Here is a 72,089-nt window from a genome sequence, read left to right as displayed (position 1 = left end):
TGGGAAAATCCAGCTGGCTTGCATCAATATTCGTGACCAAATAACTCTGCTTTGGTTTCTTCTCGAATGTATACATGTGATTAAGAGCAACCTTGGCCTCAATTGTTTTGTAATTATAGTGTTTAGCTGGATCACCTTTATCCATTCCATTCGGATCACTAGCACGCTGAGTCATAATGCTTTGAATAATCCTCAGTTTTTCAAGTTCAGCTTCTGCTTCAGCCTTCTTTTCCTCTTTCGAATTTTCCACTACAATTGATTTCCCTTTATATTTCAAGGCTGGATTGACAATTGTCTCTTTTGGATTCGAACCGCTCCCACCAGTTTCTGAAGATTTACCAATAAAAATTCCTTTCGAAATTGGTCTTGCAATTGGCATTGTTGTTACAACAGTTGAAGTAACCAGTTCAGCAGAAACTATTACTGGTTTTGTTGTTGGGATTTTTGAAGAAAAAACTTTTCCCACAACTTTCGCATCCTCGCCACTAGCCTTCGACTCAGTAGTTTTTCTTTCTCCCCCTTGCACCCCTGTGAAAACAGGCGGGGCATTTGTTGTTGGAAGAACGCTTGAGATGCGAAAGAGAGGAGCAAGTTGCTTATTGAGAATGGCTTCGAATTGGATAAACTTTTGGGATAAAAATTCAGGAGTAATCAATGGAGAAGAAACCGGCCTATTATAAATCTCTTTTAACTCCTTAAGCAACTTAAGCACTTCCTCAAAGCTTGCACTTTCGGATGTTGAAAGTTGAGTTATTTGAGGACTCAAACTTTCATACAATTTAACAAATCGTGTGACTGCATCACAAATGATATCAACCTTTTGATTTAAGGATGCATAATCTTGTTGAACAGTGACAATTTCTTTTTGCATATCTTCACGAAGTTCGTGAATCTGCAAATTTACATCCTCCCTGACCTTCTTCACTTCTTGCACAAAAAGAACATGCCTTTCCTTTGCGACATTCTTCAAATTTTTCACATCACTGGTAAACATTGAATTTTGAGATTTGATCCGAAGTTCATTATTTTGATCATTATAATCAACCTTCTCCAGAATTCGCGACTCAGAGTCAGTAATCATTCCAGATACTTTGCTAACCACTCTGGCTTCGAGCATTTTCAACAGTGAATCAACCTCCAAACTAGAAACATATGAACCACCCCCTAGATCTGCTTGAGATTGAATTATTGAATTCAATTTCTGATTCGAAATTTTGAACTACTTCATGGTCATCAACATATGATCGGGAAACTGTTCTTCTTCTTCATGAAATTCCGATTCATCAAACATACCACCAAACCCCTCATTATCAGTCTCTGTCTCCATAAAAACGGTTTCTTGAACAGGTGAAGTTGGTTTGGGTGGCTCAGTAGATTGTGAAGAAAAAATAGAAGTAAAGGGTTGATCAAGAATGTGTTTGAATGTTGGGGAATCTGTGGTTGAAGTAAGAGGAGTAGTGGATAATGGTAAAGAAACAATACTTTCAAAAGGAGCAGAAGTAACGTGACCTTGAGCTTCATTTTTCGAACCTCCTTCACCCATATCGACATTTGCATCCGTATCAGATACGTGTGCAGGGATGCCTGAAGTTCGAACCGCCTCAGAAACTGATTTGGCAATCGAATCTTCGGGTGGTATGACGACTGTCCTCTCAGGAGTGGAACTTTCTGTGAGATGAGTGAACTCTGGGGTTTCTGGAATTCTTTCATCATCATCTTCTGTTGACTCAGTAGAAATCATGAGTTTTCGAGTCTTCTTCTTCTTCTTCTTTGACAAACGTTTGGCCATATCCTCAACCCTTCGTTTCTTAGACACCGGAGAAACAGGTGCTGGCACTTCTCGAATTAACACACCTTGATGAGTGATTTGAGGTTTTCGAACCACTTTGTGTGTAGGAGACTTGCTTTTGTGAGTGGAATTCATTTTGATTCTTCGAAACATTCCAGTCTTCGAAGGAATGATTACATTCTCTTGTGATTCTTCAAGAATGGGCTCAATCACTTAAGTCTCAGCAACAGATACTTCAACGGTTTCAGGCTTCTTCTTTGGAGATTTCGAAGATTTTGACTCAGTTTCATTCTTCTTCGTCTTCTTGGATTTCGTATCATCTCTATCCAAGAGTATGCCATTTTTGATTGACGAATCAATAGTCTTCAAATATGCCACCAAGACAGAGTTCGAAGGATCAACTCTTTTAAGCATAGCATCTGGAATACGAGCAACTGATGGAAAAGCTTCAGCATTATCTGTGACATCCTTCGGATAGTGGTATGATTGAAAACTGCTTTGTCTTCAAACTCCAGTATCTTGCACACGAAATACCATGAATAACATTCGTGTGTTCTACACCTTTTTGAAATTCCTTCCACAACTGTGTAGAATAATCTACTTGAAGATCATAATAAATGCCAGCAACCATGGCATAAACCTCCATTCTTCTTTATCAAGACCAGCAGATCTCCCAGTCAAACATCGTAGAAAAATACCAAATAAGAAATTCCATAGGCGTGGAAGACCAGACTTCTTAAAATCACTAATCTTGGACAATGGTGGCTGATATCCCATTTCATTAAACATGTGAACGATTTGTGGAAAAGTAAATGAAACATATGGAGGCGAATTCGTAATATCAAGAATTTGGCAGAAGAGTTTCTTGGATAGCCTGACCTTTTTGTCGTTCACCAGATGAAAAGTAATCGTATCAGATACTTTGTTGTAAGTCGCAGTTGATCCTGCTTGAGAAAGCCAGGACAATGGAACAGAGAAAGAATTGAACATCGCCTTAGCCAAAACAGAGTTCTTCAAGGCAACTATTAGCATCTTCAATTCTTCCGGGTACTGAGAAACTTCACCCTACAAGTAATAGTGTGTTGATTGAATCTTCATTATTGGTAATGAAGAGGCATCTTCAGTGGTATGAGAATCAACATGAGTAGAAGTCGCCATTGTTAGGGTTTGAAGATAATAATGAACAGAGAATTTGTGAAATTTGCTTTTTGATCGCGTAAACTGACAATGAACCCTTGAATCCCCATTTATATGTAACCCTGAAGTTTGAATTTGAAGCGGGATGTGTATTTAATGATATCCGACGTGGCACCTTGAAAGTCGGACCATTACTGCGGAAAAGTAGCCATGCGTCAAAAAGTAGCCGTCACATCACCTTGATAACTGGACAGAATACCATACGTTATTTATAAACAGCCTGTCTTGTTATCCCCAAGAGTATTGTAACCGTCAGAACCCTTCGAATGGAAGCAAGGCTCTTTCACTTTTGGGATGAAAAGCGAAGTCATATGCCAGAAGTTTGAAATCATCAGCCTGAGTTGGTATTACTCAGAGCCTCAAGGATTTTGTGAGTGTAGTGTTCCAAAGAATATACACGAGAAACAAAAATAAGAAATATATGGGATATTGTGATGTCAAACCATTGACACAAAAGCAGATAAAATCCCGGGCAAAGATTACTTCATTAATCATTAAGAGAAATGATCAATAGCTTGTGTGGGTTCCCATGAATTACAATCGAATACTTGTTGACAAGTATCGAAGGGCTTCTTTTATAATGCTGTGTGAGTAGTTCAAAAATTTCGTTACATGTCATCCTAAACATAAGGTGAGAAATTGTAATAGAAATTGCTTGTTTGACCAGTGTAGTCAGTGACAAGTTGGCTTTGATAAATTTTGAAATGACAAGGATATTCGAATGAAACTCACACGGAAATCATATTGAAGAAAAATGTGTGTGCTGGATCTTGTTGGGTAACAAACATCGTGGGTTTCGAATGTTTGATCAAGACCACTCATTCGAAATGAATATTATTTGGAGTTTCGAATTTTGATACAGAAACAAAAGTTTCGTGAAAATCTGGAACTTAGTTCCCCGTCAATTCCTTAAAAAGGTAATGAAAATTGAGTTTCACTTTCATCACGGTCTCATGATGTCAGATCAAAAACACAGATTTTTGATATGTCTAAGTCTCGATGGGTTTGATCAGAGACCTCTCGGACATATGTCTTCGTGTGTGATCGTGTAAGAACTTTATGGATGAAAAAGATTGGTGTAAGACACGAAAAGTACCTCTGTTATGTTTGGACCAAACAGTAAACTCTTAACTCATTTTGAGAAGAGTCAGGTAGCTCAGAGACTAATGTGAATATAAGCCTGATTGGGAAGAAATTTTCGTATGAAATATTTCATTAAGGCTTTCGTACACACACATTGAGTCATTGGAGGCTTTGGACAACATGCAACAGCATGCTTCTAGGGACAACTTAACTAGTTCAAATGATGAAAAATTTATCGATTCATACGAAAAATGTACCAGACCCTAGAACTGCAAGCATAAGCCACTCTGTGTCTTCAAGATTATCTGCAACAAAATTCTAAAAAAAAATAAGAATCAAAATATTTTTGTTGTTTTGAATTTTCGAAAATAAAGACAGAACAAACGAAAATCTTTTTGTATTTTTGAATTTTCGAAAATAAATGACAAAACAAACGAAAATCTTTTTGGATTTTTGAATTTTCGAAAATTAAATGATAAAACAAACGAAAATCTTTTTGGATTTTTGAATTTTCGAAAATTAAATGAGAAAACATATGAAAATCTTTTTGGATTTTTGAATTTTCGAAAATTAAATGACAAAACAAACGAAAATCTTTTTGGATTTTTAAATTTTCGAAAATTAAATAGTACTTGTTGCAAAAATGCGAAATTTTATCATCCCCTTATAAGTGACAAATGTACGAATACGAAGGGGTCGAAGCGTTGACTATGAACAGTAACCTCTGAATCAACCCTTAAAATAAGTGACAAATTTACGAATTCGAAGGGGTCGAAGCGTTGACTCTGAACAGTAACCTCTGAATGCTGACGGATATTGCTTTGTCTTTCATTCAGCGCCTCTGAATCAGTCCTTATCATGCATCATTCTTCTTTTTCACATGGAACAGAATTTCCATCAATCATTCCAAGTCCCTCTATAATTCTCACAAGAGATTTTTCATCTAAAGGTTTCGTGAAAATATTAGCTAACTGATCAGTTGTTTTCACGAAATGTACTTCAATATTCCCATCCTCCACGTGATCCTTGATGAAATGATAACGAAGTGCTATATGTTTAGTCTTCGAATGTTGCACAGGATTATGACAAATTCTTATTGCACTTTGAGAATCACAATATAATGGAATCTTTTTCATATTTATTGCATAATCACGCAATTGACTTTGGATCCATATTATTTGTGAAGTGCAAGCAGCAGCAGCCACATATTCTGCTTCAGTTGTTGAAATTGATACACATGTTTGCTTTTTCGACTGCCAGCTCACCAATTTGCCATCAAGAAATTGACATCCACCACTTGTGCTCTTTCGATCAAGATTACAACCACCCAGGTCTGCATCCGAATATGCTTGTACAAAGAACCCAGTGTTCGAAGGATACCACAATCCTAACGAAATTGTTACTTTAAGATAACGAAATATATTCTTCACAGCAGTGAGATGTGGTTCTCGTGGATTTGACTGATACCTTGCACAATTACACACAGAAAACATGATATCAAGTCTACTTGCTGTAAGATAAAGTAATGAACCAATCATGCTCCTATAAAGAGTTATGTCAACTGCAGGTTTATCAAACGAAGGTGTCAACTTTATGCCAGTTGCCATTGGAACTCGTAACTTTGTGCTATTCGTCAATCCAAACTTTTCTAGCAGATTCTTCGTATATTTTTCTAGATTAATAAAAATTCCTTCTCTTCTTTGACGAATATTCAGTCCAAGAAAATTATTGATTTTTCCCATCATGCTCATTTCGAACTTACTTTTCATCAAATCTTCGAATTCTCTAGATAAAGCAGGGTCAGTTGAGCCAAAAATAATATCATCAACATAAATTTGAACAAGCATTAGATGATTCCCAACTTTCTTTCGAAATAATATGGGGTCAACAGATCCTTGTTTAAATTTAGATTGTTTCAAAAATGAAGTAAGAGTCGCATACCATGCTCGTGGTGCTTGTTTCAAACCATAAACTGCCTTATCTAAAATATAAACATGATCAGGATATTCCTCGTTAATAAAACATGGGGGTTGTTCCACGTAAACTATTTCTTCAAGCTCTCCATTTAAAAATGCACACTTCACGTCCATTTGATAAACATCAAAGTCTTTGTGAGCTGCATAATCCAGAAATATACGAACCGCCTCGAGTCTTGCGACAGGGGCAAAAGTTTCTTCATATTCGATTCCTTCTTGTTGTGAATATCCTTTAACAACAAGTCTGGCTTTGTTTCGAACAATATTTCCATCTTTGTCGGTTTTGTTTTTAAAAATCCATTTTAATCCGACTATCGAAACATTTTCAGGTTTAGGAATTAATCTCCAAACCTTGTTTCGTTCAAATTCAGACAATTCAGATTGCATTGCAACAACCCATCTGAGTGTTCCATTGCAATCTTAACTGTTTTTGGTTCAATTTTAGATATAAAAACATTGAACATACAAAATTCTTGATGAGTATTCAATACCTCATTCTTTGCGCGAATTTGAGCTCTTGTTAAAACTCCCTCTTGTGGATTCCCAATTACTTGATCCTTCGGATGATCTCTTGTACACTTTTCCATTGGCGGATATGCTGGATCAAATTACAAAGGTGCATCTTCGTATATATCTTCATTTTCTGAACCTACAATCGAACAAACATCATCTAAATCATCATTATTCTTAATGTTTTCTAAATGCTCCCCCTCAACATTATGCTCCCCCATAATATTAGCATTCACTCTTCCATTCTCCCCCTTGAAAGAATGCTCTTCCTCAACTAGAGTATTCGAATCCAATTGCTCCCCCTCCACTGGATTGTTTTGCATACTTTCGCTTTTCTCTGGAAAAGTTGATGTTGAATCATCAGTAAGCTTTGTGAGTTCAGAGATATGATTATCATTTGCATGTATTTCAGCATTAACAGCATGATCTGAAATTATAAAAATTAAATCATAATCAACATCTAATGTTTGTGAGGATTCAGATTCATCTTGTGTTTTTGTCAGAATAGGATGATTTTCAAACTGTGATGTTGTTTGTTTAATGTAGTAATCATCAAATGTAAGATTAAAAGTTTCTTCAACTCTTCGTGTTCTTTTGTTCAACACACGATATGCGACTGAATTATGCGAATATCCCAAGAAAATCCCTTCATCTGCTTTAGCTTGAAATTTCGTAAGATTATCCTTGAGATTCATAATGAAGCGTCTACATCCGAAAACATGGAAAAATTTGACGTTAGGTTTTCAATTGTTGAGGATTTCATATGGAGTAATGTTAAAACGGCGATGAATGAAAGATCTGTTTTGATTGAAAAATACGGTGGATACGGCTTCAGCCCAAAGGTATTGTGGAAGATTCGCATATGCCAACATAGTCCTTGCCGCTTCGCATAGAGACCTATTTCTTCGTTCAACAACACCATTTTGTTGTGGTGTGTATGGAGATGAAAAATTATGCGAAATTCTTTTATCCACCAAAAATGAATCAAGAATATTGTTCTTAAATTCAGTTCCATGATCACTCTTAATTTTTCGAACAATCTTCTTCAATGTTGTTTCCATCTTTTTGATAAAGTCAATCATGATTTGTGCAACTTCGGATTTAAGCCTAAGAAGATAAACCCACGTAAATCTGGAAAAATCATCAACAATAACTAAAATGTACCGTTTCTTGTTGAGAGTTGAAACAGTCGAAGGACCACACAAATCAATATGTAAAAGCTCCAGAGGTGCGACAATTTTCGAATCTATTGTAATTGGATGACCTTGTTTATGTTGCTTGCCAACTTCACAAACTGCACATAAAGAATCATTGTCAAATTTAAGTACAGGTAAACCTCTTACCAGATCTTGTACCACAACCTTATTGATGTTTCGAAAATTAAGATGAGAAAGTCTTCGATGCCATAACCAACTTAAGTCTGTTGTTGCTTTTGAAAGAAGACATATAGCAGGTTTCCCTACTATTGGATTGATATCCAAAGTGAACATGTCACCTTTCCTTTTGGATTTTAGTAACACTTCTTTTGTGTTGACATTCGAAATAACACTTCCTTCTTCGTTAAAAAGAAATTGATTGCATGTGCCCACAACAAGTTGAGAAACACTTATCAAGTTATGTTGAAGACCTTCAACATACGACACACGATTCACTGTGAATTGTCCATTCGTGATCTTCCCATATCCTTTTACTTGACATTTTTGATTGTTCCCAAACTTCACTACTCCAGCATTTTTGAGACTTCGAAAATCACGTAAATTCTCCTTCTTCCCAGTCATGTGACGAGAGCAACCACTATCGACGTACCACTTGTTATCATATTGCTCGTCACATAGTACCTACATTCAATGGAAAAATTTAGGTACCCAAGGCTTTTTGGGTCCTTGGAAATTAGATTTCAATTTCGAATGCAATGAAGAACTTTTAACCCAATCACTAACTTTTGTTTTGAGACTATCAATTAAGTTTACATCTTCATTTAAAGGAACCGAAACATAAGTTTTTGATGGTTTTGAATGTTCACTGACATTACCTTTCGAATTCTGAGTTTGTGAATGAACATTCTTTGCTATTATTACTGGTTTCCAAGCTTTGACTGAAATGTTCGAATCCTTAGACAATGAACTTCCATTTGATGAATTATTCATATACTTTTCATATGCTTCGTGAATTTGCACCTTTGAAAATGTATTTGACTGATACATCTTTCGTTTGCCTTCAAGCCAATGATCAATGTTCTTCCTTGACGTTATTCCTTTTTCTCGTGAAGTTTTCATAGTTTCTTTCTTTGTTTGATTTGGAAAATTTGGCTTTTTAGGAACAAAATCAACTTTTGGATTTGTTATAAAAGATTTAGCATATGATGTATCAACTATTGATTTAAAATGTTGACGTTGAAAGAATTTTTGATTTGGATTTGAGTTATTTGAAAATTTTCTTGGAATATGAGTTTCTGAAACTTTCGAAAACCTTGGTTGATTATTCACTTCAAACTTTGAATGATTTGATTGAGATGAATGTTGAGGTTTTGTTGAAAAAGATGAATTTTTAGCTTTGAAAATATTTTTGGGTGATTGTGATTCAGACATCTTTTGAGACTCAACATTTTGCCAAAATATTTTCTTTCTTGCTTGTCTTTTTGAAATGTTGTTTTCCTTCGAAAATTTGTCAATTTGATCTTTGAATTCCTTGGAGTTCAATTTAACAACTTTTTCACATTCCTTTTCAACTTTTTTTGAATTCTCTTTTTCAATTTTTGATTTTTCAACCCATTTTCTTTGTGGTTTTTGACGTTGGAAAACATACGAATTCTTTGTTAAGTTGTTTTTAACTGTGCTTTGATTTGCGAAAAAGCCTTCATCAGTTGTTTTTGAATTATCCTCTTCAACTAACTTCTTTAATTCTGGATTGATTTTCGCAACATTTCCTGTAGTTACGAAAACTTGATTTGGAAAAATGACATCATCTGTACATTTGAAATTTGGATAAATCACTGTATTCATTTCAAGATAGTGTTCACCTTTTTCATTCATCACTTTTTCGAACTTTTGTGTATCACCATACACCAGATCAACAACTATTCGTGGATTTTCTTCTTCCTTTGAAGATTTCTTTTCCTTCGAAATTTTCTCTTCATCTTCATCATCACTATCATCAGTTTGACTGTCTTTGATATCCACGAAGTTCACATCACTAACTTTCGAAGTTGAGGGTATATCAGTTTCATTTTCAACCATCAAATCCTTAATTTTTTCTTTCCCTTTAGATGTTGGTGCAACATTAATAACAGACAACTGAGAACAATCAACATCTTCAAGTTCACTAATTTCACTAATATTATCAGAATTATCTTCAATATCAGCAAAATTAGATTGAGAATCAGATGTTGAATTCTTAGTCTTTTTCAAAATTTGAATTTGTTCAGTTTTAGTCAAAGTATCATTCACGATGTTAACTAATTCATTTGCATCAAGACATTCATAAATTTTGACAATTCCATATTTATATCTATCATTAGGAACTTTGTCAAAATCAACTATTATTTGCTCACAATGATACGAAATATTATCTACCTTAGCTCTTTTGAATGCTAGAAAAGGTAGTAATTTTCTATGTTGCTCTTTACTTATGTCACTTGAATGATGTAAATCAGTTAATTTGCCATAAAGTCTTTTCGCAGAATTACAGTAAATGTTTCTTTATGCTAGCAAAAGTTTGACATCACTCGTTAAAGTATCTCTATCACACATAATGTTTGTAATTTGTAATTCCAAACATTCAATTTTGCTTATTTTCAAGTCTAATATCTTTTTGGTCTCTAACAACTCCATCGACAATTTGTGGGCCTCATTACTAGCAGACACAACAATTGAATCAAAATAAGTAACCGTTTCATCAAAAGATATTAGTTCAGAATCATAAGCATGAGTAGGAATATTAAAATATTCGAGAATTTTACGTACCTTTGTTGACATTGGAGATTTGTCAGCCGCTTTGGATACGAAGCATCGTCCCCTCACTTCGAATTCCTCATCATCTGAGTCCTCCTCCATTTTCGCATACAATGCTCCATGTGTCGGATTTCGCATTTCTTCATCATCTGATCCAGATGACCAGATTTGATAGGTTCCATCTTCATCCTCACGCTCACCCTTTGCAACCAATGACAAATTCTTTGCTTTAGCACGAACCACCTCAAGCTTCTCTGCATAGTATGCCTCATCTTTGACTTTATTCTTCCTCTCATCCTTCTTTCGAAGCATACAGTCATTTGCAAGATGATTTGCACCGTTGGAATAATGACAATCTATTCCAGCATCACCTTTCAGCTTCTTCTCACCCTTTCCTTCAGCTATCTTCGAATCTTGCTTCTCAACTTTCTTTTTCTCCTCAACAGCATTTTTACTTACAGAACTTCCTTTCACCTCAGCAAGCTTAGTCTTCGAATTGAACGACTTTTTGAAAAATTTCTTAACACGATTATTCGAGTAAAATGCTATTGCTTCATCATCCGAATTCATGATGAATCCTTTTTCTTCCTCATAATCACCATTTTCAGCTTCTTTCTCCAAAATATTTGACACAAGAGCTAATGGACCACCCAAATTCAGCTTCGATTCCTCAGCAATTTCATTTATCTCAAATTTGTGTGTTTTCAACTGATTGTACAAATCATTGAGAGTTGATGTATCAAAACTTTGTTGATTCTTCACCATCATACTCACACTTCTCCACTCTTTTCGAAGCCCCATTACAAAGATGAGATTGAATTCCATTGAAGTCCTGGTAATTCCATAGCGATTGCAACGATAGATTAACTCCTTCAGACGATCATAGTAAACTTCAATTGTTTCTCCTTCTTTTTGTTTGAAATCTTTCAGTTCAACCAAACACTGTTTGACTGAATTGATTTTTGTTTTCTCACTTCCTTGAAACTTATCTTTCAGATTGTTCCATACCTCCTTTGCAGTTGTACAACTTATAACGTAATTATACACAACTGGAGGTAAAGCACCTCGCAGTTCCCTCATACACCTCTTATCCAGTTTCTTTAGACGATCAGATTGATTATCAACTCTAGAATTTGTAGAAGATGATCCAATTGGTTGAACATTCACTGGAACATTGACATTTCCAGTGATACATGACCATAATTCTCCATCCAGACCATTCAGATAATCCTGCATACGATCAGTCCACTAATCATAGTATTCAGGGATTAGCATTGGAATTTTGGTTGATGAACCTAACAGATGAGAAAACGAGGTCATCGAATTGAGATTGAAACTCGCCATTGTTGTACGGAAGATGATTTTGAGAAGTTTGTAAAGATTTGAGAATTTGAAAACAAACTAGATGAATCAAATCGAATTGATGAGAATAACACTCGATTCAACAATTCAAATGCAGAATCGAATCACAGACTAAGATCTAGACAATTTTTCACTTTCAAAAAGTACGGAAACTTTTGAATCAAAAAGTTGATTCAAAAACCTTTTGAACAGCGTGAAAATCAGATCAGATATATGATTCCTGCTCTGATACCAATTGATGAACCAATGAATCGAGAATTGAATTAATCAGAGTATGAATTCAAGTATGAATGTAAGATTGAACACCAGATGTAAATATGACCTTGCTTCAGCTTGATTTACGCTTTCGAATGTTTACAGAGAAAATAGACAGGTCTGTAAAAACTCTTATCTAACTCTAGTAAATAACCCCTATTTATAGGGAACCGAAAGCGTACAAAAAATATACTAAGGCATTGACTCTAAACCTTCGAATAAAAGCGCCCTAGTAAAATACATTACAAAACATTCGAAGAGTAGAAAATATATTTCGACTAATTACAACAATTCGACCCTTACAAGAACCCTTCGTATGGAAGTAAGGCTCTTTCACTTTTGGGATGAAAAGCGAAGTCATATGCCCGAAGTTTGAAATCATCAGCCTGAGTTGGTATTACTCAGAGCCTCAAGGATTTCGTGAGTGTAGTGTTCCAAAGAATGTAGACGAGAAACAAAGATAAGAAAAATTTGGGATATTGTGATGTCAAAATATCAATTTGACACAAAAGCAGATGAAATCTCGGGCAAAGATTGCTTCATTAATCATTAAGAAAAATGATCAACAGCTTGTGTAGGTTCCCGTGAATTATAATCGAGTACTTGTTGATCAGTATCGAAGGGCTTCTTTTATAATGCTTCGTGGGTAGTTAAAAAAAATTTCGTTACATGTCATCCTAAACATAAGGTGACAAATTGTAACAGAAATTACTTGTTTAACCAGTGTAGTCAGTGACAAGTTTTCTTTGAACAAATTTTAAGTGACATTGAATTTCGAATGAAACTCACATGGAAATCATATTCAAGAAAAAATTTGTGCTGGATCTTGTTGGGTAACAAACATCATGGGTTTCGAATGTTTGATCAAGACCACTCATTCGAAATGAATATGATTTGAAGTTTCGAATTTTGGTACTGAAGCAAATGTTTCGTGAAAATCTGGAACATTGTTCCCCGTCAATTCCTTAAAAGTGTAGTGAAAATTGGGTTTCACTTTCATCATGGTCTCAAGACGTCAGATCATAAACACAGATTTTTGATATGTCTAAGTCTCGATGGTTTTGATCAGAGACCTCTCGGACATATGTCTTCGTGTGTGATCGTGTAAGAACTTTATACGTGAAAACGATTGATGTAAGACACGAAAAGTACCTCTATTATTTTTGGACAAAACAGTAAACTCTTAACTCATTTTGAGAAGAATCAGGTAGCTCAGAGACTAATGTGAATATAAGCCTGATTGGGAAGAAATTTCCGTATGAATAATTTCATTAAGGCTTTCGTACACACACATTGAGTCTTTGGAGGCTTTGGACAACATGCAGCAGCATGCTTCAAGGGACAACTTAGCTAGTTCAAGTGATGAAAAATGTATTGATTCATACGAAAAATGTACCTGACCCTAGAACTACAAGCATAATCCACTGTATATCTTCATGATTATCTGCAACAAAATACTAAAAAGAAATAAGAATCAAAATATTTTTGTTGTTTTGATTTTTCGAAAGTAGAGACAGAACAAACAAAAATCTTTTTGGATTTTTAAGTTTTCGAAAATTAAATGACAAAGCAAAAGAAAATCTTTTTGGATTTTTAATTTTTCGAAAATTGAATGACAAAACAAAAGAAAATCTTTTTGGATTTTTAATTTTTCGAAAATGAAAATAAAATGTACTTGTTGCAAAAATAAAAAATTTTATCATCCCCTTATAAGTGACAAATGTACGAATTCGAAGGGGTCGAAGCGTTGATTATGAACAGTAACCTTTGAATCAACCCTTAAAATAAGTGACAAATTTATAAATTCGAAGGGTTCGAAGCGTTGACTATGAACAGTAACCTCTGAATGCTGACGGTTATTGCTTTGTCTTTCATTCAGCGCCTCTGAATCATTCCTGGTCATTCATCATTCGCCTTTTTCACATGGAACAAAATTTCCATCGATCATTCCAAGTCCTTCTATAATTTTCACAAGGGATTTTTCATCTAAAGGTTTCGTGAAAATATCAGCTAACTGATCAGTTGTTTTCATGAAATGTACTTCAATATTTCTATCCTCCACGTGATCCTTGATGAAATGATAACGAAGTGCTATATGTTTTGTCTTCGAATGCTGCACAGGATTATGAAAAATTCTTATTGCACTTTGAGAATCACAATATAATGGAATCTTTTTCATATTGATTGCATAATCACGCAATTGACTTTGAATCCATATAATTTGTGAAGTGCAAGCAGCAGCAGCCACATATTCTGCTTCAGCTGTTGAAATTGATATACATGTTTGCTTTTTCGACTGCCGGCTCACCAATTTGCCATCGAGAAATTGACATCCACCACTTGTGCTTTTTCTATCAAGATTACACCCACCCAAGTCTACATCCGAATATGCTTGTACAAAGAACCCAGTTTTCGAAGGATACCACAATCCTAACGAAATTGTTCCTTTAAGATAACGAAATATATTCTTCACAGCAGTGAGATGTGGTTCTTGTGGATTTGACTAAAATATTATCAATCAACCATTTACTTCTATTTTTTCTTCTCAATCCACTGACACACCCAAACCTAATTCGACTGTTCAAGAAACCATTCTTATGGAGACAGAAACTGATACTGAGGGGTTTGGAGGCATGTTTGAGGAATTGGAGTTTCATGAAGACGAAGAGGCGTTTCCAGATCATATGCTGATGACTATGAAGCAATTTAAAATTCTGAATCAGAAGTTGAATTCTATAATTCAATCTCAAGTTGATCTGGGGGTGGTTCGTCTGTTTCAAGTTTGGAGGTTGAGTCTATGTTGAAATTGTTCGAAGCCAGAGTTATGAGTAAAGTATCTGGGATGCTTACCGACTCTGAATCACGAATTTTGGAGAAGATTGATCATAGTGATCAAAATAATGAACTACGGATCAATTCTCAAAATTCGAAGTTTGCCAGAGATGTGAAAGAATGGAAGAATGTAACAAAGGAAAGGCATGTTCTCTTTGTTCAAGAAGTGAAAAAAGTCAGGGAGGATATCAATTTGCAAATTCGTGAACTCCGCGAAGATATGGAAAAAGAGATTGCAAGTGTTCAACATGATTATGCATCTCTGCATCAGAATGCTGATATTATTTGTAATGCTGTCACCAAGTTTGTCAAATTATATGAAAGTTTGAGTCCTCATATTACTCAACTTTCAACAAACGAAAATGCCAACTTTTTGGAAGTGATTACTTTGTTAAAGGAGTTAAAAGATCTATCAGTCCAGCCTATTTCTTCTTCCCTGATTACTCCTGAATTTTTATCTCAAAAATTCTTACAATTCGAAGCACTTCTCAACACGCAACTTGCTCCTATATTTCGCATTACAAGCCTTCTTCCAACAACATATGCCCCACCTGTTTTCACAGGGGTGCAAGGGGGAGAAATAAAAACTGGTGAGTCGAAGGTGAGTGATGAAGATGCGAAAGTTGTAGGAAAGGTATTTTCTTCAAAGATCCCAACAACAAAGCCAATTATAGTTTCTACTGGACTGGTTACTTCAACAGTCGTTACAACGATACCTATTACAAGACCTATTTCGAAAGGAATTGTGATTGGTAAAACTACAGACACTGGTGAGAGTGGTTCGAAATCAAAAGAGGTAATTGATAATTCAGCTTTGAAAGATAAAGGGAAATCGATTGTTGTGGAAAATTCAAAAGAAGAAAAGAAGGCTGAAGCAGAAGCTGAAATTGAAAAACTAAGGTTGATTCAAAGCATTATGACTCAGCGTGCTAGTGATCCGAAGGGAATGGACAAAGGTGATCCATCCAAACACTACAATTACGAAACAATTGAGGCCAAGGTAGCGTATAATCACATGTATTCGTTTGAGAAGAAACCAAAACAAAGTTATTTGGTCACGAATACTGATACAAGCCAGCTGGATTTTCCAATGAACGAAATGATGTTCATCATGCCTCAGTTCAAAGCAGAAGGAAATTTTAAAGAAAAGGATGAAGGTACACACATGAAAATTCGATTTCATGCTGTTCTTGCAAAAGCCCCTGAGGAAGTTTGTGTTGGATTAGTGTCTAAGTCCATAACTATTTTGGTATGTACTTGACCCGATGGTGCATGGTCCTTTTGGGTTGCCTTCACCAAAGCAACTTGATAGGATGAACTATGGAGAGAAAGGATTAATTATGATTTATTAATATATTATGAGAATAATATATTAAAGGAGAAATCATATTGTTTAATTAATATTAGTCAAGAATTAATTGATAATTAATTTTGTGGCTAAAAGAGATTAATTAAACTTAAGGGACTAGAACTGTAATTATAAGATAATTGTATTTGGGCTATGGATCACCTTGGAATAATAGGTTAGACGAATTCTATGGGGAAACCCATTCGAAATCGTCCAAGGGATATTCTAAAAGGGTCCATGGGCTGCTTAGGGGTTAAGCAGTCAGATTAGGGTTTCCTAGTTGAAAACCCTAATAGCCTACATGTATATATAGTACCCTTAAGCCCCAAAAACGTGGCTAAGAGTTCCACTAGGGTTTCTGGACGTTTTGGGCAGCCTCCTCTCTCTTCATTCTTCATCCTCTTGCTCTTGGTGTTTGTGAGCCATTAGAGGAGTGACACTTGTGACTCTAAGCTTTCTAAAGCCATTACAAGGAGGATTTGAGATTGTTATTGCTACATAACAATCAAGGTATGATCTAAACCCTAATTCATATGTTAATATTGATTATCACATGCTAGATCTAGGGTTTAAAGTCTTGGATGAATGCATGTACAATAGAGAAACCTAGATCCAAGCATTAGGGTTTGCATGAGCACATAGGATGTTCTTATGGCTAAAACCCAACAGTGGTATCAGAGCCTGGTTGGTTTCTATTGTATTGATGCCTTGGTTATTTGTTCAAGCTTCAAAATTGATTTTTTGGCTCCCTGACTGATGAACTCGGCGAGTTGCTCCAACTCGGCGAGTCCATAGAGGAACTCGGCGAGTTCGAGCGTCAGAAAGAGGGAAATTCGGGATTTCTTGCTGTTTTGTTTGAGGATACTTGCCTTAATTGTTTTGGATCTTTAATATTCGAATTTTATCTTATATTTGAGAATATCCTTGATTAAACAAAAGATAATTACCAATTGATTAGATAATAACTTCCTTATATGATTAAAGATTAATTATTTGTATTAATTGGGTAACTTATCTTGCAAGAAATTGAAATTAGGTCAAATTTAGATAATCATTAAATTAATTGTTTAATTTAAATTATTTGCTATTTGATCCTTGTGTTTTTGAAATGTTTCAAATACTTGCCCTCAAGTTTTGGAATTTAAATTTTGATTAAAAGGTTTGATTTGAAATATTTAAATTCTAAACCCTAATGTTTTGAAATGTTTCAAATCTTGTCCTCAAGTTTTGGAATTTAAAAGTTGATTAAAAGTTTAATTTAGAAATGTTAAATTCTAAAACCCTAGTATTGTTTTGAAAAGTTCAATTCACACCCTTATGGTTTTGTTAATTAATTAAAGTGTATAATTAAGAGAGATTTAATAAATCCATAAAAGTTTTGGTTTACAATTTAATTAAATTAAAAGTGTAATTATTAAATTTGACCACCAAGTATTTTAAAAGTATAAAATACACCCTATACTATATATAACATTAAAAGTCTAGTATTATATATGTATGAGTAAACAGTCAGTCTTACCGTTAGTAGGCCTCATTCACGAAGCTGGTCTATAAGGGGTGTTTAAGGAAATTGCCTATAAAATGGTGATTGAATGGGTATCCACTCTTACCCACCGCACTCTTGACTAGTGGAGGGTCGTTAGCCGAACGGGTAGGATAGGACAGAAACCTTCCATTATAAGTATAATGAAGTACAAAAGTAACTAAATGCTTTTACAAAATTCCCAATCTTAGTTACTTTAGGCAAAAGTGAATTGATGCAATTCCATGAAACTACACTTTTGTGCCCTTGCGAAGACGTTAGTGGAGCGTGTGTGGTTAACCGGCACACTAAATGGTGCTAAGCAAAGGTAGCAAAGGGTGACTCATTGATTGTCATAGTTCGGTGGAGCGTGTGTGGTTAACCGGCACATCGAATAGGTGACTGTAACATTTGAGGGCACCATGTAAGTTTGCATGGTTATTCACACCCTGTTTTGTGATCCTCGGCATCCCAGTCACAAATCGAGGGGCATATCGAGATTTAAACATGCCATTGAAATGATTCAATGAATCTCAAAAGATCTAGGAATTTTCAATAGATTTAAAACTTAAATATTTTTTTTTTCGTTTTTCATGGTGGAAATTAGTGAATCGTCATTCACTTACCTTCAAATGTTCTGCAATTTGGGTTATGACATCCCTCTCCCAAGTTGTAGAGTATTGTGTTGGGTCCTAGCCTTAATATCTCATTTGGGTGATTTATTAAGGACTCAATCAATCAACTAACTTGAATTTTTCTCCCGTTTTGTAGATGTCAAAGTATGACAACTATGGTCTTCCCAAATCCCGTGGAAAAAGCCTTTCACATGAAGATGATATTCCACGATTCGATCGAGGAACACGAGATCATGCTTCACTTCCTCCACCTCCTCCTATTGTTCTCCCTAACCCACAAGTTCAAAAGATTGAAAAGTTCAAACTCACTCAAGCCCTTTTGGCAAGTAAACATGAAGACGGAAAGTCAGTGTCTGCACACGTCCTAGAGATGAAGTCACACATTGATAGGTTAAGAATGTTGGGATCTATTGTCTGTGAGGAGCTGGATGTTGACTGGGTTCTTCAGTTACTTCCTGACTCATATAGTGAGTTCGTAAGAGAGTACTATATGATGAACCACGATGTAACCCTCATCAATCTCACCTATATGCTTATTGCTGCTGAATCAGCAATGATTTGGCGCACTGGAAAAGCAAAGTTGATTGGTGGATCTGCCTTCCAGACCTCTATGGATATAGGCAATGGAAACGAAAGGCATGCCATGATCGAAAAGGTTGATCATAAGAGAAAGGCAAAGTCAGAAGTAGTTCCGTGTGTTGTTCCAAAAAAAAGGGTCAATTTGCTTTTATTGCCAAGAGAAGGGGCATTGGAGACGAAGCTGCCCTATTTACCTAAGAGATCTAAGAGATGGGAGAGTCAAAACGTATGGCTCTACATTAGGTAAAATCCATTAACTAACTCTTTTAAGTTCCTATTCTAGATTCTTAATACATGATGTGATAAGATTACATTTCGATGTTTTGTAGGATCAAAGAAAAGAGAGGAAGCTTAAGGGAAGAAGTGAGCAGAATCTAATCGTGAAGAAATGGATTTCGATCGCATTACTTGAAGATTAGAATCTTGAGCTACTACTTGGAGTTGGAATAAGATTGCTAAGAAATATGTATTAACATAGTTTTTCAATTGATTGCATTGTAAGGACAAATTTTTCCGCAATAATATAAATTTTGATTTTATATTATTTATTTATCCTTGCAATGGTGTGTATGAAAAATTGATGTAAGTTTCTATTATTAGCAATAATGGATTTGATTCTTAATTACGTTATTTGTGGAAAGGTCAAGAATTTACCAAATAGGGAAAGTTTCTCATCGCCCAAGTTTCAATTGGACAGAAACTTGGAATCATACAACTTGGTTGCATGATGAATGAGAAATTTCATATTTGGAAATTAGACCAATTCATTGACAAAGTGTCAAGTGAAGGACTAGGAGATCGAGTACACAAGGTTGTGTGTTGATCAAGTCCACCACAAGAGTAACAAAGATATTCGTCATGATTTACTAAGGTTAAGTAAATATGATTATACTTATGATATTAAGTGTAATTCTCAATTGATTGAAAGAGTTTCAATAAATAGCAGAACGAATAAGAAGAATCAAGTAGGCAGAAAGATAAAAGTTTCTCTATTCTAAGAAGAAGGGAAAGTACCTTTTATTATGTTTTATGATAGGTCTTAATGATTAAGAACCATATCTCAATTGATCCTCTAAGTGAGTCTTAGTGCAATTGTATGTCTAAGAAGAGGAATCAAGAATTGAAGAAATGGTTAAATCAAGAAGTCAATCATACTTCGTTCCAAAACAAGTCTTAGAGTTAAGATTGTGAATTGAGTGACTAGTCTCAAGAAGGTTTATAACATTCATCAAATGTGGAATTTGGAAAGGGTTTTCTTATTCTTGCACATTTGAAATTGGAAAATTGTGATGTCTTGAATAAGACAAAGATCAACTAGGACCAATTTTGTGAAGTGTTTTGTCTTGATAAAAACTACACTAACTCTTGAATATTTGTTTGTCAAGAAATGTTTATTGACAAGAGAATCTTATATGTAAAGGAGTCAGTGGGAGTCTTAATGATCTTGAAAAGTTCAAGAACTAATCAAGAATAAACCTTATCAATCATCACTAGCACACGACTTGAGGTTTATGACCTATCGTGTTGACATTATTTTGTTTCTGTGCCATTCCAATTGAGTTAATTATGTATGTGAGTTCTATGAGTTCTCATTTGAATGCATAAAGACAAAACACCTTGATCGATGGAAAGTACATTGATATGTAAGGATGAGCTGCTTAACTACTTGGAAGACATGGTGGGCACTCGTGTTACCATAAGGCAAGAAATCAAGATTGAGAAAGTTCAGTCCATATGAGTTTGGATTTGTCGCAAACTTTGGTTTTGACAAATTCGCATGGATAGGAACACATACACCGTTAAAATCTAAGTGTCATAAGATTCCCTCCTTCATGAAAATGACTGTGAGGAAATGCTTTCACTAAGAGAGATTTTAAGAAGATAGTGATTGTGAAATTGTATTCTCGAATTCGATTATGGTTACGACATCCCTTTCCATAATTCGATTGTGAGATTTGGCAATTAGTCTAGATTGTTTAGACACACATATGAGCTATCTAAGGCAAAGGTGTATAAGGTTAAGAAGCTTAGATAAAGGATTATCAAAGCATTAGGTATTAGAAATATGAACTTCAGAAATTCAATAAGTAATGTTTTCTGGAAGTTCAGTTGTTTTCTAAAACATGTCAAAGCTAGTGGGAGCATAAGTGTTATGCTTATACGATAATAATCATCATGATTGTGGGAGCATAAATGTTGTGCTTGTATGATTATTAAGGCAAGTATTGCAAGTTAGCAATATTAATTATAGAAAACAATAGTTATACTTTGCAAAGTCGTAAGGGTTGAAAAGTTGTTTTGCTATAATTAAGGGAGAGAATATTGTACTTCGTTTCAAAATCTAAAGCTTATATTGAGAAATTTTAATAAAAATAGTCAAAGGATACATAGTGTGTTCTTAAATTTCGATTATGATTACGGCATCCCTCTTCATAGTTCGAATTATAAGAACGAGACACATAAAATATTATAGCAGAAGATGGATAAAGCATCATATCTTTATGTAAGACATTATGCATCGTGTTCCATATGCTTCGGGTATAGGATCGATTGCAAGTGCTATAATATTTGACCATTCTAAAATTTTCAAAAATGTCTAGCGCATTTAGAGGGAAAAAGGACTAGAATCGGTTTTGACTAAAATAATTAAACAACTATCAAAGGACGATCCAAAGCTCGCTGATGATTGGTCGCTTGTGAGTAGTTGGAAGTATGGTATTGGATGACATTAATATGAATAGATAAGATTCTATTAAGAATGAATTTTCATATGCCAAATATGGAAATGTTTCCATATTGGGAGTTGGATATTAAGAATCTATGTCTAGATTAGAAACTTTTATGCAAGAAGGATGTTCAAAGGAATGTACTTTGAGTGAGAGACATCATATCTATAGGATTGTTTCTGATAGAGATTGGCCAAGTCTTGATGATTTTGAGCTATGACTTTACGAAAGAATCATTGCATAAAATGTTATAATCTAGCATAAGTAACAAGAATTTGATATTCTTATACTTATGAAAAGGATTGGAAGTTGTGAAATGAGTATGATTGGAAAAGTGTTCATTTGATCTATTTCACAAAGAAATGACCGTAGGTAAACATTGTGTGCATGCTGAGAGCATGGGACAAGTGTAGTAATAATTCAAGTAAGAAGTTGATTACCCGAAACAACAAATAATGAGTAATCGATATGGTGATAAATAAAAGGTGTTTTATTTATACTCAAAGGTTTGGGACCATATAGGATTAGTATTATTCTTGTGTTTCACTTTGCATGTTTTGACTTCCTGAATAATTAAATTATTTCAGAATAATCAAATTATTGGAATGGTCCACAGTCGTTCATATGTTGGAAGTAGGTATGAATGAAGACTGTCATGAATTGGTTTATAGATTGTCTAAAGTGTATTAGACATAAGCAAATGTTTACTGCAACGTTCATGAGTGCTTATGAATATGATTTGAGCATTGGATTAAACCCACGCTCACTTGGATCACTTCATGGATTTTATCACGAGTGATTGGTGAGACGATAATATCTTATATTCTTGAAACCGAGATGTGTGAGTTGTATCTTGTGAGTCGGTTACACATTGATAATATGTAAACGCACCAGTAACTTGGTGTCATAAAACATATTGTTGTGTGTGATTTAGTGAGTGAGTGCAAGCGAGCATTGAGTCGAAGTTTATCCGTTCCTTTTACCCAAAGTAGGATAAAAGTGATATCTGTGGGCCCCTCGATGATTTAGTGATGACACCTAAGCGCTTGGCCAAGCCGGGACTAATTTGATGTGTTCAATTGTAGTCTGTTGTCAGTCGTCATAAATCGGAAATCGGGAAACAACACATAGACAGAGAGAATGATTTAAATTCATGTCTCAGTCTATACGATATCTAGAATGGAGGAATATATGATCCCTTATCTAAAGGACACGCTTCTGATAGGATCAGAGTTGACAGCGGTTTTTGAAAGCTACGATTGCAGATCAGGATCTGAAGTCATACGCAGAATAGTTATTAGACTTATCCAAGTGGGAGACTGTTGGATTAGTGTCTAAGTCCATAACTATTTTGGTATGTACTTGACCCGATGGTGCATGGTCCTTTTGGGTTGCCTTCACCAAAGCAACTTGATAGGATGAACTATGGAGAGAAATGATTAATTATGATTTATTAATATATTATGAGAATAATATATTAAAGGAGAAATCATATTGTTTAATTAATATTAGTCAAGAATTAATTGATAATTAATTTTGTGGCTAAAAGAGATTAATTAAACTTAAGGGACTGGAACTGTAATTATAAGATAATTGTATTTGGGCTATGGATCACCTTGGAATAATAGGTTAGACGAATTCTATGGGGAAACCCATTAGAAATCGTCCAAGGGATATTCTAAAAGGGTCCATGGGCTGCTTAGGGGTTAAGCAGTCAGATTAGGGTTTCCTAGTTGAAAACCCTAATAGCCTACATGTATATATAGTACCCTTAAGCCCCAAAAACGTGGCCAAGAGTTCCACTAGGGTTTCTGGACGTTTTGGGCAGCCTCCTCTCTCTCTTCATTCTTCATCCTCTTGCTCTTGGTGTTTGTTAGCCATTAGAGGAGTGACACTTGTGACTCTAAGCTTTCTAAAGCCATTACAAGGAGGATTTGAGATTGTTATTGCTACATAACAATCAACGTATGATCTAAACCCTAATTCATATGTTAATATTGATTATCACATGCTAGATCTAGGGTTTAAAGTCTTGGATGAATGCATGTACAATAAAGAAACCTAGATCCAAGCATTAGGGTTTGCATGAGCGCATAGGATGTTCTTATGGCTAAAACCCAACAGTTTGGTATTTGAAAAAGATCAAGAAAGTTATAAGTATGAAAAAGGATGTGGTGTTCGAAAACACAGTCCAGAACATCAAGTATGTGGTTGCCAGGGCAAATGGAAATGTTTGCGAATTTACAATTGCAGATTTTCCATTAATGAACTTGTATGATCTTATACAAGTTGCATTGATTTTGAAAGATAAATCATTTTCGTATCTTCAAAACATTGAACCGGATGAATTCAAGCATGGGGTTGCTCACATCAAGATTTTCATCGAAAATTATTATGAGTGCTTGGCACTAACAGATGTGGAGTTAGCTACAGCTAAAGGAATGGGAATAAAAGCACCAATGGCTCCTACGAAGACTCAAGCAGAACTGAAAAAGTATGATGATGGTGAAATATGTTTGAAGCCTTTTGGAATGGTCTTCACAGGAAAAGACGAAGCTGGAAAAGCTAAACGTTTCTTATTCCAAGCATGCGGAATGGAGAGATATTCAACGTCTCAATATACGAACTTAATTGTTCGTATGAATCATTGTAGGAAGAATAATGAAGGAGATAAGAAAGAGCTGAAGAAGATAATCTCCTGGTACACGGAGATTCGAAGAGTGATGCTGTATTCCATCCAGCTTCTTACAAATTAAATAGTTCGACTATGATTACAAAGGGGGAGATTGTAAGGGTCGAATTGTTGTAATTAGTCGAAATGTATTTTGAACTCTTCGAATGTTTTGTAATCTATTTTACTGAGGCGCTTTTATTCGAAGCGTAAGTGGCTATGCCTTAGTATATTTTTTGTACGCTTTCAGTTCCCTATAAATATGGATATTTACTAGAGTTAGAGAAGAGTTTTTACAGATCTGTCTTTCTACTCTGTAAACATTCGAAAGCGTAATAGAGCTGAAACAAGATCATATTTACATCTGGTGTTCAATCTCGCATTCTTAATTGATTTCATACTTTGATTCGTTTTATACTTGATTCCATGGTTCATCAGAGTTTACGGCCATAAACTCATGTGTGCTTGATTCTTTTGTTTGTTTAAGGTCCTATACTCCTCAAGGAAGTGATCTAGGCTGGGTTCCAAGGCTTTAGAAGGGACTAGGGCTCATAATGGCCCCCTTATTATGGTTTACGGTCCTAGTGGGTTTACGGCCGTAAACCCATTGTAACCCCTACCATTTCGTGGTTTAAGGTCCTTAGCTCATGCATGAAAGGTTCTAGTCCAATATCCAAGCCCTAGTAAGTAATGGTGGCACACCTGCACCACCTAATGGTGTTTACGGTCCAAGGAGATTGCCTTGGCCGTAAACCCATGTGTTCTTGGGGATTCTTGGTGTTTTTCAATGGTTTAACAAGTAATCTAAGCACATAACTAGTAGAGAGGGGTGTACTTACTTATAGGAAGCTTGTAAGAGTGTTTAAGGTCCAAGAACACTAGTGTGTGTTCTTGGTGTTCTTGGTGAAATGAAGAACACTTGACGATCTATGAAAAAGAGAAGATTTCATGGATGAAATCATGTATAACTACTAGATGGAGTGTTGTATCAACAAATCAAGAGAAGAAACACTTACATTTTTGGAAATTTTGGAAGAAGATCTTATGATACTTGAGAGAGAATGTGGGTGTTCTTGAGCTTGGAAGGTGAAGAATGAGCCAAAAATGACTAAGTGTCATATTTATACTCTTTAGAGTTTACGGTCGTAAACTCCATGTTTGGGGCCGTAAACTCCAAACTCTTGGAGTTTTGAGACGTAAATGATGCACAACAAACTCTAAAGTATACTTCTTATAATTACCTCTTGAAGTATTAGGCTTTAGAACACTCAAACTGACTCCAAACAGCTTAAAAGTTAGCAAAAACAAATTTGACTTCTAATGAGGTGAATGGTTGTACCAGATAGAAATTTCGAGTTGTCACACGTTCTGCCATACATTGAAACTTTTCCAATGTTTCAGAATTATACTTAAACTTGTAAGTATAACCATATTTACTGAACTTCAGTAAATCATGATGAATAATCTTATCGATCTTTGTGGTGGACTTGACCAGTGCACAAGAATGTGTACTCGGTCCCTTAGTCCTTCACTTGACTCACATATACATGTGAACAAGGAATTAGTCTTAATTTTCCAAAGATGAAAATTCTCATTCATCATACGACTTGCATGATTCCAAGTTTCTATCCAACTGAAACTTGGATGATGAAAATCTTTCCTTATTTGGTAAATTATGACACTACCACAAACGAAAGAATCAAATCCACTTTCCAATGTTGCTATCAACGGAATCATATAAACAACAATTTTTCCCAAATGCCGCTGTAAGGATATTTAAAATAAAAAACAAAATTTTTCTAAAACTTGCGGAAAAACTTATTCTTACAATGCAAATGCATATGAAAACTATGTTGTTATCTATTCCTAACCAATCTATCACAATTCTTAAGCATCAGCTCAAAACTTCTGATCACCGAACCATGCGATCGAAATGCATCTTCGCGATCAGAATCAACTTACTCTTCCTTTCAGTTTCCTTCCCTTTGCTTGATCCTACCATACATCAAAATGTATTAAGAATCTTCAAATAGGAACCTAAGAGAGTTAGATAGTGGACTTACTTGAAGTAGAGTCAAACTTTTTGGATTGACCTTCTCTCAGATCTTTCAGGTAGTTAGGGCAGCTTCGCAACCAATGCCCCTTCCTTTGGCAATAGAAACATATGGACCCTTTAGGAATAGTACACGAGACTGTCTCAGACTTAGCCTTTCTCTTTACCATTTGGTCAACCGAGTTGACTATGGCCGATCCCTATCCATTGGGAAGAGAAAACTTTTCTGGATTTTCAATGTTACCATTGTCAATGTCCATGGAATTTTGGGAAGTTGATCTTCTAATAAAATTTGCTTTACCAGTGCTCCAAATCATTGCTGATTCAGCAGCACCTAGCAAATAGATAAGATCATTAAGGGTCATGTCATAGTCTGTTTCATAGTAGTCCCAAAGGAACCTGACTATGTGACTTAGAAAGTGATTGAACTACCAACTTTCTCAAGACTTTGACACCCAACTCTCCCGGCTTGTCAATATGTGACTTCATCTCCAAGATGTGAGCACACATAGACCTTGCTTGCCAATAAGGCTTCACTGACCTTGAACTATTCAAGAACTTGTGGGTTAGGGAGATAATTGGAGGAGGTGAAGGAAGAGAAGTATGATATCCATGAACCAACCATGGCACATCATCTTCATTAGGAAATCTTGTTCCTAGGGATTTGGAAGATCATAGTTGTGTGAACCAGACATCTAAAATGGGAGATATTCAAGTTAGTTGATTTAAGTCCTTAATATAACACCCAATATGAAATATTAAGGCTAGGACCCAACACAGTACTTTTAAAACTAGGAAGAGGGATGCCGTAATCCAAGCTATAAAATATTTGAAGGTAGGCGAATGACGATTCACCAATTTCCATCATGAAAAACGAAATAATATATTAGGTTTTAATTGGATTTGAAACTCCTAGATCTATTGAGATTCATTGAAATTTTCAATGGCATGTTTCAATCTCGATTGTGTCCTCTCAAGTTTTGTGACTGGGATGCCGAGGATCACAAAACTAGGTGTGAATAACCATGCAAATATACTTGGTACCCTTAATACTTACCACTTAATCAATGGGCCGGTTAACCACACATGCTCCACCGATCCTATGATAAACATTAAGTTACCCTTTGCCTACCTTGTTAAATCCAGGTTAGTGTGTTGGTTAACCACACACGCTCCACTAAAGACTTAAGCGAAGTGCAAAGTGTAATTTCATGGGTTAGCACCAAATTCACATTTTCCTAAGTAACTAAGATTGGGAATTTACAAGAGTTTAGTTACTTAGTATTTATCATTAATACTTTTAATGAAGGGAGAATTATAGTCCTGTCAAACCCGTTCGGCTAACGACCCTCCACCAGTCAAGGAAGCGGTGGGTGAGAGTGGACACCCATTAAGTTGCCCTTTTATAGGCAACAACCTTATACCCCCCTTATAGACCGACTTCGTGAATGAGGCCTACTAACGGTAAGACTGACTTGCTCTTATACATATCTATATTATTAACTTATAATACTATAAAGTATAAGGGTTGAATTTTAACTTTTAAAATTCTAAGGGTTTAACTTGGAATTAAAGTATTCATGAGGGAAACTTTACAAATTCCAAAACTTGAGGGGAAGTTTTGAACTATTCAAAAACTTTTGGATTTTCATAACTTATGAGTTTAATTAAGGTTTTAAAAACTTTAATGAAGACACTCTTGAACATCCATAACTTGAGGACAAGTTATGGAGTTCATAAAACAAAAAAGACTCTTTACCTTTTGTAACCTATGCATTTTAATGGATCTTCAAAAGACATGACTTTTGGTAATCCATAACTTGAGGACAAATTATGGACTCCATTAAAACACATTTAGATTAAGAATTAACTAACAAACAATGTTGCAAATAATTCCTATGATCTACCAAAACTCAAAAGTGTATGAACAATCATATCAACAATTTCAAGAGTTACATAAACACACATAAGACTTGAAATTTTGATAACAACCTTGAAATTGGTTTACCATAATCATTACCACATCAAAAACAAGTTTTATATGTCTAAAACAGTTTAAGGTAATGATTCTAGTCCAATTTCAGCCAAAAACATCGAAAATCTGCAAACTGGAAGTCCAACTCGTCGAGTTCTATAAGGAACTTGTCGATTTCATGCTTTAACACATGAACTCGTCGATTTTTTTTCCAGAACTCGTCGAGTTTTTAGTATGGGCAGATTCTTGGTTTTGAAAAATAAGTTGCATCAAGTATAAATGAAAACAAGCCTAGGCTCTGATACCACTGATGGGTTTTGAGCATTCTAACACTCATATGGTGTACATGCAACCCTAAATACCTTGGATCTATGTTTTCTCTATTATACATGCAAATATTTGATATTCCAAGGTTTCATCCTAACTAGCATATTATGAAGCAACTATACTACAAGAATCTAGTAGAATGACATACCTTTTGTTGTAGCTTGATTCCATGGAGCTTAAGAGCCTAGTGCCTCAAGTGTGACACCTCAAATGGTTCACACAACATCACCAACAACCTGGAATAACTTGAGAGAAAAGGTTCTTATGCTCAAATCGGCTAGCCCTCATGTGTACACACACTAGTGCCAATTTCTTGAGCCATGGGGTCCTTATATATTGTGGCTATTAGGGTTACACCATGTAACTCATGAATTTCCATATTCTTCATGCTCCATGGGTTAAAACCTCCATGGAGTATCCATGGGTTACTCCACGGGTTTAGCCCAACATGAAGAACTATGGATCATAAGCCCACATATATAAGAATGAATGATTTACACAATCAATCCCCATATATTTAATTAGTCTCCTTTTGATCACAAAATTAATTCCAAATGAATTCTTGATCAATACTAATTAAATAATATGATTTCATATTAATATATTAGAACTTATAATATATTAACAAATCATAAATATCCTTTTCTCACAATAGTCTATCCAAATTGTTCCGATGCCATGTAACCCAAATGGACAATTCCAAATCGGGTCAAGTACATACCAATTATAGTTATGGGCTTAGACACTAATCCAACAGAATGACGTTACAGCACCCGGTGTTTCCGCCGACGGCCGGGGTGTGACAGAATTGGTATCAGAGCTATTAACTATAGTGAAGTAGTAGTTTCTTAGGAAAGGACGTCTATAGTTTAGGGCTTACTCTATTAGGTTTAGGTATATCCCTTAGCCTATAATAAAAAGTATTATTAATTATTCTACTGAAGGACTACTTACGGGAGTGGTGACAGGATAAACATGTCGATTTGGGTTGTTGGATTCCAGAACGGCTATATGCTAAAATGATCCTGCCCTTTCGACTGTCCTGACTGGCCGGTGCCTTATCAGATAGACCTGAAGTAACAAACAATAATTAAAGCGTGAATACAATAAATAAGAATATAGAGTCATATTTAAAGACTTAGACCCGCGATGAGAATACACCTTAATACCCGGAATGTTTTTGATCTCAAGGATTTAGATCATATATTCCAACTAAAGTTTATATGTGCGTATATCCTATCACAACTAGGTGTAGGTGCGCAGCTACATTTTATTATGATCAGATCATATGAACTATTTAATTTGGGAGTAATATTTGATAGACTAAACTCTTGGTGATCCAAAATGTATAGGAATTCGACATGGCACATTCACGAGAATGGATAATCATCGAGGATACGGATGAAGAAGAGGAAGTTTCATTCCCCATGTTGGTAGGCGATCCTTACTACCCTATAAATCCAACCACCTTTCATCCAATACCTTGTGACGATGGAGCACCTTTACCTTCCAACGAATGGGAAGAGAGTGAACCAATGGAAGAGAGCGAACCAATGGAGGAGATAGAATCGGTGGCATAATCTTTACCACTAATGAACACTCTTTACAGTCAAGTTCTAGGAGGAGCGAAGATGAAACGCACGACACGTAAATCCATACCAATATCGAAAAGGATTAAGAAGAATCAGAAGGCGACATCTTCAGGAGGTCATAGAGTTCAAGATGAACCTGCACGGATAGCACATACCGTTGATAGGTGGGTGGCAGAAGAAAGAGCTGCTAAGATGTATGAGACTGGTCAATCATCTCGACCACATCCCCCACATTCTTCTGAAGTTAACACTTTATCTCAATTGTTTGAGAAAAGTGTGAAAATTGAAGATAAGATGGAAATTGTCGAAGGAAGGGCTACTCATCTCTCTGGAAGAGTACGAAAGCTTGAAGGACAAAGCACGCGAGATCGGGAATCGGTGATCGATGTCCATCATCGTATAAATTTCGCTTATAACGACATGATTACTCACGATGCAATGATTGTAGAGTTAGAGCTCTACAATCAAACCTCAAGAAATGAAGAACGCACAGGGAAGTCTTGAGTAGAGAACTCAAGCACTTGAGGAGCAAGTGGTTAATGTCACTGACGTGCTAGGTCATCACTTAGGTTTCTGGTAGATAAGCTAAAACTAGTGGTTGTGTAAAAAAAATCAGACTAGTTAAGGCAAGAAAAGTAAAGTTTATAGCAAGGATGTAGAAAACCTTGCAAATTTTGCAATGTTTATAGAAACTTTTCTCTTATAAGCCTAAATAAACTGATGTAACCGCTGGTAATAATATGAAGCATATATTACAGTAATCATTGTGTTATCCATTATGATTTACACTTTGAAGAATAATTGAAGTATTTAGTACTCGTGTATTAAATGACTAACAAAACTCATAAAATTCTTATTTTTTATAGTAGGAACTAAAACAAAATGCCTAGAAGGAGTAGTGCTCGGCTAAACCCTACCAACGATCAGCACCACCACAACAACCACCACAACCAAACCCCCCAATAAGTACAGCAGAACTTGAAGAAATCATAGGTCAAAGAATGTTGCGGCTCTATCTAATGTCACAAGAGGTGGAGTTAGAAATGAAGGCAATGTAGGGACCGCTAGAACGTGTATCTACAAAGACTTTATGAATTGCAGGCCAAAGAGCTTTCATGGAAATGAAAGGGTTGTTAATTTGACCGGAAGCAGAGAGTCTATCCAGGACCCTTCGGTCGTATCTGGTACGTTTCTCATAGATAATCTATATGCTACCATACTCTTCGACTCTGGAGCAGATAGAAGTTTTATAACTCCGACGTTTAGAAAATTGTTAAGTCATGAGTCTAGCAAATTAAAAGAAATCTATGAAGTAGAAATCACTAATGGTCAAACCGAGAGAACACATGAAATCCTAGAGAACTGTCTGTTAACTCTTAATAACTACCTTTTTCACGTCAACCTCATGCCAATGCCTATCGGTAGTTTTGATGTCATAATTGGCATGGATTGGTTATCTACACACCACACCGAAATTCTATGTTATGAGAAAGCCATACGACTACCCTTACCAAACGACGAAGCCCTAATTATCTATGGTGATAAATCTGGGAAGAACCTCAAAGTCATTTCTTGTACCAAGACCCAGAAATATCTACATAAGAAATGTAGCGCGTTATTATCTCACATTGTAGATAAGAAAAGAAAGACAAAAGAAATCAAGGACATACCTCAAGTATGCGATTTCACTGATGTATTTCCTGAAGATCTACCTGGAATACCACCCGTCCGACAAGTCGAGTTCCGAATCGACTTAATTCCTGGAGCAGCACCAGTAGCGAAATCTCCTTATCGGTTGGCTCCATCCGAAATGCAAGAATTGTCTAGCCAACTACAAGAACTTCTTGACAAAGGCTTTATCCGACCAAGTTTTTCACCTTGGGGAGCACTAATCTTGTTTGTCAAGAAAAAGGAAGGATCCTTTCGAATGTGTATTGATTATCGGGAGCTGAATAAGCCAACGATCACGAATCGTTACCCGCTTCCAAGAATTGATGATCTATTCGATCAACTGCAAGGATCCAGCTACTACTCAAAGATAGATCTCAGATCAGGATACCATCAACTCAGAGTAGAAGAAAATAATATTCTAAAAACAACGTTTAGAACTCGTTATGGTCATTATGAGTTCTTAGTTATGTCTTTTGGATTGACCAACGCCCCAACAGTGTTTATGGATCTCATCAATCATGTTTGCAAACCATACTTGGATAAATTCGTGATAGTATTTATCGATGATATATTGATATATTCACGAACCAAGGAAGAACATGGGCAACACATGCAAATAGTCTTGGAACTACTAAGAAAAGAAAAGTTGTACGCCAAATTCTCCAAATGTGAGTTTTGGATTAGAGAAGTACAAATTTTAGGTCATGTAGTTAGCAACGAAGGAATTCATGTTGACCCATCCAAAGTTGAAGAAATCAGGAATTGGGAAGCACCAAAGACACCAACAGAAGTGTGTCAATTCCTATGACTTGCTGGCTATTACCGCAGATTCATAGAGAATTTCTCCAAAATAGCCAAGCCGCTTACAACACTAACCCAGAAGGATACGAAGTTCAACTGGGAAGACAAACAAGAAGCTGCTTTTCAGAAACTGAAGCAAATGTTGTGTAGTGCACCAATCCTATCCCTTCCAGATGGGACAGAAGATTTTGTCGTATATTGTGACGCATCAAATCAAGGATTGGGATGTGTGTTGATGCAAAGAGGAAACGTTATCGCCTACGCATCACGACAACTTAAGGTGCATGAGAATAATTACACTACCCATGATCTTGAAATGGGAGCTGTAGTTTTTGCACTAAAAATATGGAGACATTACTTATACGGTACTAAGTGTACTATTTTTATCAACCACAAGAGTCTCCAGCACATCTTCAACCAAAAAGATCTTAATATGAGACAACGAAGATGGGTTCAATTGTTGAATGATTACGAATGTGATATTCGTTATCATCACAAAAAGGCAAACGTGGTAGTAGATGCCTTGAGCCGGAAAGAATATATTAAACCCCGTCGGGTATGAGCATTAACTATAACTATCCATTCTAACTTTACCGCACAAATTAGAGAAGCTCAACTTGAGGCTCTAAAAGAAGAAAACATCAAGAACGAGGCATTGCGAGGAATGGAAAAACAACTTATACAAAAAGATGACGGAATGCGACACTTTATGAACCGAATATGGACGCCTAAGTTCGGTGGAGTCAGGGACTTGGTCTTAGAAGAAGTCCACAAGTCTAGATATTCCGTGCATCCAGGCTCTGACAAAATGTACTTAGATTCAAAAGTAGATTATTGGTGGCCAAACATGATGGCAGAAATTGCTACTTATGTGAGCAAATGCTTGACTTGTTTTAGAGTAAAGGCAGAACATCAAAAGCCTTCAGGTTTACTTCAACAACCAAAAATACCTGAATGGAAATGGGAGCAGATATTAATGGACTTCATCACTAAGTTACCTAAAACTCCTAGTGGGTTTGACACTATTTGGGTAATAGTCGATAGATTGACTAAGTCCGCCCATTTCTTACCAATTAAGGAGAACGACAAGATGGAGAAGCTAACTAGAGTTTATCTTAAGGAAATTGTCAGATTGCATAGAGTTCCAAATTCTATTATTTCTGACCGAGATAGTAGATTTACTTCACGATTTTGGCAATCTCTACAAAAATCCTTAGGAACACGTCTAGATATGAGTACAGCTTACCATCCACAGACTGATGGTCAGAGTGAGAGAACCATTCAGACTTTAGAAGATATGCTCCGAGCCTGTGTAATAGACTTTGGAAATGCGTGGGATACTCATTTACTGTTAATTGAGTTTTCCTACAACAATAGTCATCACACCAGCATCAAGGCTGCACCGTTTGAGGCTCTTTATGGAAAAAAATGTTGTTCCCCAATATGTTGGGCAGAAGTTGGAGATACGCAGACGGGCAGAGAACATACAGGCGATACCTTACGTACTGGACCAGAAATAATCCACGAGACAACTGAAAAGATCGTGCAAATTAAGGATCGATTAAAGGCTGCACGTGATCGTCAAAAGAGTTATGCTGACATAAGACGTAAGCCTTTAGAATTCCAAGTTGGAGATAAAGTAATGTTGAAGGTCTCTCCTTGGAAAGGCGTAATCCGATTCGGGAAACGAGGCAAACTAAACCCACGGTATATTGTACCTTTTGAAATTCTAGCAAGAATTGGTTCTGTCGCATACCAACTCAAGTTGCCTCAAGAGTTAAGTAATGTACACGATGTTTTTCACGTATCAAATCTCAAAAGATGTCTATCCAACGACACTCTTGTTGTACCTTTCGACGAGATACAAGTCAATACCAAACTCAACTTTTTAGAAGAACCTGTCGAGATCATGGATCGAGAAGTCAAACGATTAAAGCAAAGTCGTATTCCCATAGTGAAAGTTCGATGGAACTCTTTACGAGGACCTGAATTTACTTAGGAACGTGAAGATCAGATGAAAGAAAAATACCCCCAACTATTTAACAAAACCCCATTCACAAGATAAATTTTGGGACGAAATTGTTCTAACGGGGGGAGAATGTAACACTAGTCAAAATAGATCAATAACAATCACATGTGATTATGCCAATCATGTAATGTGATGTTGTTAAACTAGTAATATGATAAACTTACTATGTAGTTCATGATAAATTCTAATACAAATATGAACTTTCTTTATGATACAACTCAAAGTGTATGTCTATACGATTCCAAAAATATAGAGAACGTCTGAATCTGACTTCGCGTGAAGAAGTTATGATAACCGAGCACTATAAATCTCTATAATAAGAGGAATTCAAAATATACTTAGAAATAGCTATTGAAGTCTAAAAGAGAGTTGTAGTACTCGTAAATACCTACGCGTGGATATAAAGAACGTCAAAAACGGAGTTCGTATGCAAAAGTTACGACCTTCCGAAGATACAGCTGTCAGAAACCCTAATCCGACCGAACTCACGATGTGAGCATAGAAACTCACGACGTGAGGAGTCAAATTGTCACAGTTTGGACCTAGAAGGTGCGTGACAAGGCTATGAAGGGATAAGCTCTAAGCTCACGACGTGAACAATGATATTTCACGACGTGAGGAGTCATATGGCCACCTTCCGAAGCTAGGGACGCAAATGGCAAATCTACGAGGTGAGCAGGCTTGGCTCACAACGTGAGTTTTATAAATTCACGACGTGAGAGGCCAAAAAACTTCCTATAAATAGCAGGTATGACTTCAGCTATTCATACACCTGAACTTCTTCCATTTCTCTCATTTGTTGAAGCCCTCTTGCATCTCGAGCCTGACAACCTCGTACCGTTGACCGTTTCTGCTTAGATTACATAAAATCACGCTACTAGGGTGAGTTTCACGGCCCCACTTTCTAATATTTTTGGGGGAAACGCATGCTAAATATTGTATATACGTTACTATTATGTCTATATGATAGTATATTAGTATCAACATAGATAGTTATATTAACCGGGATATAGTTGTTCTAAATATAATATTTTGAATATATACAACTATTATCAACTTGTTAGCATGTTCTTGTATTAATGTAGATCTTGAGTTATACTTAGGATTTTATATATACGTTGTGTGCGATATAGTTCCGAAGTTATATTCGGGAGTTCTATATGTTAAAAAGTACGTTGCTATTATTGGTCTCATGTCAAGATAAAACTTGGTATGCTATATGTTGTTATTGTTGGTTTTATGACAAGATAAAACTTGGTATGTTATATATTGTGATTGTTGGTTTTATGTTAAGATAAAACTTGATTTTTCCTCAAGTTATAGCTGTTGTACTGCCTAAAGTAATATGAACTTAGGAGTAATGTTTAAAGGCATAGTCAAATAACTTAGGGTTTTAGACATGAAAATGCTTCTGTTGTTAAAGCTATAGGAACCCGTCGGAGTCTACATGAGTAGTTGTATTCATCAACTAAGATTGGGGATCTTAACGGAAATCCTCTGAACTGTAGCCGTTAATCTCGTGTGACCGAGGAAGTCGTGTATGATTAGTATACGGGTTGACAACCCCACTTGTGATTGTTAGCTACAGTCAACCATAAGCGAGTGACAAACTATCCTTTTACTTGTTATTATTCCGACGTCGATCAAGCGTGCGGTGTTGTTTCTCATGGAAATCATGAGTGTGTTGTTTCTCATGGAAATCATAAGTGTGTTTTATTAGAGGTATTATGTCATAGCAGCGGTTACAGGCTCATGGTAGAAGATTGTTAGAAACATTATACTTTTTGTATACAAGTATTAATGTTAAGTATAAGTTGTACCCTACTTATACCCTAGGTTCAAAGAACGTTTAGGTATAACACTTATTTGATAAGTAGACTATTATACCTAATATATATACTAAATGTTGGAGCGTCAAAATGATACTTTCAAAAACTAAACTTTTGAACTTAGGAAAAGTATTATTTTTTATATGGAGTCAAAACCTGTGAACTCACCAACTTTATGTCGATGTATTTTAAAATGCATGTGTTTTCAGGAACTTTAAAAGCTGGTATGTATTCGAACAGGAGAAGTTTTACTATTACCTTTATGTTCATTAAGAAGTATACAATAGTCGGATATTATGTAATAGGTTCTAGAAAAACAGTAATGTAACTTTAAATCATCAATAAAGGTATGTATTTTCTTTAGTACTGTTCAATGTATGTTATATAATTGTGATACGAAGAATGACGTTACACCACCCGGTGTTTCCGCCGACGGCCGGGGTGTCACAAACTTGAAAGGAAAGTCGGTTGTACCTACTCCTAATGTTGTTGCCCCTGTTTTGGCAATTGGACATGGGAAAGGGAAGAAGAGGAAGACTCCTTCTAAAAGCCGCAAGGGAAAGTCTATTGATGGATCCTCCTCCGGTGGGACCAAAGCTGGTTCTGCTAATCCCTCTACCAATCCAAAGGATGCAGAGTGCTTCTATTGTCATGAAAAAGGGCACTGGAAACGAAGCTGCCCCAAATACTTGTAGGAAATTAAGGATGGGAAGATAAAGCCCACCTTCATAGGTATTTACACTATTCTATCTAATAACTCATCACATGCTAATTCTTGGGTCCTTGATACAGGTTGTGGTATACACATTTGTTCTGATATGCAGGGACTAAAACGAAGTAGGGATGTGGATCATGGGAAGATAAACATAATCATGGGGAATAGGAGAGTGTCGCCTGTGACCAAGATTGGAGTTTACTCTTTATTGCTTCGTAGCGGGTAAAATTTAGATTTGAATAATTGTTGTTACTCGTCAGATATGACGAGAAATATTTTTTCCTTTCATAGTTTGTATAAACAAGGTTTTACCTTTTCTTTTAATAATGAAATTGGTAGTATTAATGCTTATTATAATGGTGTATTTTATTTTGAAGCATTACCTTGTAATGGTATATATGAAACTGTGATGGTTGTAGATAACCTAGGAAATAATGTGTTGAATATTGATTCGTCCAATATTTTGGACAAGGCATGCTTGTGGCATTGTCGTCTTGGACATGTCTACAAGAAGCGCATAGCCCAACTCCAAAAGGATGGAGTCTTGGAGTCATTCAACTTGAAGTCGGTTGACACTTACGAATCTTGTTTGCTTGGAAAGATGACCAAGTCACCCTTCACTGGTACTTGTGAGAGGGGTGAAGGTCTGTTGGATCTCATACACACTGATGTGTGTGGACCTTTCAGAACTGCCACAAGGGATGCTAACCGCTTCTATGTGACTTTTACTGATGATTATAGTAGATATGGGTATATTTACTTAATCAAGCATAAGTCAGAAACTTTTGAAAAGTTCAAAGAGTTCAAACAAGAAGTGGAGAATCAATTGGGCAGGAAGATAAAGATGTTGCGATCCGATCGAGGAGGAGAGTATCTTAGTATCGAGTTCCATGACTCTCTTAAGGAATGTGGAATTGTTTCACAATTAACGCTACCTAGGACACCACAACTAAATGGTGTGGCTGAGAGGCGCAATCGAACCTTGTTGGACATGGTTCGTTCCATGATGAGTCGAGCTTCGTTACCTATCTTATTTTGGGGGTATGCCTTAGAGTCTACCGCCCATATCCTTAATCTGGTCCCTACTAAGAAGGTTGCCAAAACAACCCACGAGATGTGGACATGGAAGGTTCCCTCGTTAGATCACATCAAGGTTTGGGGTTGCGAGGATTTCGTAAGACGAGAGGGTCACGACAAGCTCGAACCTCGTAGTGAGCGACGTATTTTCATTGGCTACCCACAAAAATCCTTTGGATATCTCTTCTACAGACCGAGTGACAATGTTGTCTTCGTTGTGAGGAGAGGAGTCTTTCGAGAGATAGAACTCATATGCCAAGAGGACAGTGGGAGGAAAATTGACCTTGAAGAGCTTCAAGAGTTAAGTGATGAAGGAACCTCAAACACTGGCACTCAACCCGAGGAGGAAACTCCTGTTGAACCTATTGACGATTCATTACCTCTTCGATGTTCCTCTCGAGTTAGGATGGCACCTGAGTTTTATGGCTTTCATATTACTACTGAAGGTGATATGTTTATCAGTGATAGCACACTGGTAAATTTGGATGAACCATATAACTACAAGGAACCATGGCAGGCCCTGAGTCTGCTAAATGGAAAGAGGCAATGGACAGCGAGATTCAGTCCATGTATGACAATCAAGTTTGGAACTTGGTTGACAATGTACAAGGTCGCAAGAAAGTTGGGTGCAAATGGATCTTCAAGAAGAAGACCGACATGGATGGGAAAGTACACACACATAAGGCGCGACTGGTTGTGAAGGGCTTTACTCAAACTCAGGGAGTTAACTATGATGAGACCTTCTCACCAGTAGCGAAGATTAAATCTATAAGGGTTATGTTAGCCATAGCCGCATTCATGATTATGAAATATGAAAAATGGATATCAAAACCGATTTCCTTAATGGAAAGTTGGCTGAAGATGTTTACATGTGTTAGTCAGAGGATTTTGTGAATGCAAAGTACCCTAATAGAGTGTGTAAGCTTGAGAAATCCATCTATGGATTGAAACAAGTATCTCGCAAATGGAATCTTTGTTTTGATGAGAAAGTCAAAGAGTTTGGATTTTCGAGAAGCGAGGATGAGTCCTATACATATGTCAAAGCTAGTGGGAGTATAGTAAGCTTTCTGTTGTTGTATGTGGATGACATACTACTCATAGGAAACGGCATCCCAACCTTGCAGGAAGTGAAGTCCTGGCTTGGGAAGTGTTTTGTTATGAAGGACCTTGGAGAAGCTGCCTATATTCTAGGGATAAGGATAATGAGAAACAGGAGTAAAAGACTAATAAGACTTAGTCAAAGTACCTACTTGGACAAGGTGTTGAAGCGTTTCAGCATGGAGAACTCCAAGAAAGGTGACTTACCTATCCAAAGCAATATCAAACTGAGTTAGACTCAGAGTCCGAGTAGAGAGGTTGAGATATCAGAGATGAGTCGAGTACCATATGCTTCCGCAGTTGGCTCGATCATGTATGCTATGACTTGTACTCGCCCTGATGTGGCCTTTGCTTTGAGCATGGTCAGCAGATCTCAAGGGAATCCTGGTAAAGCTCACTGGACTGTAGTAAAGAACATTCTTAAGTACCTGCGGAGGACTAAGGACTGGGTCCTTAACCTCGATGGGAGTGATGACTTGAGAGTGACAGGGTATTGTGACGCCGATTTTCAGACCGACAAAGATAATTTGCACTCTCAGTCGGGTTGGGTGTTTACCCTAAATCGAGGAGCAGTAACATGGAAAACTTCCAAGCAGGAGATTGTGGCTGATTCAACGTGTGAATCAGAGTACATAGCAGCGAGCGAAGCATCGAAAGAAGCAATATGGTTGAAGAACTTCATCGGAGACCTTGGAGTTGTACCATCCATAAAGGAGCGTGTGGAAAATTTCTGCGATAATAAAGGGGCGGTTGCCTTAACCAAGGAACCCAGAGATCATGGTAGATCCAGGCATATCGACAGAAAGTACCACTTTCTAAGACATCAAGTAGAAGAAGGACACCTCGTTGTGAAGAGGATATCGTCAGAGGACAACCCAACAGATCCCCTTACGAAGGGACTGAGTAGGGTTAGGCACTTGCAGCATGCGAGGGGCATTGGGCTAACGGACGATATTAGTTTTAGTGATTAGATAAATATTTAGAAACTTGTAATAGCTAAATTGTAATTGACATTTGATGATTGAATAAAAGGAGTTTTATTTATAAGTAAAGTTACTGTCTTGTGTCAATTATTTACTATTGTTTCACTTTTGCATGTTTTGACTTCCAAAATAATAAGATTATTCAAACTATCCACAGTCGATCATACTTTGGATGTAGTTTATGAGGTTAGACTGTCACGAATTGGCTTGTAGATTGTCTAAGGTGTTAGACATAGCAAAAGTATGCTACAACATTCATGAGTGCTCTTGAAATAAGATTTGGGTATTGGATTAAACCCACGCTCACCTGAATCACTTCATGAAATTTATCACGAGTGATTGTGAGACGATCATATCATATAGTCTTCAAACCAAGATATATGAGTTGTTGGCTACGAGTTGGTTGTGCATTGATGATACGAAAACGCATCAGTAACTTGATGTTATAAAACGTATCGTTGTGCATAATTTAACGAGTAGTTAGTACAAGCCTATAATGTCGAAGTTTATCTGTTGCTTTTATCCTAAGAGGATTAAAAGCGGTATCTTGGGCCCCTCGATGATTTTGTTTTGACATATGTGTCGGGCCCGGTAAGAACTAAATTGATGTGTTCAATTATGTTCTATGTCAGACAAATCGGAAATCGGGAAACAAACTGCAGGACAATAAGTGTGACTATGTTCCATGTATTTGTCCGCATGATATCTTGAAGAACAGAGGAATATATGATCCCTTATGTAAAGGACTCGTCACTGACTAGATCAGAGTTCGACAGCGGCTTTTAAACGCTACGATTGCTAATCGGATTTTGAAATTGCATTGGCAGTTATAGTTATTAGACTTATCCAAGTGGGAGACTGTTGGATTAGGTGTCTAAGCCCATAACTATAACTGGTATGTACTTAACCCGATAGTAGCATGGTCCTTTTGGGTTGCCTTCACCAGTGCAATTTGATAGGATGGACTTTTGAGAAAAAGGTTATTTGCGATTTATTAATATACTATAAGTATAATATATTAATTGAGAAATCATATTATTTAATTAGTATTGATCAAGAATTAATTTGGAATTAATTTAGTGATCAAAAGAGACTGATTAAATATACGGGGACTGATTAAGTAAATCAATGATTCTTGTAGTGTGGGCCAATGATCCATGGTTGGTTAGGATGGGCTAAAAGGTTTAACACATGGAGCCTAAGTAATATGAAGGGTCATGGTGCATTATGGTTTGCATGGATGAAACCCTAGCCTTTGTAACACTATAAAAGCAAACCCCTAGAGCTAAAATCGGTTGCCCCATTCATTCTAAGAGAGTGATAATCGATTTTGTGCTAACTAGCCTATTCTCTCAAGTCTCCTCTTGCATTTGGTGTTTGTGACACATTAGAGGCATCACACTTCAGGTACTAAAGCTTTCTAAGGCCAAGAACTACAACTACATTAAGAGGTATTCATCTAACTATAAGCTTTATATTGTATATCCTCCATCGTATGCTAGTTAGGATATATGCTTTGAAAAATTGAAATTGCATGTATAATTAGAGAAAACATAGATCCAAAGTATCTAGGGTTGCATGTGCACCATAGGAGTGTTATAGTGCTTAAAACCAAACAACCACATCTCATCATTATTGTAAAAGCATGTCTGCATAAAACACCCATACGCTTGAAATGTTCACAACTGCTATTTATTTCTTTCTCTTAAGCTTTTATTTCAACCTGATACAAAAATATAATAAAAAAATGAAAAAACAATTTAAACAAAAATTACACATTTACATTCGTATATAAATACTCATATATGAACAATCATATATAAGTATCCATATATGAATATTACATTCTAATCATATACAATAATACATATTCATATATGAATAATAATAAACATATATTCATATATAAATAATCACATTGTAAATATTCATATAAGATATGAATTTAAATTCATATATGAACATGTTCTAATTTAAAATGATAAAAATATTCATATATGAATATTCTCATATTCATATATAAACATTACATTTTTCATAAAAAAAAAGCTATTAAATTACCTTAAATTCATTTTTAAATTCGTTTTTACTGTTGTTATGTTGCACAATGTAAACTTCTCACCCATCTTCAATACCAACATACGAGTATGTACAGAAGAAACTTGCTTTATATATTTCCTTTTGCACCTCCAAAAATAATGTACTTGTATAAACCTTTGATGCTTGTAGTTCTATTTCTCGATGTGTTTGCATTTTATATGATGCTTTCTTTGATGCCTTATCAAGCTCTGGTTGAGTATTCATTTGCTTTTGAATAGCAGTGTCATAATTCATCATGAAATTCAAAACTAAATTACCACTTTCTGAGTACGTATGAAAGATAGAAATTCATACTTTGTGACCTCGACGCAGTCTTCATCAACACACACATTGCAATATCATTAAAATATCTAGGTATCCATGAATCACGTTTTGTAAACATGTCTTTAAACCTTCTCGTGTCTTCCAGATTGAATTCCTTCATAAGCAAACCCCACTTCACCTCAAAGACATCAGGTTTCATATTAATGTCCCAAACAAGCTTCGAGAATCTTTTTCTAAAGTCTGTGTTCATAAATAAATCATTTGATATCTGTATTAAAACAAAAATAAAATAAACTTCTATATTTATTCATAAATGAATAAATATTAATAAGTAAAATAACAATAAATATTCATAAATGAATATGCTAATATTTGAAAACATTACTATATTCATATATGAATAACTAAATACTATCTAACATATTTGAAATATATTAACATAATACCTTGTTTTTAACTTCTTCATTATATGCCACATACATAATCGGTGTTTTGAATTAGGAAACAAATTCTCAATAGCTTGTTTTATTGAAACGTCTTGATCGGTTAAAACAAGTGTTGGTTCTTTCCCATGAGTTTTAAGAAACTCTTTAAGCAACCAAGAGTAGGACTCAATGCTTTCATTGCTTAGCAACCCTACTCCAACAGTAACTGATTTTTTATGATGGTCAATAACAGTAAATGGAACAAAAACCATTCGATACCTAACACACAAAAAAGTGTTCATTAAAGTCAATTTCTGATGTATTCATAAGTGAATATAAAAATATTCATGTATGAATACAGTTACAGTATATTATTAGAATAATTTCAACAATAAAAACTGAACATTAAACATAAAGTTAAAATATTCATATATGAATAAGCAATAAAAAAGTAGATAGAATAACTTACTTATTTGTTCAGAAAGTCGCATCAAACGAGATAACATCACCAAATTCAGCATAATATGCCTCACTTTTTTTTAAATCACTTCTCTTCTCAAGTGGATGGTTGTGAAGTTCATCAAACTAAAAAACTTTATAATCTAGAGTTTCATACACAGATTCAAATATAATCTTTGTTTGACAACCAATAACTCTTGAATTTGAATTTTGTTTACTCCTAACACTACTTGTACCCAATGTGTCACAAGATTTTTTTTCTGTTTGCCACCACGATTACATATAACATGTTTCTTCTTTATAATCTTGTTATCAAACCTTGACTGTCGGCTCAGTCTCACATCAAAACCACCAATTTCAGCATACTCAGAACACATTTTGATGGCCAACTTTAATGATTTGAAAATTAAACTTTTAAATGGAATAAGTTGAACAGGTACATCTGGCTTATAGACATGTTCTGCAACTACATCATCACAATATTGCGCATCATCTACTGAACTCGATGATTCACCAGCTAAAACATTATTAATCTAAATCAATCTAATAATAAATGAATAAAACAATCATATATGAATACATGAAATTCATATGAATAAAACAAAAAACAATGTTTATTAATGGATTGATAAAACATTCATAGATGAATACATAAAATTCATGAGGATTCAAAATATATAAAATAAACATAACTTATTCATATATGAATAAAACGAAAATAATAATAAATTCGAAATTACAATTATCACACGTTTATTCATATATGAATAAGACAACAATTTATTTATATTAACATATTCATATGTCAATACATGATAATCAACAAAATTAAAAACAACAGAATAATTCAATAAGTGATACCTTCAAAAATGAGTTCTCAACATCTTCTTCTTCACTCTCACACATAGAAGAATACAAATCACCATCAATAACACTAGAATTTGACATAATAAACCAAATGATCTGTATAAATAAAAAAACAATCTTAATATTGAATATATCTCACAAAAAAAGTCATAAATATGAAAACCTGATTAATTTCGATTATATCTCACCTCAACGTACAAAATATATGAAAGAAACTTTTATCAGCTCGGTCAGATGATGCAATTAAGCAATCTCTCTCAGTTCAGAGCGTAAAAACTACAACAATATATCCGATTGAAAATTAAATCAGGTCCGATTTGAAATAGAGATCTCAAACTACAGAACAAAAATCCGATGAACCAACCCCAATACATATTCGAAACTTCAGGATAAACGGAAATAATACGCGTAATTCCTAACAAATTACATAAAGAATTAATATTGATAATGAACTCCGATATATCCGATTCAAACAATATACAGACCTGATCAAATCGGAAACTGAATACGAAGAAGAAAACTCAAATACAGATGCGAAACTGCACGATTAATAGAAAAAATACGTATAATTGCTAACGAGTTATATAAAGAAAAGAATATTGATAATGAATTCCCCCATATTGATAATGAATATGCTAATTTACAAAGATATCCTTAATGAAAAATGACACACACATTTTTTAAGGTTTACATGTTAGACAAATGATTGGCTGAGAATGGTTCTCCATTCTCAACTTTTTTTATTTTTTCAATTGAACTTACCCTCTCTCTCTCTCTCTCTATATATATATATATATATATATATATATATATATATATATATATATATATATATATATATATATATATATATATATATATATAGGAGTAGGATCAAATGAGAACACCGAAAAGGTTGAGAACGCGAGAACAGATCACAACCTTGTAAATAATTAGATCTATGACTATAATTTCTCTATCTCTCTCTCTCTCTCTCTCTCTACTTAATTAGAAAACCCTAATCTAATTATTTTGAAAAAACCGGCCGCACACCCCCACCTTCTTCACTACTGTTTTCGTTCATCGAGGGGAGCGTCTCCGGGGTCGATGAGGCTGAAGAGGAGGAAAGGAGGAGGCAGCGAGGGGTGGGTCATCGGTCTCGGTGGATGCAACAATGCAATCGGGGGTTGAAGATGGGGCACCTTTGGTGCTTGGCTGGATCGAAGAGAATAAGAAAAGAGAATGGAAGCAGCATGATGTGGGGTCTGCCATTGGTTTCCGGTGACAAAGCTTCGACATTTGGTTGTTTGGTGATCGAGAAGGGCAGCACCGAATCAACAACAGGTAAGGGTTCCTTTTCTTTGTTCTTGTTTGATTTGGCAGAACTCGATAGGATCAAGTGGGTGTTTGTTTGATTCCCTTTTTTATCTTCTGTTTTGACTGAAATTTGTGGAGTTTGAGGTGGGTTTTTGGGTTTTTGACTGAAATTTGCGATCGGGGGTTAAAGATGGGGCACCTTTGGTGCTTGGCTGGATCGAAGAGAAGAAGAAAAAAGAATGGAAGTAGCGGGATGTGGGGTCTGCCATTGGTTTCCGGTGACAAAGCTTCGACATTTGGTTGTTTGGTGATCGAGAAGGGTAGCACCGATTCAACAACAGTTAAGGGTTCCTTTTTTTTTGTTCTTGTTTGATTTGGCAGAACTCGATAGGCTCAAGTGGGTGTTTGTTTGATTCCCTTTTTTATCTTCTGTTTTGACTGAAATTTGTGGAGTTTGAGGTGGGTTTTTGGGTTTGCTTTTTAACAGAAGTTGATGAGCTTAATCAATAGATTTTGGTGTTGTTTTGTTGCTTGAAATGAATAGGAAGAAGATGAAGAATGCAATATTTTTTTAGTATAATCGTTAAGGAGGTTTACTTCTTGAGTCTATAAGAGGCGTTTGGAATGTGATTTATTCATTTGTGCATATTTGTTTTTTTGTTTGTTTTTTAATATAGATTTATTTCTTGTTGATAATTATAATCGTTCTTTATTAATTTTTGATTAAAAGTGTATGTGGTTAATGAGTTAAACACTTTGTTGACAATAATACAAAAAATTTCTTTGATTTCTTGTAGATGGGTCGAGTAAATACGGATGACCTAAAAGATTGTAATGACGAAGGATGAATGAACATCTTCAACAACTTGGAAGGAATAGAAATGTATTCTATTCATTTATGATTATAATATATTAAGACATTGTGATTTTCATTTGTGATTATAATTATATTCATATACGATTGTAAATGTGTTTTGTTTATTTATTATTACGGATTTAGTTGATGTTTTATCTGTAACTTGTGTTATGTTCATTTAAGATTACAAATTTACAACTATATTTCGATACACAACTAATGTATTTATTTACGATTATAACTTTAATCATTTATGAATGAAAAATATGAATCTTTTAAATGTAATTTATATACTATTTTGTTATATTCATTTGTGATTAAAACAATATCCATTTGTGATATTTGTGAATAAGAGTGTATATTCATTTATGATTGTGAATAGAAGTGTATTAAAATGGAATCGTAAATAAAAGTGGATTCATTTGTGATTTGAGTTGTACTGATTTCATTTTAAAGAAAAAGAAACGGCCATAAATTATTTTTGGTAAAAATCATAAAAAAAAATATTTATATATATTTCATTAACTAAAAGGAAATATTATTTTTTTTAGGTAATTAAAATCATTATCCCTAGATTTTAGGAAATCATTAATTAATATTTATATCAAGTTACTAATATACCCTTATAAAATGATTGGTCCATAACTGTTTTCGCGTTCTCAACCTTTTAGGTGTTCTCATTTGATCCTCTCTCTCTCTCTCTCTCTCTCTATATATATATATATATATATATATATATATATATATATATATATATATATATATATATATATATATATATATATATATATATATATATTCTTTGTTAATACTTAGTTATGGTGGAAAATTTTTGAATTTTAATTGTGAGGGTAATTGTAATCATATAAATAAAATTGTTAAAATGAACTCTTAACAATTTAAGATATGATTTGAATTTTGAGTTTTCTCTCATATCAAAAGTTTTGTGGGTCTGTTCGTGCCGTAGGTATACACGATTTTGTTTTATTGTTTTGTTCCATTAGTTTTAGTGTTCCTATTTACATCCTAAGTACGTCCCATTCAATGTAAAGTGTTGGCTGTTAACAAAAAAAAAAAAAAAAAACGACGTAAGAGAAATTACCATTTCTAAGTTAAGTCAATGAATTATATTCAAATGTTGGGTAGTAGTACGAAGAACTATACCGTGTGGACATAGTTTCACAACTAAGATACCCAACGATTTATTAAAAGGTTTTTTTATCATCTACATATTATAAAGTCTAAAGTCATTTAATATATTTTATGTTTCATCATTATTTTTTATCTTAAATTACACTGAAAATAAATAGTAAGTTACAAAGACACGTTTATTTATATTGAGAAACAAACAATGTTAATTAAAATAGTGTATGCTTGTGAGAATACGAGTTGATGATGGAATGTTTGGAACATATTAATTAATAAAAAATAAAGAAGATCCATTGGGATAGGGGTGAGTAAGAAAGATGAGGCATGGTTGCATGGATTGGCCGGCAGGATAGCTTAAGTAACAAAATATGCATGTTGACGGGTCCCCTCTTTGACCTTTCATTTGTTTTCACTATTTTCATTTATAATGTTTTGTATTTGTTTCCTATATTTACGCTTTTATACAGCACAAATTTGAGAGTAAATGCTACTTATCAAGAATTCAGTTTCAAATATTCAAAATAAGTTTATAAAAACTTGTATCCGTAATGAGGACAAGTAGTTGAATTAAGAAAATTTAATTTCATAGCAGTTGTAAAAGAATTTAAATTGAATTTACAAAAAAATCTCTGAAATAAAGATATATATATATATATATATATATATATATATATATATATATATATATATATATATATATATATATATATATATATATATATATATATATATATATATAGGTTCGAATGTTTCTAGCAACTATTGTGTGCATTAATGCACAAATAGGAATTTAGGAATAAATTAATAAAGGTAAATTAGTAAATCATGACTCTAAATTTATGGTAATTGAGATAAATGGGGGATTTGATTTTAAAATCACCAAAATAAAAGGAGGAAGAACGACCTGCCTTCATCTTCTGCTCCTCTTCTTCATAACCCAACCCTAAATCACGAAAGTCATCGGACACCACGACCACCACAGCTGCAATAAACCCTAAAATCACCATCTGATTATGAAGATTCTAAGTTCAAACGATTCTGAAGATTGGCTGCTAATCAGAATGAAGGAGATGATGAAGCAGAAGATGATGACTAGGTTTCACAAGCGCAACTCCTCTTCAGCATCGTATGTTGATTTTAAATCAGGCGAAAAACTCGATTTCAAGTTCTCTACCCTTCAAGCTCTTTAGGTCTATCTCTTTCGTTTTTCATACATACAACTGTTATCTGTTCTTCTTTGTCACTTTAGATGGATTGTCAAATGATTCTTCAATTGGTGTTGTTTAATTTAGATTTTGTTTTTTTCTTTATTTGTGATTGAAAGCCAAGCCACACTCACAGTACATAGAAATCTTCACTTGCTGGATGTTTGTTTTTTTTATACTTTGAGCTTTGATTCTCTATTATCTATATATGTTGTACGAAAGGTGTTTGTGGAAATGCCTAAAAGAGAATGTATTCTGTCAAAACTCTTAGAATGTCTATTATTCTGACAGAATTCGATTTCAATCTCTCCTTATTTGTCAAGATAGGAAAAGTAAAAAACATTGCAAGATAGGAAAAATGAAATACATTCTGTTAGAATCTGGTCATGTGGTATGTATTCTGTCAAAACTCTTAGAATGTTTATTATTCTGACTGAATTCGATTTCAATCTCCTTATTTGTGAAGATAGGAAAAGTAAAAAACATTGCAAGATAAGAAAAATGAAATACATTCTGTTAGAATATGCTATCATTCTCTATTATATAGTTTCTATTAAATAAGTAATGCTGGTATTCTGTCAGAATTTATTTGTATAAATGCATTCTGTTAGAATGTTTGTTAACAACAAGTACATTAGCTTCACTGGTAATACTAACGAATAATGCATCTTATTCTTTCAGAATGGCTTGAAGAAGGAATTCAATATTTATCATACAAGAGAAAGATTTGGAATCGAGTTCAACAACAAGTATATTTTGCGAAAAATTACATTCTTACGATAATATATCACATTTTCATCATAGTTTGAATCAAGTGCATTATTTGGACCATTGATGAAGATCATGTGTATTTGCTTAATAATTGTATATTTAAGAATGTTATTTCTTAATATTTTTATTCATTTTTGATGATATTCTGTTAAAATATGTATAACTATATTAAATTGTATAAGACTATTAGTTTGTAAGAATATGTATGATTTTGTATTTACGTTCTAATGTATATGGAGAATATATGTTGAATTATTAAATCAGGTTAATTATCAAAAATATATGCATTGGAAATATATTCCGCAAGAATAAAATCGAAAATATCTTTACTAATTAATGTTTGACATTCTGACAGAATAAAATCGGATTTTTAAATTTGAATTAATTTAAAATATTCAGATTTTAAAAAATAAAGGAACTAATTATCCCTAAAAATCCGAAAATTTCCTTTTTTAATATAGGTTAATTGACTAAAATGCCCTTATGCTGGAATTTGTGTGATTAGATGGACATGTTACCCTATTGTGATATCATAGATCCTCAGATCATGATCTTTGATTCTATTCCATCCGGTGGTTCATATTTATGCATTCCGACACACAATAGTTAGTAAAAACAAAATAACCTAAGCCTATATATATATATATATATATATATATATATATATATATATATATATATATATATATATATATATATATATATTAGTTTATAACCCCTGAAAATAACGGTTATAAAATTAAATAAACTTTCATATTAAAAAATCAAAATTATTAATCAATTATTTTAAATAAATTATTACTTAAGGGATATTTTTTTTAGTTATAAAAATTATAATCGTTGATTTAAATAAATACGCGAAGTTATATGAACTTATAACTTGTATTATTTTTATTTTATTTTTTAATATAATGTTATTATTTTAATATAATTAAAGTGAAAAATTTTAAAATTTAAAATGGAGAATCAATTATTAATTTAATGTAATAAGAGTGGAAAATTTAAAATTTGAACTTTGAAATGGATAATTAATAGGTTGACAAGTGGCATAATAGATGATATATACTATTAACGAGGAGTTTCAATATGATGACACTTGTGAATAAGAGAATAAACATATTTACTTATTATAATATGGATATATATATATATATATATATATATATATATATATATATATATATATATATATATATATATATATACACACACACACACTAAAGTCTTAATATTTTCAACGATTTGATAAGAAAGTCGTAAACTTTATTTTTTTGACAGTAAAGTCCTACCGGCTAACTACAAAAAATGATAAGTGTGTCAAAAAATGCCGGCAGTTAGGACTTTATTGTCAAAAAAATTAAGTTGATGAATTTTTTTGTTAAATCGATGAAAATATTGATACTTTAGTGTATAGTATTGGTTTCCCTAAAAACAAATAGTTTTATCATCGTTAGACCCAAATCGTAGCCCAAGAACTTTTAATTGTGATTTTCGTCGCATCACCACTTCTTTTCTTACCATCATCATATTTACCCTGCTATAATCACGATCAGGGAAACATATGCAAAAGATAGAGCGAGAGAGAGAGAGGGTGTGAGACAACTTGTAAAGCTTTCTTTTTGGTTTGTCGCCAAATCTTAAACTTAAAAGAGAGGAAAAAATCAACACAACCCTTATTCTTTCTTTCTTTCTTGATTATCTCCATTTTTTTCAATACCGGTTTATTGAGATTAGACAAAAAAAACTATTTAACAAGAAAGAAACGTTAAAGATTTAAATAGGATCTAACGGACCAGGTTCCGATAAGTCTTACGCTTAAAAGCTATTATACCATTAAATTTATAACAAAAAAAGGGATTTATACACTAAAGTCTCAATATTTTCAAGGATTTGTAAAAAAAGTCTAAAACTTTATTTTTTACAGTAAAGTCTTAATTTACGATTTAACAAGAAAGTTGGAGGGTTCTAGAGTAAACTAGGTAAAGTTGCATAAAGATGCAATATTGATTTTTTATTTTTGAGCTGTTGAATTTGATAAACACAATTACCAAAAAAAGCTAGCAAAATATACAAACCATTAATATATATATATATATATATATATATATATATATATATATATATATATATATAGGCCACATGAGTTTTAGATATTATAGTTTTGGTCCCTTATTGAATCCCCCCCCAATCAGCATATGGACCACCACCTCAATCATATGCTTCTTTACCGACTCAAATACTTCATTCAGATATATCTTAGACGCTACCTTCATATCGAATCCTAACTCTGCACCCTCCCTCCTCCACTGCATTCATCATCGATTTGTCATCCCTAATCGATTACCGTCTGCCTCTTCCTCTATTTCTCGTTGTTGATTCTTCCACCATAACCACCACTAATACCATCCTCTTTCGAAGTTTCTTCTATACCTAGCCATTGACAATCGATGTTAAACAAATGAACCTGCTGCTCGTTTCTGGGGTTTTATTGAAGCCTTAATTTTGAAGAAAGTTGAAACCTAATTTTCCAGATACGATTCACCGCCTTTGTCAATCACATTAATTCAGTGTTTGAAATCCACCCATATACACCTCTATAATCAATTTTATTCTTCTAAAGAAATTACATGGTTACACGACTGATTTCGACGAGACGGAGCAGTTATTCAACACCGAGATGAACAAGAAATTGAATAAAGAATAATTTGAGGTGTTGTTGCAAGAATTCAAAACGGATTAAGCTTCAAAATCATTTGAATTCATCATCTATTTATCATTTTCTTCTATATTTCGATGTTGCAGAAAAAAAAAAAGCCAGTGGTAGCCGACATCTTTTTCCTCAGTTATTTGATTATTCCATTTAGGTAAAACAAAGAAACAACATTCTAACAACGATTTATGTAGATTTGTGAATAAGGGATTGTCGGGTTTAAACTTGGCATTGGACTTAGGGTTCTTGACAAAGGCAAGAAAGTACACATTTTTAAGCCAAAGTTCATATTCTACGTCTACATATCTGTCAGAAAAGATCGGGTTAAGTTGATTTATGTTATCTATTTGTATACAAGTTATGATATAGAATCATGATTGTGTTGACGTGTATCATATTTTGTATAAATTGTATAGGAAGATGAAGCATCCGTTCTTTAGGGATTTGCAGAGGAATTTTACATACCAATTCCTCAGAGACCAACAGAAAACAAAGATCTTAATAATGTTGAGCAAGCTTAATTAGACATACAATTAAAATCATATAATATTGGTTTCCAACTTCTTCAAAAGACACCTCCGCCTCTCTCTCTTTATTTCTCTGCTACCGAAACAATAAGACACACTCTTCTGATTTATTCTTCTTGTATGGAAGTGGTGAGTAGATTTTTTCCTATCTGCTTCATAAGTTCCTTGGGTATATGTTTTCACTTATACAACCTCATACCGATTTTTTTGTTCTTTTGTAATGTTTATCTCTTTTTGATGTTACCAGGAAATGATTTATCTTACAGTTTGCTTCACTTACAACCTCATTACAAGCCATTTGAGGTATAAACTTCTCTACTTGATGGTTCATTATACTAGATCTAGTTTTGGGATTTTGTTTATGCATTTATGGGTCTTTTGAGCTAAATTTGAGCTTTTGATCTACTCCAGAAGCCATGGATCTTAGATCTTAGCTCCAAGGAGGTCCCTTTGTAACACCTGATTCAAGTACTTTTCAGTTTAGACCTTTGGTGTGTTAATGTTTTGCAGAATTGGTACCTAGGGGGCAGATTTGCTAACTTTAGAAAATTTAGGGTACGCTGGACGCACTCCTTGTACGCTGGGCGTACTGGCTCATTTCTTGATCGTGGGTCTTAACCATGTACGCGGGGCGTAAGTAGAGTACGTAGGGCGTACGTGAGGCTGAGGCAGGCCCTAATTTTTAGGGTTTGCATCCTATTTAAACCTCATTATAGCCTCATTTGGACATGTTTAAGCAACCTCCACCTCTCCTTGTCCCCGAAAATGAAACCCTTGAGTGTTTTAGTGAGGTTTGAGCTTGAAGAGTGTTTGTTGGTGGTTTGTGAAGGAGAAGAAGAATATGAACACTTGAGGGGATTGCTTGAGCTTATGGATCCAGGATCATCTCCATATTTGCAAGCTTTTGAGGTAAAAAGCTTACATCTTTATGCTTTTATATGTTAGATCTAGTTTATGGAGCATTTTGTGCACTTTTTGAGTCCTTGTGATAAAGGTGAGCATGTGATCTACTCTAAAGGCAATGGATGCTAGATCTTAGCTCCAAATAGTCCCCATGTTCATAAAAATTTCAACTTTATGGAGTATTTAGACCCATGCATGTATTAAGACATTTGGTAAGCACTTTTTGAGCTATTGAGCCCCATTAAGCCATGCATGTATGTAAAGTTGCCAACTTTACGTGATGAGTCACCCTGAGGGATCAAATCTGTGAGTTTGGAGGAAAGGCTTAACCAGTTAAGTGCTTAATGGAGTAGGATGGTACATTGGGGAGTACGCTGGGCGTACCCAGGTCGTACGCTGCGCGTACTTGCCCGAGAAGGAGTACACTAAGTGTACGAGTTGAGTACGCCCCGCATACTCAACAGATGGGCCTTGGGCTTGGCGTTTTCGGTATTGGGGAAATATTAGGTTTGTAAGTTTGGGCCTAGTTGGGTCGTTAGACTTCTGTTTGGGCTTTGGACTAGCATGTTGGGCTTCCTTGGATTTTAGGGCCATGATGGGTTTGGAGCCCAATTTAGAAGATTGAGCCATATTTGGGCCTTGGGTTGTCATTTAGGTTTTGGGACTTTTAAATAGATGAGCTGGGCTTTGGCTTTGGGCCAAGTTAGATAATGGGTAAAATGGTCTTTTACCCTGGTTATGGGCTAACTATCTTAGAATCTGGTTATGAGTTGAGACCCAACTTATAATTGGATTTTATTGATATTGATAACGCAGGGATTTTTCGGACCAGCAGCCAAAGATTCATTCGAGTGATTCAACAGCTTGAGGTGAGTCTCCTCACTATACTATGGGTCGAAGGTACCAATGCCATCCTATTGACTTACGAGATATATAGGAAGACCGGGGGGTTGCCCTTGGCATTTGTATGAAAGACCCGGAGGTGGCTCCTGGCAAATTACATGCAAGACCAGGGATCGGACCCTGGAAAATAGGTAGATAGTTTATATGTATAGATAGTATGCTAGTTGTCTTTGTGATACTTTTATGGAAGACCAGAAGGTGGCTCCTGGCACTTGTCTGTAAGACCTAGGGTTTTGGCCCCCGACTTGACAAGGAAAGACTATAATACAGGTCGTGGCATAATGACAAGAATATAGTTGGCACATATCATTCTCTATTGTATGTATGGTATGTGGTATGTGGGGTACTCACTAAGCTTTGTGCTTACGACTTATTGTTTATGGTTTACGGTACTTCCGGTTCAAAAGTGAAGGGCCCAACGTGACTACACTGCATCACCCATGTTTCCGCAATGTGATAATTTTGGGATTGTACTCTGATGACTCTTTTATTATAAATTACTTTTGAATGTTTGAATAAAAGATAACTAGTGTTTTGTTTAAAATAAAGATGAAATTTTTTCCTTGTGATTTTTGGGACGTTACAAGTTGGTATGAGAGCCTTAGTTTGAGGGATTTGGGCATACTCTCGGGTGTGTCTGAACTCAAACTAAGGGTTTGGTAAATTTTTCATAAAATATTTTTTTATTAAAGGAGTTTCTAACAGAAGAAAGGGGTGTGATACGTACAATCGGCCGAGCTCGTGTAAGTGGTTCAAAGAATACCCATACATGTTTATTATGTTATATGTTATGAGAATTGCATGCTAGATTAGGGCTAAGGACATGCTCAGGATTTCATGCTAGGATTGATGCCTTTATATGCCTGATTGTTTGAGCTTTTAGGATTGCATGCTAGCATGGTTTTAAGATAACTAGATAGAATGGCTTGATTAGTTGGAACGATGGTTAGAATTTTTCGTTTCCCGAATGATGCTTACTTTGTGCTTTGTAGGACTCTTAGTGATGTGGGTTAACTACTAAGTGAATATGCCAAGTCACATGTTGCATTGGTTAAATAATCTCAGAGTGATGGATTTGACCCTACTGCGCAGCTCTTGTGTGAGTCCAACCGTTCTTGGGTTGAGCCTTTACTCGAAGGATTATATGAGCTTTGTCGCATGTGACTATATTCATGAGGTAGTTAGCTGACATTAGTGAGAGTTTTTCAGCAGCTGATGGCAAGGTGAGGTCAGAAACCTAGAAGGGTCTAGGAAGTGCTTTTAGTGGATTGGTTGCACTATGTAGCAAGTATTTGGTGTATCTGTTTGAGAAGGTGACTTAGAGGATTCCAGATGATTCTTGAGGAAAGTATGGACAGGTGTGGAAGGTAGTATTGGGCACATACTAGTGAAAACACATGATCCATACTCGAATCGAGGAGGGTCACGGAGAGTCTAGGAAGCCTGTTGGATGAGGATTCATGGTTATGTCCTGATCAGCTGCATGATTGTTTTTCAGAATGGTGATGAGTAAACATGAACGAGGTTCAGGTTCAGGTTCAGGCTCGGGTGTCGGTACTGAGCCGATTGATGAGCGGATGCGGGAGTTTATCTCGTCTGAGATCACCCGCGGTATTTTGGAGCAGACTCCTGTGATCTTTGGTACGGTCAAGGAGGGGATTTTGGAGATTTTGGATGAGCGTCTGGGCGTGTTCCGTACTAATATTATGGCTATTGTTGGAGCTTGCACTCTTTCCTTCCATGCGTTTCGTGCTTGTGGAGCTCCTGAGTTCTAGGGGGAGAAGGACCCCATTGCTAGTTAGAGATGGTTAGCGGATATTGTGAACACTTTTCGTACGATTTTTTGCCCCAAGGGGTCAAAGGTCAGATTTGCTTCCTGTCTTCTGAAAGATAGAGCTCGAGATTGGTGGGAGAAGGTAGACTTCGCTATGGGAGGAGAAGCCCAGGAGACGATGACTTGGGATGAGTTTGTGACCTGGTTTAGGCTTGAGTTTGTGACAACTATTGAGGTAACGCAGTTGGCGAGGGAGTTTCAAGGCCTTCATCAAACTACTGAGACTATGGCAGAGATCAATGCCAAGTTCCGGGAGAGGGCTTTATTGGTTCCGCAGTATGCAACGGATGAGGAAATAAAGAAAGTAAGGTATCATGATATGCTGAGGGCTAACATCAGGGAGTTTGTGAGTATGTCAGGGTGCAAGACACTGAATGATATGATTGCTAGAGCCCAGGAACGGGATATCGATTTGGAGCACCTGGGGTAGAGGAAGACAGAGAAGGTACAAGCAGTTGAGGGTCCTGTGAAGAAACGCAAGACTTCAAACTAGCGGTTCAGGGGCCAGCAAGGCCAGGGTCAGTGTAGCACTTGCGGGAAGCACCATGATGGGGTTTGTCGTTCTAGGGGTATGGGCTGCTACAAGTGTGGCAGGGTTGGTCTTGTCAGCAGAGATTCTCCTCAGGGGACAAGACCGTTATGTTTTCACTGCAACCAAGTGGGCCATAAGAAGGCTGACTGCCTGGATCTGATGAGAGGAGCAGTGAGGGAACCTGTTGCAAGGACTTTAAGTATTACAGATGGATGCGAGGGTATGGTGGAGGTTCCTATGGCGAGGAGCCGAGCATTTCAGTTACATGTTGAGGGGATCCGAATTCCATCCGTCGAAGTCGCAGGTGTGTGTTGCATTATTTTACCTCATGCTTTTATTTATTTTATTTATGATTGTATAATTATGTGTGAGATGCTATGTGGGTGTATCTAAGTCTCCACCTGGGATTATTACTTCTTCGTGATGGTCTAGACATCTTATCTTGAGAATCTTCATATGCCATTTTGCATAACAAGAGCCATGCTTAGGGGATGTTTGGGTGAGCTAGATTTGGATTACGATGTGGGAGTCATTGGCTAATTCCGGAGCAAGCAGAAAGTGAGAAGAGATCATCGGTTTATTCAGTCTTGGGTAGTTTCAGCAAGGATACAAGAAATTCGTGAAGTGGGCATGACGTGTTCGGATGATGGTTGCAGTTTCGTATGGAAATTTATCTAAGTACAAGTAGGTCATGGCATGAGTTGGGTACCCACTTTGATATTTTAGTGTTGGTCTTTGTTATCCGATAAGTCACCAGGGACTTGTGGTGGAGTCTGTGGGAAGTGCTTTGGGTTTTGAGCCCATTGAGATTTCAGGATGTATTCATTTAGTTTCGGGAAGGTGTGTGAGCACTAAGAGTGGCTAGTACTGGAGTGATAGTTCTTGTAAGATCAGATCGTATACAACTTGAATTAAAAGGATATGAAATGGATTGGAAATCCATCATATCTTAGGGATTGGAAAGGCGTAGTCGAATCCAAGTAGGGGAGAGTCGTTGGTCTAAGGGATTGCATAAGGATGTATATTCGTGTTTCATTTCACATCAATAGTGACCCGTGGCAAGTATGTGGACGGATCTAGGTCGAGGGTGGTGTTAGATCCTGTCTGCCCGTTCTTTTCTGATTAAGGATTTGGGGTTCGAAGCATGACTCGGACACCTGATTGGGGCATAGTCAGATGAGTGTTCGACTCGGGATGAGTATGATTGGAATGGTAGATGTAACTGTTGGGTTTTGAGCATTCTAACACTCCTATGGTGTACATGCAACCCTATAAACCTTGGATCTATGTTTTCTCTATTATACATGCAAATATTAAATATTCCAAGGTTTCATCCTAACTAGCATATTATGAAGCACCTATACAACAAAGTTCTAGTTAGATGACATACCTGTTGATGTAGCTTGATGTCTTCAAGCTTTAAGAGCTTAGCCCCAATAGTGTGGAAGCCTCAAGTGGAATCACAAATCACCAAAACACCTTGGAAAACCTTTAGAGAATATGGATACTTGGCTCACACTATGAAATCGGTTATTGCCCTCTTTAGTGTATCCACACTAGCCACTAGCATAATTTCATGAACCATAAGACCCTTTATATAGTGTGGAGGATTAGGGTTAAACCCTAATACCCATGACCTTTCATTTCCTAGGATCCATGGGTTAAAGCTCCATGGACTATCCATGAAGACTTAGCCTAACCTAAATGAACTTGGCCCACTACACATATATATATCTAAGAGTCCATATTTAATTAGTTCTTTTTGATCACTTAATTAATTATAAATTAATTCTTGATCAATACTAATTAAATAATATGATTATATATTAATATATTAGAACTTATAATATATTAATATAAATCATAAATATACTATTCTCAAAAGACTATCCATATAAATTGTGTCGGTGAAGTGCAACCCAAATGGACCATTCCGGGTCGGGTCAAGTACATACCAAATATAGTTATGGATTTAGACATTAATCCAACAGTCTCCCACTTGGATAAGTCTAAAACTATTATTGAGTATGACTTCAAAAACCAACTGGCAATCGTAGCTCTTAAAGCCGCTGTCGAACTCTGATCTTGTCAATGAACTCTGACCTTTGTCAATGACTTGTCCATTAGATAAGGGATCATATATTCCTATATTCTAGATATCATATGGACTGAGACATGGATTATAATCATTCTCTCTGTCCATTTGTTGTTTCCCGATTTTCGATTTATGATGACTGAATGATTGAACAAATCAAATCAGTCCTGGCTTGGGCAAGCACTCACATGTGTCATCACTAAATCATCGAGGGGCCCACAGATATCGCTTTTATCCCGAAGGTAAAAGGAATGGATAAACTTCGACTCATATGGCTTGTTCTACTACTTGTTGAATCATACACAAAGGCACATTTTATAACATCGAGTTACCAATGCGTTTTCGTGCAATCAATGTATAACCAACTCATAGTAACAACTCATATCTCTAGGTTTGAAGAATATAAGATATTATCGTCTCATGATCACTCGTGATAAAATCCATGAAGTGATTCAAATGAACGCGGGTTGAATCCAATACTCAGAACTTATGAGCACTCATGAGTGTTGTAGCACCACTTTGTCCACCAACTTGGACCTCTACAAACCAACCCATGACAGTCTTGATTCATATCTACTTCCAACATATGACCGACTGTGGATGGTTTGAATAACTTAATTATTCAGGAAGAGTGACTTAGTTATTCTGGAAGTCAAAACATGCAAAGTGAAACACAAGAATAAATGAATCAAATATGGTATCAAACCCTATGAATATAAATAAACACTTTTATTTATGACCATACTGATTACTCATTATTCATTGTTTCGGTTTTATCAACTTTATACTTGAATTAAAAACACTAGTTGTCCCATGCTCCAAGCATGTACACTATGTTTTTCTTAAACAATAGCTTTGCCATACACCAAGTATGCACTCTATGTTTATCTATGATCCTTACTTTGTGAAATAAACCAATTGAACATAATTTCAATGATTCTAATTTCACACTCCCAAATCCTTATCGAAAAATGTGAGAATTTCAAATTCCTATCATTTATCGAAATCTGTTTAGATTTTAAACTTATATGCACTGAACCTCTTGTAATGAATATGTACAAAGTCACAAAGACTTGTCGACAGTCATTATAAGGTATTCCAATGGAGATCAACTCCATGGAAACTAAGTCTCATATTCAAAGTAATTTGCTTTGGACATGCTTCTTGCATTAAGTTTTCTAATCTTACACAGATAACTTCCACCTATGGAGACAACTCCATATTCTCATTTTGACTATCACTTCTGAATAAGAGATGCCTCTTTTCAGAATATGTCAATATGGTCCTTCCAAAATTAGCACTATACTTCCAATTGTCCCTGAGCAACCAATCTTTGGTAAACCTCAGATTGTCCTCAACAATTGCTTAATCATTTTAGTCATATCCAATTCTAGACCTTTTCCTTTCTTAATGCCTCTGGGCATTTGGAAAAATTTAGAAATGACAAATATTATAGCACATGCAATCGATCCTGTACCCAAAGCAAATGGTACACGATTCATGATGTCTCACATAAAGACATGATTCTAGACCAGTCTTTTGCTACAATATTTTTATTTTCCATGTTTTCAAAATTTGACTATGAAGAGGGATGCCGTAATCATAATCGAATTTTGAGAACGCAATATATAGAATTTCCTTAAGTTGAACCAATCCAACATGAAATTCATATATATATATATATATATATATATATATATATATATATATATATATATTCTTGACTAAGGATGATTAAGGTCTCAATCTAAGCCTTTAGAACTGAAATGAAGTATATCCTCTCCCTTAATTATAGCAAAACAACTTTTTCAATTCTTGCAGCCTCACGAATTGAAACTTTTGTTTTCTATAATTAACATTTCTAACTTGCAACACTAATAATAATTATCATGCTCCCACTAACATGATGATTATTAGCATAACACTTATGCTCCCACTAACTTTGACATGTATTCAGCAATCAGTTGGACTTCTAGAAATCAATACTTTATTGACTTTCTTACCAAAGTTCAGATTTCTGATACGAGATGCTTTGATAAAACTTTATCAAAATCATACACCTTTCCTTAGATAGCATGCATGTGTGTCTAAACAATTTCAGAACTATGAAAAGGGATGCCGTAATCATAGTCTCAATTGTTTAGACCTTTTGCCATCTGCTTCAAATCTACTTAGTGGAAGTGTTTCCTCACCATCATTTTCATGAATCGGAGAGAAGCCTTATGACCCTTAGATTTTATGGTGTATGTGTTCTTATCCATGTGAATCGTCAAAACCATAGTCACAAGACAAGGATAATGACAAATCCAAACTCATATGGACTGAACTTATGCAATCTTAACTTCTTGCCACCTGGCAGTACAGGGCCTGCCATTGCTTCCAAGTTGTTATGCAACCAATTGAGAACTTTCAGAACTCCTATGCAAAGCCAACTTTTACTGGAATGGGCACAGAATATGTCAACACGATAGGTTATAAACCTCAAGTCGTGTGCTAGTGAAGAACCTCAGGTTTTATTCTTGATTAGTTCTTGAAATTCTTTTTAGGATCTTTAAGACTCCTACTATCCTCTTGGCATATAAGACTATCTTGCCAAATATTCAAGAGATAGTGCGGATTCTTTATCAAGACAAACAATTCACACAATTGGCCTTAGTTGGTCTTTGTTTTATCCAAAACATCACAACTTACCAATTTCAAATGTACAAGAGTAGGACACTTTTACTCTTACATTTGACAAGTGTTTTAAACCTTTCTTTATGATATGTCACTCAAGTTACAATCGTGGAGTATGACTCTAAGAATTGTTTTGGAACGAAGTATGACTCATCTTCCTGATCTAACCATTTCAACAATTCATGACTCCTCTTCTTAGTCATAATAATGCACTAAGATGACATTTAGAGGACTAATTGTGATATGATTTCTAAATCATTAAGATGATCACAAACATGATACTAAAGTACTCTTCCATCTTTTCAGATTTGAGAAACTTTTATCTTTCTGCCTAATTTGATTCTTCCCATTCGTTCTGCCATACATTGAGACTTTTCCAATGTTTCAGAATTATACTTAAACTTGTAAGTATAACCATATTTACTAAACTTTAGTAAATCAAATAGTCTTAACGAGCTTTGTGGTGGACATGACCAGTGCACAAGAATGTGTACTCGATCCCTTTAGTCCTTCACTTGACTCACACATCCATGTGAACAAGTAATTAGTCTTGATTTTCCAATGCTTGAAAGTTCTCATTCATCATACTATTCAACTTGCATGATTCCAAGTTTCGGTCCAATTGAAACTTGGGTGACGAGGAACTTTCCTGATTTGGTAAATTTAGACACTACCACAAATGAAAGAATCAAATCCATTTTCCAATATTGCTGTCAGTGGAATCATATAAGCAACAATTTTCCACAAATACCATTGTAAGGATACTTCAAATAAATAAAATTAAACAATTTTCTTTTATTTTAAAACTTTGCGGAAAAACTTATCCTTACAATCCACATGGAAAATTGTTGTTATCTATTCCTTAGCAATATATCATAACTTCTTAAGCAACTGCTCAAAATTCTGATGCGATCGAAATCCACCTTCGCGATCAGAATCAACATATACTTCCTTTAAGATTTCTCTCTATTCTTTGATTCTTAAAACATCAACATGTGACCCAGTCACATCATGTAATGAGGATCTCAGAATATAACTTAATAGAGTTAGATAATGGGCTCTACCTGATGTAGAGTCAAACTTATTGACTTTAACATCCTTAGGTAAATTTGGCAGCTTTGCAATCAACGCCCCTTCCTTTGGCAAAATAAACATATAGACCCTTTGGTAATGGGACTATCTCAGACTTAGCCTTTCTCTTTACCATTTGGTCAACCGGGTTGACTATGGTCAATCCCTTTTTCTGGATTTCCAGTGTCACCATTGTCACTGTCCATAAAGTTTTTTTTGGAAGTTGATCTTCTAATCAAATTTGCTTTACTATCGTTCCAAATCATTGCTGATTCAGCAGCACCAAGCAAATAGATATGATCATTAAGGTTCATGTCATAGTCTGTTTCATAATAGTCCCAAAGGAACTCACTATGTGACTTAGAAAGTGATTGAACATTCAACTTTCTCAAGACTTTGACACCCAACTCTCCCGGCTTGTCAATATGTGACTTCATCTCTAAGATGTGATCACACATAGACCTTGATTGCCATTAGGGCTTGAGTGACCTTGAACTTGTGGGTTAGGGAGAATAATTGGAGGAGGTGGAGGAAGAGAAGTATGACTTCCATGAGCCAAACTCGGGAAGTCATATTCATTAGGAAAGCTTGGTTTGGGAAGATCATTGTTGTCTAAACCAGACATCAACAATGGGAGAAATTCACGTAAAGTTGATTTAAGTCCTTAATATAACACCCAATATGATATATTAAGGCTAGGACCCAACAAACTATTTTATAACTTGGAAGAGGGATGCCGTAATCCAAGCTATAAAATATTTGAAGGTAGGTGAATGACGATTCACCAATTTCCCCCAAGATAAACGAAATGTATTATTAGGTTTTAATTTGTTTTGAAACTCCTAGATTCTTTTGAGATTCATTGAACTTTTCAATGACATGTTTCAATCTCGAGTGTGCCCTTCAGGTTTTGTGATTGGGATGCCGAAGATCACAAAACAAGGTGTGAAGTAACCATGCAAATATACTTGGTACCCTTAATATTTACCCCTCAATCGATGTGCCGGTTAACCACACACGCTCCAATGATACTATGATAAACATTAAGTTACCCTTTGCCTACCTTGTTAAGTCCAGGTTAGTGTGCCGGTTAACCACACACGCTCCACTAACAGCTTAAACAAAGTGCAAAGTGTAATTTCATGGATTGGCACCTTATTCACATTTTCCTAAGTAACTAAGATTGTGAATTTATAAAAGGTTTAGTTACTTAGTATTTATCATTAATACTTTTAATGAAGAGAGAATTATAGTCCTTGTCCTACCTGTTCGGCTAACGACCCTCCACCAGTCAAGGAAGCGGTGGGTGAGAGTGGACACCCATTAAACTGCCATTTTATAGGCAATAACCTTATACCCCCCTTATAGACCGGCTTCGTGAATGAAGCCTACTAATGGTAAGACGACTTGCTCTTATACATATAATATATTAAACTTTTAATATTATAACAGTATAAGGGTGTATTTTAGACATTTAAAATACTTGGTGGTTTAATCTATTAATTAAACTATACTCTTAATTTAATTAAATTTAAACCATGTCATTATGAAATTATTAATTCTCTTTTAATTAAACACTTTAATTATCTATTAATAAAGTCTATAAGAGTTAATTGAATTATTCAATAAAAACATCATAATTCCAATTATTAAATTCAAAATTAAAACCATTTAATTAATTGTTTAAGTTATGAACCCAAGAGTTTTAGAATTCAATTCTTTTTTTTTATCATAAAAAAACTTTTTCCAAATTCCAAAACTTGAGGGCAAGTTTTGTAACTCTTGAAAACTTTTGGATTCCGTAACTTATGGAGTTAAATACTTGTTTTATGATGAAACTTTTCATGTTCCATAACTTAAGAACAAGTTATGGAATTCTTTAAAACATTAAGACTAAGTTTTGTAACTCCATAAAAAACTTTGAATCAATTTTTTTTAAAACCTTTTCATATCCATAACTTATGGAGGTTTCAAAAAACTCTTTAGATCAAACTTTTAAAACTAATAAAATAATCATATCATTCTATCTTTTACTAAATTTGACCTAATTCAACTCATATAGCAAATCATTCAAATTTTACAAATAATTAGTTTTTCACAAAAACAAGTAATTATCTTAAAATTTGACAAACGTCATGTTTTTTTTTCTTTTTTTTCCAACTTTGAAAATAAAACATTTGCATCAATATAACAGAAAACAACCCATGGCTCTGACACTACTGTTGGGTTTTGAGCATTCTAACACTCCTATGGTGTACATGCAACCCTATAAACCTTGGATCTATGTTTTCTCTATTATACATGCAAATATTAAATATTCCAAGGTTTCATCCTAACTAGCATATTATGAAGCACCTATACTACAAAGTTCTAGTTAGATGACATACCTTTTGATGTAGCTTGATGTCTTCAAGCTTTAAGAGCTTAGCCCCAATAGTGTGGAAGCCTCAAGTGGAATCACAAATCACCAAAACACCTTGGAAAACCTTTAGAGAATATGGATACTTGGCTCACACTATGAAATCGGTTATTGCCCTCTTTAGTGTATCCACACTAGCCACTAGCATAATTTCATGAACCATAAGACTCTTTATATAGTGTGGAGGATTAGGGTTAAACCCTAATACCCATGACCTTTCATTTCCTAGGATCCATGGGTTAAAGCTCCATGGACTATCCATGAAGACTTAGCCCAACCTAAATGAACTTGGCCCACTACACACACACACACACACACACATATATATATATATATATATATATATATATATATATATATATATATATATATATATATATATATATATATATATATATATCTAAGAGTCCATATTTAATTAGTTCCTTTTGATCACTTAATTAATTATAAATTAATTCTTGATCAATACTAATTAAATAATATGATTATATATTAATATATTAGAACTTATAATATATTAATATAAATCATAAATATACTATTCTCAAAAGACTATCCATATAAATTGTGTCGGTGAAGTGCAACCCAAATGGACCATGCCGGGTCGGGTCAAGTACATACCAAATATAGTTATGGACTTAGACATTAATCCAACAGTAACGCCCGCAGATTCAGGCTAGTCAATTTAGAGACAATGAGCATCAAATATTAGTTTTTGATGGAAGATTATTTAGAAGGAGTAATCTTAACCAAGTGATAGTATATGTTACAAGGGTTCCGTACATATAAAGAACGCCGAAATCCGAGTTATAACGAAGAAGTTATGGCGTGTCGAAATTTCGTGGCAAAACCGACACGACACCGAGAAACGTAAATAGTGAATTTACGATAGATGGCTTTTTAGCCTTAGCAATCTAAACGAAAGTCGTAGAATACGTTAAACCGAGAGCATCCATAAAAATAACGCCCAAATCTGACTTCGGATGAGGAAGTTATGATTTTTCGAAGTTTCAGCTTAGCAGTGTACAACCCGAAATTCGAATTTTAGATCGAGCGGTTTTTGGCCAACGCAAACTACATGAGAATTGAAGATCTCATTATTATTAGCGCAACGGTAAAAAAGACAGATGAAAACGGACGTCGGATGAAGAAGTTATGAATTTTTAACGGACTTTTCCTGTCCCGGCCTGTTAATAATATAACTTTTTAAATAAATTCAAAATTAGCCGACGGAATCTAATCGAAAGTTGTAGATCATCTTTCCGCCTATGCGTGGATATAAAGAACGTCAAAAACGGAGCTCGTATGCGAAAGTTACGAATTTTAGAAGATAATTAGTTTTTGGGGTAATCTGCGAGTGACACGTGGCGCAATCTGGGCCACACCTTCTTCCCCACGGCTTGGAACGAGATGGCGGCATGTGGCAACGAACGTGCTACGTTCGTCTAGGGAACGCGCTACGTTCGCACCGAACTCATCCTATAAATAGAGGCGCAAATCTCCCATTTTCTTCACACCTCTCCACTTATTTTCTCCCAAACACCCCCAAACCCTCAAGGTTTTTCCCTAGCACCTCCAAGGTGTTAGAAGCAAGTCCTGGAGCGCTAGAAGGCTCCGAGAAGAAGAGCTTTTCGGCTCGGAAACGCTTCCCTAGCGAAGCCCGGTTTTAATAAAAACCCGATGTAAGTGAGATACGCCTACCATACTTTAAATATAGCTTATATATAAATATAATATCGTTATTATGAACCTATAAATAAGATTTATTAGTGATTCAAAGTCGTTATACTGATTGATCTACTTACGGGGATGATGTCGAGGCTGTGATTTAGTAAGGTGTTTAAAGTGGGATTTCCAAACAATATACTTCGTATACCAAACGGACCCTACCTCTGATATGATCCTACCTGGTTGTTCCTTACTTGATAGATCATGAAGTAGACTCTGAGTTAATAAAGAATCTAGACTAATAACTAGTCGCAATAAAGATTAGACTAAAACTTAGTGATAATAATGCTAGGTTTTTTCGAAGGAAAAGAGAATCGTTAAAAGCAAAGGGCTGCCCGAGTTTGGAATCATCACTTTAACAAGTGAGTGCATAGTTACTTTCATCTTACACATAGGTATGAAGTATTTTAATATAAATTACGTGCTATGGGTGCATATTGTTTAAATACTTGTTGTCTATGCTGAATGAAAGATTTTATACATGTTTTAAATGATTTAAACTGTATATGTATTTTATATCTACAAAATATGTTGGGTAAAACTTGGGTAGATGAAATATGAATTGAATGTTGAGATAAGAGGTGATATAGACCATGAGATAAGGGTGAGAGGTGAACAATGAGAGAAGCCTTTTACCCAAGCGTGGCCCCGTCATCTAGCACAGTATGGATGACAACCAGGGACTATTCTAGACAGTCCAGTGGAACACTAGCAGGCTCATAACCTGTAGGTGTTGTGAACGATGTGTTCACATGGTGTACTCTAAACCCTGGCGATCATGCAGACTTGGTTCCTAAACCTTGGCGATCATGCAGACTTGGTGCCTAAACCCTGGTGACCATGCAGACTTGGTGCCTAAACCATGGCGACTAAGCAAACTTGGTGCCCGTTGTGTAAACCGTGGCAACGATGGACTTCGTGTTGATTCCTTAGGATGATCCTTAGGAATGAATGAACGAGGAATAGCTGATTCTTAGGGTAGATCCTTGAGAGTAAAGAAGATAATGGGGATGGGTAATTGGGTTGATTGTTTGATGTTTAAACATAATAATTATATTATTGTGGGTTGAAAACCCTATGTACTCACCAGGTTTCCCAACATGACCCACTCAGTTTATTTGTATCACAGGTGTCTATATGAAGTTGCATTACACTGAGGGATTAAGGAGATATAAATCACTAGTGATAATGAATGTAAGTTCTGTTTATGCTTATATTTTTGTATTGACGATGACATCCCAATGTTTTAAAATGAATAAAAATACATTTCTTCGAAAATGCTTTGATAACATATTTATCATGTTTTTCTGGGTACAAATTTCTGCAACATTTTTATTAAAAGAGGTACTCTGATTTTTATAAAGCATAAACAAAACCGGTCTTTTCTGGCCGTGAAAATGGGGATGTCACAGTAGATGAGCGGTAAGACCATGGGTGATGGCCATGGCAAGATAAGAGTGTTGTAATGCAGTGAGGTGGTCATATCATTCACTAGATTGGCATATGGTATAGGAGTTTTGTAAGACTGCGGGGTGGCCGTAGCGTTCACTTGATTGGTAGGTAGTGTGGTAGTGCTGTAAGACCGTGGGGTGGCCCGTAGCATCCAACGGTTGTTGAGTAGCTGTGAGAGCATGGCAAATCTATGTTTTGGCTTATAGATTCCTTTAGATGGGATTAGACCGGGGTAGGTTAAATTGTGAGACTGTGGGAAGGCCACAACATTCATGAAATTAAGGAAGGTTGTGGGCCGTGTGAGGCCAGTTGTGATGTAAGGCTACATTTGAACATGTAGCATTCACTTTTAGCAATGTATTTGGTGGCATCAGGTTTGACGATTGGTTTTGATTGGTTGGATCGGAAGGGATGTTGGAGCCATGATAGCGAGTTAGCTAGGACATTTCTTGTAAGATAAGGCCTTCGTTCAGAAGTCATGTGGCACGACAGTGTAGACTATTAGCCTCAACAACTGGGTGGAAATCCAGTAAATCGGTTATTTGGAACTTAAATTGGGACAAGGGAGGTCTCGACTGCATTTGGAAAGTAACTAGAGGGGGGGGGGGCAACGAGATGAGCCTGAGGCGGTATTAGTGATTTGGGACTCGTGTATGGAGTCACTTGTTATTAGGTGAATATGTAAAGTCACTTGCAGCCTGAATTAAATAATCTCAGAGTAATTGATTTGGCCCTACTGCGCAGTTCTCGTCTAAGTCTAACCGTTGCAGGGATGAGACTTCTAATCGAAGGGTTATCTAAGCTTGCTATCGAGTAAAAGTTTTCTGCAACAAAGAATGGACGGTGATTTTGTTCCCAGTGGCAGCAACAAGGTAATTAGGGGATGGAGGTATTATGATCGGTTTAGAATATGAAGTGGAGTTGACCGGACAGTGATTCAAAACAGGTTGTCTGTCAGGGAGTCGGACAAGGTCTTAGAGTTTCGGATTTCGGACAAAAGGGTAATGATTATTCCTTTGGGGTTAACTTTAGAGGTGTGAAGATCTGTTCGTCGCAAAGAAGTGAGAGCCCTACTAAGGCCTCGTTCGATCGCGGGTTTGGAATGTTGTTGTATGAGTGAGCTGTTCCTTCAGTCCGTATCAGAGTTGTGGATTGGCTATTTAGGTTATCTAGTGTGGCTGGGTGTTAGTAAGGAGCGATTTCGAGGACGGAATTTAAATTAATAAGGGAGAGTTGTAACACCCGATTCAAGTACTTTTCATTTTAGACCCTTGGTGTATTAATGTTTTGTAGAATTGGTCCCTAGGGGGCAGATTTTCCAACTTCAGAAAAGTTGGAGCACGCTGGGCGCACTGCTTGTACGTTGGGCGTACTGGCTCATTTCTAGATCGTGGATCTTAACCATATATGCGGGGCGTCCGTAGAGTACGCAGGGCGTACGTGAGGCTGTGGAAAACCCTAATTTTTAGGGTTTGTACCCTATTTAAACCACCTTATAGCCTTATTTGGACATGTTTAACCAACCTCCACCACTCATTGTCCCTGAAAATGAAACCCTTGAGTGTTTTGGTGAGTTTTGAGCTTGAAGAGTGTTTGTTGGTGGTTTGTGAAAGAGAAGAACAAGATGAACACTTGAGGGGATTACTTAAGCCTGTGGATCCGGGATCATCTCCACATTTGAAATCTTTTTGAGGTAAAAATCTTACATCTTTATGCTCTTATATGTTAGATCTAGTTTATGGAGCATTTTGTGGACTTTTTGAGTCCTTGTGATAAAGGTGAGCTTTTGATCTACTCCAGAAGCAATATATGCTAGTTCTTAGCTCCAATCAGTCCCCGTGTTCATAAGAAAGTCAACTTTATGGAGTATTTGGACCCTTGCATGTACTAAGACATTTGTTAAGCACTTTTTGAGCTATTGAGCCCCATTAATCCATGCACGTATGTAAAGTTGCCAAATTTAAGTGACGACTCACCTTTAGGGATCAGATCTGTGTTTGGAGGAAAGGCTTAACCAATTAAGTGCTTAATGGAGTCGGATGGCACACTAGAGAGTACGTTGGGCATACCCAGCTGGTATGTTGCGCGTACTAGCCCCAGAAGGAGTACGCTAAGCGTACGATTTGGGTACGCCCCGCGTACTCAGCAGATGGGCCTTGGGCTTGGTATTTTCGGTATTGGGAAAATGTCGGGTTTATAAGTTTGCACCTGGTTGGGCTATTAGACTTCTATTTGGACTTTGGACTAGCATAACGGCTTCCTTGGATTTTAGGCCCATGATATGTTTTGGGCCCAATTTGGAAGATTGGGCCATATTTGGGCAGTGGGTTGTCATTTAGGTTTTTGGACTTTTGAATAGTTGAAATGGGCTTTGGTTTTGGGCCAAGTTAGATAATGGGTAAAATGGTCTTTTACCCTGGTTATGTGCTAAGTAACTTAGACTCTGGTTGTGAGTTGAGACCCAATTTACAATTGAATTTTATTGATATTGATAGCGCGAGGATTTTCCGGACCAGCAACCAGAGATTCATTCGAGTGATTCAACAACTTGAGGTGAGTCTCCTCAATATAATATGGCTCGAAGTCACCAATGCTGGTCTATTGGCCGATAAGATATATAGGAAGACCACGGGGCGGCCCTTGGCATTTGTATGAAAGACCCGGAGTTGACTCTTGGCAAATTGTATGCAAGACTAGGGATCGGACCCTGGAAAATAGGTAGATAGTTTATATGTATAGATAGTATGCTAGTTGTCTTTGTGATATTTGCATGGAAGACCAGGTGGTGGCTCCTGTCACTTGTCTGTAAGACCTAGGGTTTTGCCCCCGGCTTGGCACGGAAAGGCCATGATACGGCTTGTGGCATAATGGCAAGACTATGGTTGGCACATATCATTCTTTATTATATGTATGGTATGTGGTATTTGGGGAACTCACTAAGCTTTGTGCATATGGATTATTATTTATGGTTTCAGGTACTTCCGGTTCAAAAGGGAAGGGCCTGACGTGACTGCACTGCATCCACCCATGTTTCCGCAATGTGATGATTTTGGGATTGTACTCTGATGACTCTTTTATTAGAAATTAGTTTTGAACGTTTAAATTAAAGATAACTGGTGTTTTGTTTGAAATAAAAATGAAAGTTTTACCTTGTGATTTTCGGGAAGTTCACCCTTGTTCATGAAAATGCAAGCTTTATGAAAGATATTGGTCCATGCAAGTGTTTAGAGCCTTATTAAGCTTCTTTTTGAGTGTTGGGTCC

Source organism: Lactuca virosa, chromosome 8, assembly GCF_052849685.1.
Source record: "Lactuca virosa cultivar CGN04683 chromosome 8, Lactuca_virosa_CGN04683_v6, whole genome shotgun sequence".
NCBI classification, from domain to species: Eukaryota; Viridiplantae; Streptophyta; class Magnoliopsida; order Asterales; family Asteraceae; genus Lactuca; species Lactuca virosa.
This window is presented reverse-complemented; position numbering follows the sequence as displayed.